We start from the raw sequence: 61,218 nt of genomic DNA on the forward strand, positions 1-61,218 counted from the left end.
TGACCACTAGCAATAGGTTACATGAGAGAATCAATTGACCTAAAAATCTATTAATTAACATGATTGAAATGTTTTAATCTTTATATCCATGATAAGATATTCTTTATATATTTTATAATGAATTCAATTTGGTACTTTGACCTCTTTATTTTCAAAATAATTGGAATTATGTCTATATACACACATGTGAGAGTTGGCCTCCAGGTGTCCAATGAAGAAATTATGAATAATGGAATGACAAATTAATGATTGTCTAATGCTTACAGGGATGGATCCAGGAATTTTTTAGAGAGGGGAATTTTAGCATTAATTTTGGTTATCAAGGGAGGGGGGTCCACCATCAAAATGTGTTATTTTTACTTTATTTTAGCAAAATTTCCTGAACCAGCACCCCCTCTGGATCCACCACTGGGTTATAATTTACTCCTTCATTCTTGATTACAAACCTAAGGACACTAAATTGTAATTTCACATTTTTTTTTTAATTGACAATATTTCATTATCACACAACAGCAAAATTATGAAAGCATATACATGTACGTACAATAATAGCAAATTGATTGTTCTGACATATCATTTGATATACATATATATTCATAAGAAAATTTGAACTATCATGCATATTATAGATTATCAGTCATCAAGTTTTTTGTTGTGTTTTTTTTTTTTGTTTTTTTTTTTTTTTTGTTCAAAGTAATTTCACATTTTGAATCTTGCTTATTAATTGACATGTTGATATGGAATCAAATGACATGCATGCACACAGAAGCTATGTGAAAAATGTCAGATCTTGTGTAGCAATTTGTAAACCCAATGATTACAAAGCCTATTAGTATTCTATATCAGTAAAAGAAAATCCTATTTTAATTCATATTTTGCAATAGATATGATAAAAGGAATAAGCATTTAATAATAATTATCAAAATCTATAGTTTAAAATTGAAAAACAATCTCATAAAAAATATAACATATATTTTACACATGCATTTTTGTAAACTTTACAAAAGGAACAGATTTCCCCCCTGAATTTATATAAAAATCAGTATTATGTCCTGTGACATTTTGTTATTATGCTTTAATAAACTTCTAATATTGACTTTGTCCTTGCATGGTCATTTTGTCCATTTTTTTTTATATCTGTACCCAGGTTTTGTCTTGTGACTTTTACCCCAACTAATCCCTTTGTGTATAATACACATGGGATGTTCTTTACAGCTCAGCAAGCCCCTGGCTTTGTTTCTCATTGTTCCTTATCTACAATTACTGGGTGAATGACTTTGTGAAGTTGTAATTTGCCATCTAATACTTTTATAAGCATTTCATGTCATGATCAACATATCATGCTATTTCAGTCAATATTATAAATAATTCATTTGATAGATAATATGTAATATTGTAGGCTTATATGGTGATATTTGGAAAATAATGGCAAAGCAATTCTCAGCATGAACATTGAAAATTATGTTGCAATATACATCACCCAATACAAAGGCAAAGGATACATTTTAATTTTTACATTTAAATTCATATGAAATATTGTGAAATTCATAATTGTGTGAATGCATAGCTGCAGAACTGTAGCTCTCTGAGAAAATATTAATTGGTACAGATCTGTCCCAATATTTTCTCAGAGAGCTAAAATTTTGCAGCTAGTGAATGTGGTTAACTTATACTACCATTAAGATATGTAATCTCTTTCTAATATTTGTTTAATTTGTACCTTTTTCATATTGTACAACAAAGTATAATTTAATGCACATTAATCCTCGGATTATAATAATGTTTTTAAATTATTTTTTTTTTTAGGCTTAATTTTTTTAATTTATTTGTACAAATAGAAATTAAGTGCATCATAATATATACTTTTAAAGGTAAGATGTACAATTGATACATAATCACTCATACCAACCATTCATACTCCACTCAAACATTTCAAAACTATGGATTATAAATTTTGATTAGTGCAAAATTTGTTAATTTCTATAAGGTCATCTCAAATCTTTTAAAATCATATTAGTGACTTTTTGGGGGAAAACACCTGAAACACTTTTAAAGCCAATTTAAATGGTCCAGGTCAAGCATATTTTGCTTTTAGGCCAAATCTTTGTAAGATCATTTGTGCACTTTGACAATTATTTCTAAATATTCGGGCTAGTATAATGAAGAAGTATGGATGTTTCAATTTTCATTAACATTTAATACCAAAACCATATCTCCTTTGCTTGACCAAAAAAGCCCCCCCCCCCCCCTCCACACACACACACAAAGTGAGGTCTAGATCCGCCACTGTTTAATCTGTGATTTTGGGTCGAAGTTGGATCAATTTCATTTTATGAACAGGTCCAGTGGTACGATGGATTTTTCATTTTCAAGACAAATTAATAGAAATATAAATTGTTAGCCAGTAAAAAGAAGTAATGATTTAAATCAGATACTTGGAACAGTGTTGATGTTAACCTATATACTAGTTAGTATATAGGTCCCTGATGTTAACTTATGAAATTCTTATATTGTATACAAGACATTATCCAACTAACAGATAGACTTTTACAATTATATCTTATGCATTATGAACTGTAGCTAAACAATATCACTATTAAAATCTTATGTCCATTTCCATGTAGTTGGGAATCAATTAAGCTTTCCTGGTTCCGATTTTGATTTAATTTTTATTTCGTGAACATAAATCAATATTTGTCTAATCACAGGAACCGGTAATTTTGTCTGTAATGATAATAATGAGAGTCTATACGATACCACCCCCACCACCCCACCCCCATGTTTTTATTAGGAGGTGGTATTGAATACACCCGTAAATATCATTACAGACAAAATGGTAATATATTTACAAGTGCACTCCACGGGCAAGGGCACAGGCACCGGAAGTATGGATACATGTATTTAGAGATTGGCCTTCTACTGGTATATAATAAAATGAATTTTATTATACCGGTAGAAGGCCAATCTCTAAAGCTTACAAAAAAGCGTGAAACGATTACATGAATCGAAAGAGGGATGAAATAGACTACGAATTCATACATTTCAGAGAAATTATTCCCACCAAAAAAAATATGAAAAAAAGTTGGGGGGGGGGGGGTAGTAATATCCATATTTAAGGTGCCTGTGGGCAAGGCGCATCCAGGAATTGTTTAAAGGATGAGCGGATTGCGACCCAAGTTTGTGCCTATTCCGCCCCGGCCCCAAAGATGGGTGAATATCGCAAACTGGTAAAATGACCAGTTTTGTTTAAAACTATGGAAGTAAAGTGGAGTGATTACAACCCTCTCGATCCGCCACTGATGAACAAGAACTACATTACGGGGATTAGGAAGCACAGGGTTCATTTAGAATAATTGTAATCTTTAAGGAAATCTTCGTGGAGCACATTATCGCAAATAGTTGCTGAAATTGAACCTTACCATAATTCCGCCGGCGAGGATTGCAGCTATTTTCACTTTCACATCGCAGGAGGTGCGTTTGATGAGCTATCAACTTATACAGGCAGTATCTCCTCATATCTACATGTACAGGGGCGGATCCAGGAATTGTGGTTACGGGGCGCCACTTTATGAGGCAGTGGGTCCATGGCGAAGCCCTGGTTGGGGCCCAAGGGGCGAAACCCCCGGTAACTCCTGGGTTTTACAAATTTTATGGGGCTTGAAATATTTCTCCTATTTAGTCATTTGTACTACATGTATTTTCTATCATTTTAATAAGGTGAAATTAATAAAATGACCCAAATTTTAAGGGTTTTTTTGGGAAAATATTAAGTTCTCCCAATAAAGTAATTAAAAAAATTAAAAGATTTTGTCATTTATTTATGTATATTGCAATAATCTACCAGAATATACTGACACCTTATAGGTGATACTTCATTCGTACAAATGGACACCACCACCACCACCACCATCCCTCCAAAGGGAGGGGGTGAGACTAACAACGAAAGGGGAAAAACACATTCATAGGCGTAGCTTGGGTTCGAATATTACCGAGGCAGGGGGTCTGCCTCGGCTATCGACATTTTAACAACGTAAAAGGTGGGTTTTTTTTTTTTTTTTTTTACCGAGGCAGCTGCCTCGGTTGCCTCAATGGAAGCTACGCCACTGACATTCCGCAAATTATAATATACATGTAACAGGCTGTCTTTGCATTTAGTCCGAGTTTTTTCAGTTATCTTTTCAAAAGTGTAGATTATCAGTATAGCAATGTGCATACTAAAACAGAACAGTTTCTGCAAACCGAAATTTGCGCAAACTTGATCAGCTTTCAGCAAATTTTCGTTGCGGAAACTACTTGAAAACAACGTAGATATATCAAGTTTCAGCAGGACACACCAAGTTTTTGCAGGGAGAAAGCTTTCAAGATGAAAAATGAGTGCGGAAACTTGACGAAAACCACTTGTACACCTAAGTCTATGTAGTGAAATTTGTATTTTTCATCCATTTGTAAATTCCATGTTTTTAATGAAAAGATCTTATAATAATTGACATTAGTAAATACTATGTAATATTGCAGGTAAATTTTGTAGGGTATATAAGCGAGTGTGGGGGGTGGGGTGGATTCAGACCAGTTTTTAGTGTTAGGAATTGCATGCTTTAGTCCCAGTTTGTGTTACTCTGAAGTGAACTCCCAATTGGTTATTAAAATGCACGTACATAGATCTATACATTTCCATACACCTATATTCAGTGCACCCCCCCCCCACCTAAAATTTTCAAATTTAAGGTAAATCGCGGTATCTTGTTTAGAAAAATGTACTAAACGATAAAAGAAGCAATAATTTCTTCCACTCCCGGAGAAATAAATGACAAAATCTTTTGATTTCTTGCATTACTTTATTGGGAGAACTTAATTTTGTTCTAAAACCCATAAAATTTGAGTCATTTTATTAATTTCACAAATGACTAAATAGGAGACATATTTCAAGCCCTGTAAAATACCGGAGCTTCCAGGGGCTTCGCCCCCCTGAACTCCACCAGTGCTTTGCTCTGGATCCACTGTGGGCCTCAAGGCGGCCCCCCAGACCCCCTGCCTCATAAAGTGGCGCCCCCTCCCTGTAACCGCATTTCCTGGACCTGCCCCTGATATTACGAAGTTCATACAGCCCGAATCATCGAAGCTTAGACTGGGCATTTTGAATTGAAGATTTTAAGATTTCCAAAACGCAGTTTGACAAATAAAAACGGGTGTGTAATGCTCTAGTATGAAATTATATTGGAAAAGAAGAATCTACACGCGTGCACATGCGCATGCCTTTCTGCTGTCTGACTGGCTCTATCCTTCAGACTCTCGCGTTATAATCTAGGGGATAATTGAATTATCTCTCAAGATCCATGCAAATGGCCACATTCTAGTAATATACAATTGTGTAGTATTACATGAATTTACATTTGTTGATTTTAAAGCAAGATAACCATGAATTATGTATTATATTCAGAGGCGGGTGCAATATTTCAGTTTGGGGCCCGGAGAAATTGCTGGGTGGGTGGGTCTAAAGACCGTCTTTAGACCTCAGTAAGTCCAGGACAAAGTCCTGGGTGGTTCCAGGGGACAAAGCCTATGAAAGCTCCCGCTTTTTTCTCTCTTCTTTTTATTGCAAAAACTAGCACCAGTACTCTCTAAAGTATTTTGATTGCATATCTTTATTCTTAAAAGCTGTATATTTGGCATGCGCATATTTAATATACATTAATGAAAAAAAAGTCTAAAACTATATCGCATTAAAAGTGTACAAATTAAGTTTACTTAGTTCATTCCCAACATTGGGTGCATGATCTTTAGTTCCTTAGAATGTATTAAGTACTAGAGACACACGTTACATGGATATGAAAACAGACTCAGATTTGATTGATAGGATATTGTTTAAGTTTCCTCTCGAGAATTTTTCACTCATATGAAGACGTCACCATTGCCGGTGAAGGGCTGAAAACATAGGCCTATGCTCGGTGCTTACGGCCTTTGAGCAGGGAGGGAATTTATCGTGCCACAGAAGTTGAGACAGTGGGCCTCGGTTTTTGCGTTCTCATCCGAAGGACTGTCCCATTGGGTCGTCTCTTACGACAGGCAAGGAGTACTGAGGACCTATTCTACCCGGTGTTGTAAAGAATAAGATTTTCCCCCGCATAGACTTTCCCCCCGGAAAAACGGGCCCGGGATAGACATTCCCCCCGGAAAGATGGGCCTGGAATAGAATTAACCCGGGTCCAACCCCAACCCCCTAGGAAAAACCGTCCCAGTATAGAAATTCCCCCTAAATGACAGTACACCCCCATTCTTACATTTTAGCTATGTATCTGTTTCCATTTCTATTACTAGAATTCTCTTGCTTATTTAGGCCCAGTAATTCTTCTGATTATTTTTGTGTGTGTGTGTATCGTGAACAATCATCATCTTATGATTTTTTATAAAAAGGAAATTGCTCAAATCGTGCAATGGTATATCAAAATTCATTCAGACATCTTAAGTCTTTATCGTTATTTACAAGTATCTAACATTTGAATTAGTAAAGTTGGAAAGAACTTAAATGATTTTTTAAATTTAAATAAACGAGAAAATTTAATTACTTTTATCTATACAGTTCATCTATTTTACTTTTCAGATATTTTAATTATACATCGTATAGTCGATTTCTTACGAAAAATCCTACTTATATTGACCATCGTTAAAGTCTTTTGGTAAGCATATTGTATTTACAATATGCATTTCAAAGTTTTCAGCGTGTAAATCCAACTTCATCATGTCAACAACAAAAAATATTCGTTTGTTTTATGAATATCGTAATATTAATGAGCGCATATCTATTTCCTTAAACTATTATAACAAATGAAATCCGGAAACAGGGGGGGGGGGTTCTATATATACCAGGGCGATTTTTCTGCCAAAGGGGAGACTCTATACTGACTTTGTACATAGGGGGGAAATTATATGCTGGGGCGCAATTCCGGGCCAGTTTTTCCGGGGGGGGGGGGGGGGCTTTGATACAACACCGGATCCCCACGGGATAAAACATATCTGATATACATATTACATGTGAAAGCCCTACATTAACTGGATACTGGATATTGGACTACAGGGGCTTTGCAGTTGAGGACTAACCAAATCACAGTTAGGGTGGTTCGGGAGGGGTTGTCCCCCTCCCTTACGGGAGAAAATATTGAAGCAGAGCAATTTCAAGCACATTAAATTCTAATCTTTGAAATAATGGGGGGGGGGGGGGGGGGGGGGGGGGGATCTCCACACCCCTTAATTCCGCAAGTGAGAATGTTAGTTAACTCTATGATAAAATTTAGAAGATATAAAACAGAAAGAATTTTGATACAAGTAAAAAGTTTCATATATTTTTGGAAAATTATTTAGATGTGCAATATTTAGGATTGAGCTCAATAAAAATCCGAAGTATGTAACATTTGATAAGGGTAATTTTCGCATGGGGCGCCTCTATGCCGGCTTGATTAGATCGCGTCGAATACGTACATTTAATGACAGAGTGAAATTTCAGTGTTTTTATTGAAGAAAATATGTGGTTGTCATAGACAAAAAACTCCGCACTTTTATCGTCTCCAGAGTTAAATGTCGCACTTTTAAAGGTATTTTGTTAATTAGGAATATGCATTGATTGATCACTATTTTACGATCAAGTGTTGCATCTATATATTTTGGAAAATGAACTATACGTGATGGCTGGTCGAGGGGTTGGGGAAAGGGTGGTTGCTTTGATCAGTCCGCTACTAAAGTTTTCCTAGTAATGAAGACAGTATTAGTTCTTCATTGTAAAATCAATTTCCAATATCAACCGTAACTATTTCAACTCCAGTAAAGCTTCCACCAAAAATTACAACAAACAACAAATCATCGATACATAAATGTTCGAGATTATGTCTCTAGGTAGTGTCAAAAATAACAACGAAATCTTTCTTTGGAAGCGGAAGACCATAATGATAACAGAGATAACAATGAGGTCTTCAGCTGGAAGCGGAGGACCTGAATTACAGTAAACAAAAAACCCATATATACATGTACTAGACTAGATAGGTTAGGGTCAATGGCTTATGATCTCGTGTCTGACGAAGTGTAACATGTAGAATTTAATAGGGTAGTTTGTTAATTGGGAATACAAAATGACTGACTAGTGGGACCACTATTTTTTTTTTTTATTTAAGTAGTGTCAAGAACAACGAAATCTTCCGTTGGAAACGGAAGACCTTAATGATATCTTATTCAGGTTTCCATTTGGGAGCAGAAGACCTTAATTACAAGACTTGTTCGGTTAGGGTCAATGTGTTATGTTGTCGTGTCCGACGAAGCGTAACGACTAGGATTTAAAAGGATAGTTTGTTAATTGGGAATACACAATGACTGACCAGTTGGGCCACTACATATTTTTTTTTATATCCGAACTAAACATCGTGTGATTATTTCCTGTACATATATGAAGTATTCAAATTGTACATTGCATAGAATATCAGGGACTAAGTAGAGTGATTGATCAGTATTTTCCGTTCAAGTGCCATTTCTATCTGGTCAAAACGAGCCTTTTGTCAATTTTGGACCATAAATCCTGCAGGAGGAGGGGTGGCTTCTGCTCCTCCGCCGCTAATTTTTTTTTTTTTAAATTTCAAAATATTCAAAAATAAACACCGCACGATTATCTATTCTAAATATTTAAATTATTCAAAATGTTAACGTTGTCTATTTCAACTTTCAATATAGTTAGGAAGCTAAGTGAATAACGCTGAATATTACCGCAGATATCCATTGCCTTCATTTACCTAATTAGTATAGATCAACACAATTATATTTATACGTTTACTTAAAAAAAGTGGCGGATCCAGGGGGTTAAATTGCATGCAATATGAATACTTTACTTTTGAAGAAGAAAAAAAATAGAAAACCCAAACAGATAGAAACTCCAAATAAACAATGAAACATACTAGTAAAGATCACAGGAATTTTTCACGTACAAAATCAGTATCTAGGTAGTATTAGTGGGTTAGTGTCTGACAAAGCGTAACGGTCAGGACTCAATGGTGAAGTTCGTTAATTGGAATTACACAATGACTGACCAGTGCTTTACGTTCAAGGGTAAAAAATAGACCACTTGTCAATTCTAGAAATTGAATTGTGCGATGGAGAGGGGGATGTTAGCTCTCGGTCATCCACCACTAAAGTTAATAAACATCATATGATGAATTCCTTAACATGTATATATGTAAAGTATTCAAAATTTTAACATTACATCTACTTGTATTTTAACTTCCAATAATGTTACAATGATAGATGAGTAGCGCTGTTATAGGCATCACCAAAATTATCTAGCTAGTGGCGGATCCAGAGGGGTAAGAAGTAGACATAAAATCGTGATAACAGTACTTTGCTTTTGGAATAATGATAAATAAACCCTGACAAGACAACCCTGATATATATATAAATGTCCGTGATCATAGAAATGTATCACATAAAAAATCGACGACTAAGTGGAATAACAATTAATTGTCAATGATAACAGGTTTTCATTGCGAAGCAGACCTTAATTACAATAAACAAGTACATCCATACATACAAGACTAGTTCGGATATGTTGTCATGTCTGACGAACCGTAACGAGTAGGATTTAAAAGGGTAGTTTGTTAATTGGGAATACACAATGACTGACCAGTGTCCCCACTACATTTTTTTTTAATTTCCGAACTAAACATCGTGTGACTGTTTATACCATACAGATATGAAATATTCAAATTGTACATTGTAGAATACCACGGACTAAGTAGAGTTACAATGGGAGTAGTTTTTTTAATTGGAAGTACACAATGACTGACCAATATTTTCCGTTTAAAAGTGCTTCCGCTCCTCCGCCTCTAAAGTTGTTTTTAATTTCAAAATATTAAAAAATAATCCTCGTATGATTATGTATCCTAGATATTTAAAGTATTCGAAATGTTAACGTTGTTTATTTCAACTTTCAATATAGTTAGGAAGCTAATATTAAGTGAATAACGCTAAATATTACCGCAGATATCCATTGACTTCATTTACCTAATTAGTAGATCAACACAATACGTCTACCTAATAACTGGAGGTTCCAGGGGGTTAAACTGCAATATCAATACTTTGCTCTTGAAGAAGAAGAAGGAGGGGGAAAAACCAAACAAATAAAAACTCCAAATAAGCAATGAAACAGACGAGTAAAGATCATAGGAATTTATCACGTACAAAATCAACTCACGACTAAGTAGTGTCAGTGGCAACATAACGGTCTGTATTCAATGATGAAGTTTGTTTATTAGAAATACACAATGACTGACCAGTGTTTTACGTTCAAGGGTAATGTCTATCTGGTCAAAATGGGCCGCTTGTCAATGTTAGAAATTGAATTGTGCGAAGTAGGGGTGGGGTGTCGTTCTCGGTTATCCACCACTAAAGTTATTTAAACATCATAACATCATATGATGAAGGCATGCCTTTATATATATATATATATATATATATATATATATATATATATATACATTATATCTACATTTATTTTAACTTTCAATAAGAATGATAGGTGAGTACATGTACCGCTGTTATAGGCATCACCAGAATTAATTTAGCTAGTGGCGGATCCAGGGGGGGGGGGTATTATAAGAAGTAGGTATAAAATCGTTGTAACGGTACATGTACTTTGCTTTTTGAACACTGATAAATAAATCAGATAATCCTGATATATAAATGTCCGAAATCATAGAAATGTATCACAATACAAAATCGTTGACTAAGTAGTGTCAATGGATTGATTTAAAGACCGAGTTTTTCGACCGGTCGGTTTACCTCAGGTAAGTTTAGTTGGGGGCGGAGCTAATTTTAAGCAGGTGTGAAGCCCCGAGGAAAGAATGGGATCTTGTGTATAGCTTCCTGAATACACGGATGTTACCTGTGTTACCTGTACGTTTTCGTAAGATAAATCATAAGTGCAATTATTTTTCTTGTGTATGTATTCAAAATATTGATAAAAAAAATTAATGAATCAAACATGTTAAAGCACGATAAATTTATTTTGTAATTGAGGATGTTAGCCATTGAAAATTTTAGGCAGAAAATTCTTAATTATAATCATGATGAAATAAAGTAAACCAGGGACCTATATATTAGTATATAGGTCCCTGAGTAAACTATCTACAGCTAGTCTGTTCTTTACTGCCACAAATGCCCCACGCAAGGCTGTCTTTCAAGGTTTGGATAGCATGCTCGACTTTACGAATAACACAGTCAGGCATGATGTCTCTCTTGTATCCGTGCGTCTGCCAAACATACAGATTCCTACGAGAATCCCTTCGTACTGCGGTGGATTTTCTGGCGATATAACGATCATCGTCCCACACCCCATGATGACTCAACATAGTCCAGAATTTCTTATAAATTTTTTTTGTTAGATTATTTTTTCTGGACGGCACACCGGGATTTCTGGCCACCAAAGTTGTCTGTGCGACTCGTCCATAACGCACGGCCAACACCAACAGTCGGGACATTCAGCTCTTCCGGCATTTCCCTCAATAGCTGGTCCAGGCGAAGAGGTACTTCCTCAGATATAACTTCTTCCTCGCATCCCAATCCCAACCATTGTATGCAAAAAGGGCCCTTACAGCGGATAATTTCTCTTCTGATAGAGTTGCGGTTACTTTTGTTGCCATGTTTCGTCGTAAAATGACGCTGATAAAATTTCAACTGAATATAAACGGAATTTTAATAACGTATTTACTCATAATTAGAATTTTGATAATAATATATAAACACGACATTTCCAATGAGAGTCGGTACAGTCTCTTGAGCATAAAATCCATGTCCATGTAAATTATGTTCTAACCATCCATAATTTACTATCGCACCTCTTCCTAAACACAACCCATCATAATTTATTACAATTGATGTAATTATATGTAAGATTTTCTACTCAATACATTATATTTTGTGACTATAGATGTAATATAAAGCCATAATTTTCCTATCAAAACTTTCTCTATTGAGCTGGCATACTACGCGGTAAACATCAAAAGATTTCACGGACGCCTCGATCGAGAGACGAGGTGGACAATGTATACACACGGATTAGTAACTAAATGTCCATCAATTTCTAGCATCCAATCTGAAGCTAAATTTCTCCTGATTGACAGGGGTTTACAGACCAGGTAAAATTGAAGGCGGTGCTTATTTCCTCGGTCTTTAAGGTTTCATGTCCAACGAAGCGTAACGATTATGATTTACGAGGGTAGATTGTTAATTAATTGGGAGTACACAATGACTGAACAGTGCTTTACATTCAATAGTCGTGTATATCTGGTCATTAAGTGGCTGGGGAAATAATTAGTACTATGCGTGAGGGATGGGAATGGGACGGGGGATCCGCCCATTCGCCACTGAAGTTATAATTTGAAAAATAAACATCGTATAGTTAAATTCTTTTGCGTATACAAGGTATTCAAAACATTAACATCATCTATTTTATCATCCAATGAAATTAAAATGATAAGTGAAGACTGTTGTAACCACACAACTTGTGTAACTAATTAGTGGCGGATCTCGGGGTTAATACATTTGTAAGTAGACCTAAAATTTTGCGATGACATTGCTTTGCTTTATGAGTAAAAAAGTTTACAATATTCATAAAACATTGATACGCAAATGTCGAAAATCATAGAAGTTTATCACTATAAAATCACTCGAGATCTTTCACCGTAAGCACTTAACACTAATTTTAGAATATGTAAACAAGTTGTAAGCTAGGCCTATTCCGTAATTCAACAACATATCACAGGAACTGGTAATTTAATATGTAGTAATAATACTGCTACCCTTTATAAAACCACAAGGATGGTGGGTGACGATGATTTTAAGAACTATTTTGAAACGAAGTTTTGAGTGAAGTATCAGCCCTTGTAGGTCCCCCCCCCCCCCCCCCCCCCCCCATAGCAGCTGATTAGGGAATGGTACGGTATATGGTATATACCCACACTATTATTAATACACTGACAAAATTACCGGTTCCTGTGAACATATTTTAACACCTGACGACATATGAAGGGTTGTGAATAGTGAATGTGAGCAACTGCATGTGAATGCACGGGCAATGGAAGTTGATGTAAATAGATACATGTAGTATGTGCATGTATATATATTTATACATGCACATACTATATATTTACATTAGCTTACAGTGCCCGTGTGTGAATGAGTATTTCATAGTGTTCTTGTCTGCTTGTTGCAATAATATAGTCCCGTCCAATTTTATATGGATATTTTTGTGCAAGGGTTATATGTATACAATTAAAATTGCATGGGGAAAAGTTTAGTAATGCAGAGCTCTAATATCCTATATTATCTCTCATGTTTTTTAGACATTTATTCACAAACACATAGGTCTACACATAAGAGTTTATAATGACTATATATATTTAAAAATTAATGTCATGCCTTGGCTTTTAAGTACATTTTAAGAATCATGACAAACAACACTTTTTAAGATACAATTTTCTGTTTTATTGTTTTATTCATGGAATAAAAATCCCATCCTGTGTTTTATTTGGGATATCTATTCCCATTCATGCTCAAATAGGATATTTACTGCCATTTCATGTTCATTATGGGACATTTCCTCCTATGGGACATTGTATCCCATATTAAGGTTAAATATGGGAGTTAAAATCCTATGGGAGAAATTATATTTTTTCTCCCATAGGATTTTTGGTGGGAGTGAAAATCCCCCAAGTGGGATTAAAAATCCCTCCAAAATCCCATGGGATTTTTTGATTTCAGATGAAATATCTTAAAAACTACAATAGGTACAAGTGTAAATGTTGGTGCATGTCTTGTGAACATAAAATCCCATCTTTTTTTGTAAAGGGTTTATTTGTATCCTTAATAAAAGGGTTGGCGAAACTCCGGACTTTTGTCGTGTCCAGAGTTAAATGTCGCACTGTTAAAAAGTTATTGACGATTTATGGCATCCCGATCCCGATTATTACTATTTTGTTTGGAGAAAGAATTAAGCGATGTGACATATTGCATCAGTAATTAATTTTACGTATGATTGATAGTTATTTAGAATTGAATAATTGCTGACCTTTAAAAACACATCCAGTGTTGATTTAAAACCACAGCGACAATCACCAAAGAAATCATCTTCATAGATGTAATCATTTCATTTTTATGTTAATCTAACTACCACTGAATGATTTATTTTCATGGAATTCACTGTTCAGGTGACTAAAAAAGACTTAATACTTTAAAAATAAGATTAAGGCATAATCTTGGGAAATTTAGTGTAATGCGCTGGTACTTTATATACATATGTAGTTAAATTTGATTGGGATCAAACGGTAAACTGTAATTCAAAATATTTTCTAAATATAATGAAAACAAACACAATATATTCCAGATATATTTTTATAAGGTTAAACTAAAGTAAGAACACCTACAAACAGCAGTTAAATTGCATTAAATTATGAAATTTTACCAGCGTACTTTAAAGTACTCTAACGTACTCTAGCGTACTCTGTTTTTGACTGTGTCACCGATTATCCAATTTGTTCGTTGATGCAAAAGTCATGATTCCTATGCAGAATAAAATACCTCTAGGTTCCAATGCAGAGATTCTACATATGACATACACTATAATGCGCTGTTTTCGCTATTTTGTGGATGTTGATAAACACCTCCAATAAAACGTTTTGCAGTCTTTTCCAAAGTAGCTAGAGATGGAGTTTTGTTACTAAGAGTTGATACCCAGTTTCTCTGGCCTACATGTATTAATCAAGATCTGCATACCAAAGTACATGTATATTAAATGAACCCCAACACTGCTGAATTCATTTGCTTAGCATAATTTTGATGCAATAAATGCTTGAAAGGGATCGATGAATAAGATAGGCTACAAATACCGACTGCCTCAGCTCCGTGGTATTTAATTTCTACAACGAGGCAAACCCGGATAGATTGTAGTGAATCTAAATTGGATTTTTTTTTATCTTTACATTTAAGGGAAAGAGTTACATATCCCTCATGATATAGAGAACATTTACTCGTTATTTGTTATTTTGTTGAATAAAATGCATTTAAACATTACGTAGTGTCCGATAAAAGCTGCTCCTTTTCCTCAACAATTAAGTATGTAAATATCACGTGGTATTAAAGTAAATTCATGAAAATGGCGTGCTTCCGTGTGTTGCCCCTTGCAGTCCTTGTCAGCACTCTAATCCCAGGTAAGGTTGTAAATGTGTCAACAGTATTCACATCGTGAAGGAGTAACCTAATTTAATAGAGGTACTCTCGCATTAATTAATAATCGGCCTACTAATTTTTCCATTCCTCCATTCAATTATTAAGGAAAAATCTGTGTAACGTGCGGATGCAGTTCATAGTATTGCGGAAGTAAGTACCTTAAATGTTTAGTTGTAACAGATTTTAATCTTTATTGGCCATCATCATGTGGCGGATTAAAAGGACTTTCGAGCTTACAAATAAAAAAAATCGAAACTCATAAAAAACCCTACTAGCTGTCGATGGATAAGGAATATTTACGTAGTGACGACACAGTCTCTGATCGACTTTTACCCGAAGAGTGTTCTAATGAAATCGTCAATTATATTTTGAGTTATTTTCACTTGAGTTCCAATTTCACCATCATTTTACCCTTCAATGCAAAATGATAACCCATACACTGGGTAGTCAACTGGCAAGACAACCCAGTGACATACAAAGCTGTTCAACACTGTTTAAGGTCGATAGGGATGGACAGGAAGGAAAAAACATGTATACATTTACAACAATACACGGAGTGTCAATTGTGAAGTATTCAATGTACATTTGTATAACGAAAGGGGATTAAACAATTTTGAGTGATTTAAATAGGGACAAATGTTTGTTGTTAAAGAATGACGAAAGTGAAATGCATCAGATTTACATGCACATGACTGGTAAATGATTAGAAGCTAATTAATTTGCTTTGGGAAAATGTTTTGTAAGAGTTATCCACCCGTGATAAGAATACGAAATTTTTTTTTCTCTTAAAATATCTGGGGTATATGAAATATTTTGTTTCATGTTGGTTTTTAAAAGAAAACTTTTGTAACTTTTTACTAGCATATTTGTATGAAAATACATTTTTTTTTAAAACTGTTGAAATAGAACGTGCTCTTCCTATCAACTTCAATGTAATATCAAAGGTGAAATAAATCAAGTAGTAATAAAAATTATGTAAATTCCTGGATATCTATAATGGTAAATTAGGTTCATTGGATGACCCCCTTCCAAACAATACCATGATTACAAGAATCACGCACAGACATCCATTTATTAAACATGAAATATATAATCGTTATACATTTAACATCTTTAGGGGTGCACTGTAGAAGTTTTCTTTGTTATGCTATTGTATAAACTATCCTTAGAAGTATGAAGAACAAACATTGGGAGGAATGCACAAAAATAAGAAGAAGGAATTGAAAGAAACCTTCAACATACATGTAGATACATATTTTAAGAATATCTGTAAATAGTTGTAAAAACAATTTCACAAATATATCTACCATATTATACAATTTGAGTATCCTATTTGTTTAAGCCGTTAATATTTTTAATGGTAATTCATCTGTAAATGGGGCGGCCCTTCGGATGAGACCGCAAAAACCGAGGCCCCATGTCACAGGTGTAGAACGATAAAGATCCCTCCATACGCGACGAGCATAGGCCTAAATTTTGCAACCCTTCACCGGCAGTGATCTCCATATGAGTGAAATATTCTCGAGAGGGACGTAAAACAATATTCAATCAATCATCTGTAAAATGCTTCATTAATTCTTTTTTTTTTTTTTTTTATCTATTTTGCTATTAACGTATAGAGACATGAAACCTAATCTAACAAAGGGTGTGTGTGTTCAAGTGATTCGTGTGCGAAATGTTTCCTGTTATTTGGACAATTGAAATAATAATAAAATGAAATTTCTATTTTCTTATGAAATTTCTTAATACATTGAAACATTTTTTACATTATTCTGGCATTATAATAAAATATAAATCCTGCAAGTTAGGTGAAAGAAAATAAAGGATGTGGAATGTAAAAAAAAAAAAAATGTACCATTGAAGCATGTTAGGTGGTTATTTACTCATGCACTAGTGAAGATAACGAAAAGTAGTCAATACAACGCCAGAAGTAGAATATACACAGACCCCTGAATAAACCGCAGGGGATTATATCGCTTGGATTCGAATTTCTTATTAAAGAATATAGGTATAAAACTCTAAATATAGGGTAACCATGTTCGCGGATGAGATAGCAATTAACCAAATTGTATAAAATTTTATTCTGTATCTTAATATAGTCATACAACAATTCATAATCAATCTACATCATTACCTCCACAGTTCATCCCGAATTTCCGTAAGCTTCCCAAGATATATAGAAATTAAGGAGATACTCTACATCATCATAATGGCTGACTACATTTGAAACATAAATGAAAATATAAAGATCAGCAATATGTGCTAAGATTTCAGCGTCTCCATCGTCAACTTCCAACATTTATATAGTAATATTCTATTATCACCTGCATATGGTGTTTATATCTCTCAACTGATTCAATGAGCAAGAGCTTGCTCTGCGTATTGCAGGCTGCTGACAAACAAGTTGATGCTACAAGGGTATCAACAGTCTCGTTTAAAGTCAGCATTTCGCAAATTATATCGTGGTTATAACGATCTAGTTTGCCAATACAACCTACATGTATCATTGAGTCAAGTGCTGTCTGGCATGTTTCATATACCGATTGTTAGGCCGTTCTTGGCACACTGATTTTGACTACGGATTACTCCGTTCTCCTGATCAAGACAAAGGGCTCACTGCGGGTGTGACCGGTCGACAGGATTTTTTAAAACTCCTCCTAGGTACCTCTGGTATGTGCAGGGGTCCGTATTTTGCCAAATTATTTATTTTGTATACCTTTTAGGAGTAATGAGGTTGATCACTGTTCATTATCTTCCTTTCATACATAGCTGAGTAGCTCAGTAGGTTAGCACGTTCGACACCAGCAAGGGTTTTGATTTATTTTGTTCAGATTGCTGTCTACTAAAACTGCATTTTTCACTAAATAAAGTAAACTTAGAAGATTTCAATTTCAAAATATTGTTGTACATGTCCGCCACTTTTCATCGATATCAATTTTTTCTGGTGTAGCACCACTCAACAGGGTGTTCGTGAATCGCGATAAATAATTACATAGAATGTGAAACATTAGATATCATTTTTACCCCAATTTATGAAGTGAAATCTGCAATAGCTGTAAGTGACCAAAAACAAACAAAGCATCTATATGGAGCACATGTCTCATTATTGACAGTCGGTGTCTATTGTTTTATCATCATAGATGTGGTAGACAGATTATAGATTGTGTTTAATGGACTATGAAGTATCCATTGTTTTATCATCACAGATGTTGTAGACAGATTATAGATTGTGTTTAATGGAGTATGAAGTATCTATTGTTTTATCATCATAGATGTGGTAGACAGATTATAGATTGTGTTTAATGGACTATGAAGTATCCATTGTTTTATCATCACAGATGTTGTAGACAGATTATAGATTGTGTTTAATGGACTATGAAGTATCCATTGTTTTATCATCATAGATGTGGTAGACAGATTATAGATTGTGTTTAATGGACTATGAAGTATACATTGTTTTATCATCATAGATGTGGTAGACAGATTATACATTGTGTTTAATGGACTATAAAGTATCCATTGTTTTATCATCATAGATGTGGTAGACAGATTATAGATTGTGTTTAATGGACTCTGAAGTATCTATTGGTTTATCATCACAGATGTTATGGACATATTATGATATATTGTGACTATTTTGTAATTTGTCTATCGTTATACCATTACAGATGTTGTAGACACATAATAATATATTGTGACTATTTTGTAATTTGTCTATTGTTTTATAATTACAGATGTTGTAGGCACATTATGATATATTGTGACTATTTTGTAATTTGTCTATTGTTTTATAATTAAAGATGTTTTAGGCATATTATGATATATTGTGACTATTTTGTAATTTGTCTATCGTTATACCATTAAAGATGTTGTGGACACATTATGATATATTGTGACTATTTTGTAATTTGTCTATTGTTTTATCGTTACAGATGTTGTAGACAGATTATAATATATTGTGACTATTTTGTAATTTGTCTATCGTTATACCATTACAGATGTTGTAGACACATAATGATATATTGTGACTATTTTGTAATTTGTCTATCGTTATACCATTACAGATGTTGTAGACACATATTATATTGTGACTATTTTGTAATTTGTCTATCGTTATACCATTACAGATGTTGTAGACACATTATGATATATTGTGACTATTTTGTAATTTGTCTATTGTTTTATAATTACAGATGTTGTAGACATATTATGATATATTGTGACTATTTTGTAATTTGTCTATTGTTTTATCGTTACAGATGTCGTGGAGGCTGCGTATTGCTACTATTACTCCTATAACGGTTACTATTCGTATTACTGTTCATACTCCCTCTACTTGTAAGCAAGTTACTTTATAATCTTTGTATAAATTATGAAACATTTCGTATCGTACTGATTTAGTTATACATTGCCAAAGTGCAATATTTCATGGCATTAATCGGACCACTAGTATTGCATTCTGTCTGAGGCTAGTAGTAAAAATCCCTGTCACGGCACCAGTAACATCTCATTTGAAAATAATACTCTGTTTTACTCAGATCTACATGTAACTGCGTTGATATTGTGTGGTTTAATGTTACGTGGCTGCACTTTTTTCTCGCGGTGGCCTAGAGGTTAGAGCGTTCGCCCCGCATGCGGAAGGCAGGGGTTCAAATCCCGGCCGCGACAGACCTAAGTCATTAAAACAGGTAGTGGCAGTTCCATCGCCAAACGCTCGGCATCAGTTGTGAATGTCACGGGTCCTCGGAGATGACCTTAAAAACGAATGTCCCGTGTCGCAGTAGATGTGGCACGCTAAAGAACCCTCACTGCTCAAAGGCCGTAAGCACTGAGAAAAGGCCTAAATTTGAAGCCCTTCACGGTCTTGGTGACGTCTCCATATGAGTGAAAAATTCTCGAGAGAGATGTTAAGCAAGACACAATCAATCAATCTTTCTTTAATTAATGCTCGTCCTATATAAACTGAAACAAAAGATTATTCACGTTTAAACTTTGCGCAACAGATTCGGCGGTGGGGCTAGGTTGAATACGTCAAATGAAGATTGGTATTTTGTTTGAATTAAGAATGATAGTAATTTCTACTCATGTTATAAGATATAAAGTGAAATTGGACAATTAAGGCTTGTAGCAAGAAAATCGAAACGGAAGAGCTTAAGGAATAGAACTCTTTGTAATTCACAGGACAACAAAGTTTGACGTAACCTCATCACAGTTTATACGATTTAGAAATATTGATGACGTCAAAGACACTAATCAGATTGCGCTGCACAGTTGAATCATTGTAACGCAGAATTAGACTCTAGCGTACATGATCTTTCGAAACATAAGAGATTTTTCTGAACATCAAAATGTCTGTTATTCTACCCATGTTAAATGAAATTAATGCACCCAGAGGTAAATAGTGATCAGCAGTAAGAATCCCTGCTTCGCAGATTGTAATTTGTTGTATCCGAAAACATTTTCAAATGGTTATTAAAAACGCGTTTGTCATAGGTGTGAAATTAGAGTTCAAAATAATTCTAATCTTGCGAGGTTATAGCAAAGGATACTGTAGATTTTGTGTAAGATATAGTTTACTCGGAATACCTTTCATGGTGTAATCTCCCCTCTTTTTGAAATCTAACCATAAAAGGTCAATACAATTTAATGCATCTTGTGCTGGTGGACAGGGGCCTCTGGTGTATGCTTATTGAAATATTATACTTCTTAAACATTTTAACAAAAAAAATATGAATGTAATCTAAGATTTTCCCTTCACAAATAGACCGGTTGGTTCCATCGTCGGGGCGGTGATTGGTACATTGATTGGCCTAGCAACGCTGATTGGACTCATAGTCTTCTTTTGCTGCATCCGACCGCGCCGCATGGCGGCCAGGGGCACGGTACTCCAGCCAGGCGTGACTATGTTTGCTACAACGACTGGAGGTTTGTTTGATGTAAAACATGATGTAGTTTTAATAAAGATTTCATATGAAGCTACATTATTAGATAATCAGATAGATCTGTGAATGATATAAATATTATTGTAAGGAGTTGCCATACCAATGTAATAAAAAGAGTGGGACATTATTGTATTCTTTCGTATCTGCTAGTTTGTATTTGAACTGCTCGCATTGTATTTTGCCTTGCTTGCGCGTTTTGAGTTAAAGATTCCATAATGCCTACATATATCTTGTCTTGTTCAAAGTAATCACCTTTTTGGGGGTTTTGCTTGTTTCTTTATGTTTGTTTTGTGGTTTTCCTCTTGTTTGGAATTGTATTAATTCACCATACAGAGTTTGGTGAAGGAATATCACATTACCAATCTATACAATGATGAAGCAAGGTAAAGGAGTGACTAGGGACTTCATGGAGTTAAACAGGACTGAATGAAAAGTTTTTTTTTTTTTTTTTTTTACCTTTTTTACTATCTCTATACAGTCACATGTTTGTGCTTTTATGTTGCATCCGATTTAAAACGTCGAAAGACGTAACAGACTTCCGGTGTCCGGATACAGCGAGAAGTTGTAAATCTTACTAAGGATATAGCAAAGCATATTGCAAGTCACGTTTCTAGTTAGTGGAAGAGTTTTCAATGACATTTCCTTTGTTTTTATAGTACCCACTATGCAGACAGGTGGGGGTGTTGTTAACACAGCTGCCTATCCCCCCGGAACAACACAAGCCTACCCACAATACACTTATCCACCTCAAAATCAAGCGCCCTCTACTGGATTTCAACCGCCTCCAAACTATAGTTAATTGCCACGCGGAAGATTCGTCGGTGACTATCAACGCTTCTGTGTACAGCAGCTGACTGCAATTTCTTTGATAACTTTGTTTTTATTCGTTAATGAATTGTTATGTTAATGTATTGTTATTCCATATCAAGCTTTAACATATCTACAATGCATTGTAAATACTTAGAATAGGAGGGCTTGTGAGCAGAGGTTCGGTCATGTTTTACTATACAGTACAACCGTCCTCAACAAACGGTTATTTTGCAGTGAGCTATTGAATTGATTCAATGCCAATTTAAATATGAAAATCAATCATTGACAGAAATAAGATGGAGCCTGACTTATGTACATGTGCATGTTACAATTGTATATAGTGATGATATCCAATTTTGAAATACAAATTCGATACATCTATAAAGATTCTGAAAGCAGACGGAAGAAGGTACTGTTTAGCCCTGTTAAGAAAATTCACCAAAATACTAAATCTGGTATTTTAGAATGTGCCATTTATGAATATGACCATTGTTATTCTTTATCTACGATAGCAGCTGTAATATATTCAACGGAAAACTCTATATCAAACTATCGACGTTACCAACTTTCACGTTAATACGGAATTTTCGGGATGTGCCGGAACGACCGATTAGACTTTACGTTTATACACCGCGGACGCGTGATAGTAAGCAATATTTAGGGCAAAGTCGACATCGATACAAATGATGTTTCGCTAGCATACTGTCCGTAACGAGCTACATTGTGTATGCGCGGTCCCACGATGATGATACAAGTCATTAATGGTGCTTAGTATCTGGGTGTATTTAGACACGTATTTTGGGTGGAAAACGTGAAGTTTTATCGATATCCTCAAGATATTCCCTAAATTTGTTTTCCTCGCCAACTCACATAATTTAATCTAATGCATTTTCCTATAAATAGTTGTAGTGATTCCCTTCTTTAAAAAATAGCATTTTAATGCAGTAATTTGATAGCAATTGAAGTACATGTATTCCATGCTTGTTTATCTAGTTGTTTCTGTAATCCGGAAGAGACATACCCTACATATTACGTTCAACGCGCAATAAAAGTCAGAGTGGATCCGTATCTAGAAAGTCCCGTATTTTGACGTATTGTACGAGAGTTCTCCCCAAGCGATGTTCTGAGTAGGAAAATAAAAACTGTATCACACATAGAAGTATCAATTTTTAATAAATGCGAAATTATTGGTTTTTGTACTTATTTGAATGGGTATTAAATGGAAATTCAAACCACATCAGATATGCCGCACAGGGGCAAAAACTGCAGGTATTCGCGGAAAGTTTCTCTGGTGCAGAAATATATTGGTCCGAATACCAAATTAAAGAAACATTTATATACTGGTAACAGCCATTTCTTATTTCTGTCTCCAAATTTCTTTATTGTGGCGGATTTTAAGAAAAATTATGTTTACATTTGTTAGAATCTTGCATGCATTCGAAAAAAAAAAAAAAAATGGCGACATCAAAGGTAGCTCACATTCAAATCACTGAATTTTATACGAAATTTGGGTTATCACCAATGTAATTTTACACAAATCGGAACACAATGGAATTCATCGGTATTTGTTTTTAATTGGCATACGCAATATTCCATGAACTTTGATGATAAAACATCATAGTGTGGACTCTAATATTATATGCGTGGTATAAGGAGCAAAATATCATTTTATTGGTATACTCAGGAAAAACCGCAGTGTTTCTGAGAAACTAGAAACGCAACTTCAAAGGGGAGATAATTGTGAAACGGTCGCGGAGATCAGTGGTAGAGCATTCGCTCCGTAACCGGAAAGTGAGTTCGAACCCCGCTCATGTCATGGCCTCGTCGAACCGGAGACGTAGACATTCATGTGCTCTTCGACAAAAATGAGAATCACGGGTCTTTCAGATGGCACCTCGAGTGTGTTTGCCCTACTCTTCATTTGTATTCTACATTTCGTATATAGGAATTATGCAAATTAATCACTATTCGTTATCTTCAGCTTTTCATGACCTTAAAAAAGGAGGTCCTGTGTCATGACAGGCGTTGGCATGTTACACAGCCTTGAGTGCTTAACATAGGTTTTGATATGTGGTTCTTCACATACAGCTGGTGACGTCTCAATTTTAAGTGAAAAGTTCTCGAAGGGACGTAAAATTAACAAACAAAACATGAAAAACATTTATATTGTACATATATGTATACAGAAGTCAACCCCCGTCCCCCTTCTCTTATGACTATATCATGCCTCAAACAGACCGTCTCTCATACACATATTCACACACACTCTCATTCACGACTATCAGGCTCGGATTGCTCGACCAAAAAAAAAATCGTCAATGTGTTCGGGACTGCAAGATTGAGCCATACGAAGCTGGTACACTACAACGCTTGGTTGACGCAATTCAGCGTCGTTGTATCCACTTTTGCCCAAAGAAACCCCTTAAGTTGTCGTAAAATACAAAAATCATTCGATAGTTTATACAAGAAATAGCGCAAGACTTGCTAATCCCCCACCAATGAATAAATAAAACCATTCAAATATAGACTGCATTTTCTCATTATGCAAGTATATACATCGTATTTTTATCTTGAATGGAGGAAAACAAAATTTTGACGGAATGCTCAATACTGTGAGTCTCGATAGTATATTTGTGTATGTATATATCCATGTGTTGTGCATTCGCTTTGTGTACCCCCCGTCTGCATTTTATACTTAGAGAAAGATAGATAGAATGTAATTGTAAGTGATACATTGGATACATGTAATCAACCCACTCCAATGATACCAAAATCCCTATTTTCTTGTTTGTCAACATGTTTTTGAGAAGTCAACCCCCCCCCCTTTTTTTGAAAAACGTGCCTACAATCTATTTCAATTTCAATAATTGTAAATTAAGACACATGTAGTAATATGAGTAACACATCATAGTACTCGTATAGCAAATTATATTACAGGCATCATAATTATACCATTTAAAAAAATAATTCTAATTAGTTACAAATTTTTAATTTCTACTAGGGCTAATGCAAGTAAAAAAAAAAAAAAAAACTGCCTTGCAGGAAATGTATATTAATCCCTATTTTAGCTACACAAACGTTTTTGTTTTGTATTGTGTTTTAAACAACGAAATATTTTCATAACCATTGCAGATACAATAGAACACTGAACTGACCCCCCCCCCCCCTTGCCCAAACATCAGATTAATTTTGCACCACTTTGTACCTCACGGATTTTCATGACATACTGTACGCGTTATATAGATACTGTGCGTAAAATTTTATATTCGTCAGGGGCGAATCCAGGAATTGCGGTTACTGGGGGGCGCCACCTTATGAGGCAAGGGGTCTGGGGCTCCTGGATTTTACAGATTTTATAGGGTTTGAAATATGTCTCCTATATACGTCATCTATACTATTTTCTATCATTTTTAATAAGTTGAAATTAGTAAAATGACGCAAATTTTAAGTTTTTTATTTTGGAAAAAATTAAGTTTTCCCAATAAAGTAATTCAAGAAATCAAAAGATTTTGTCATTTATTTCTCCGGGAGTGGAAAAAATTATTATCGTTTATCGTTTAGTACATTTTCCTAAACAAGATACCACAATTTACCTTAAATTTGAAAATTTTAGGGGGGGGGGGGAGCCGGCTGCGCCCCCCTTAAATCCGCCACTGTTCGTGAACTACCATCGTAAACTTCCTGACATATGAATTGTTGTCTTTTAAAAATATCAAATTTTACACTTGTACTAAATACATCGCTGATGTACATGTACGTACGTGCCTAGGTGGATATATCAGCCTACGTAAAATCATTGTCGTCTGCTGTTACATGTAACATACCACATGCCGTTTTCCGTTTAATCAAATGAATGTGAAACAGAATGGTAAAAAATAATGCTTGAATCTTCAAGGATTTTTGGAATATATTGTTTATTAAAAGAATCCTACATCGTTATATAAACTATCTGAAATGTAGTTTACCTGATATGTAACATGAGTTACATGTATCATGAATCGTTGGGTGGTGCTATTTATACACCGTTCTGTTTACATGATTTTAAATATATTTACTACCCAAATGACTCTAATTTCCTCTTCAACCGCTACCCAACTGATTCTCGTTTCCTCTTCAACTGCCACGAAATGTGCATTTGATCAACGCAAATTACGTCACGATGACGATTTTGTCAGGCATCTTAACCCCTCTTCCATCGTCGCCCGGGATGGAACTAAGAAGAATTGTAAGTTATTTAGTAAATTTTTAATCCATATAAAATTGTTCCGGGCGACGAGGGAAGAGGTATTCAATTTCACTGGTTATCTGTACAAAAATCACGAAAATACCACAATTAGCCTCAAAACCCTTACATTACTTGATTATGTACTACGCATGCTCATAGATGAGTTGATTTCCGTATGCTTTTGAGAGTTACTCTTTTAGAAATTTGAGAGGAAAATATCTGCAACGCAAAATAATTTTCCTCCAGGCAGAAGCCGGACAGAATTTGACCAAAACGCGAGTTAGGCGTACTTACAAGGTAATGCATATTCATTTGTCCCTTTTGAACATCGCAAAGATATGCAATTTGTGATACAATTGCGGGAATAAAACGACAAGAAAGAACTGTTTTTAGGGGTGGTGATGGTATTCCTCTATACTCATTGTTAGGTTAGGTAAATCATTTGTTGATTCATATCATGTAACAATGTTCGTTATCTTCACCTGTCGGGATACAAAAATAGCAATTGATATCCTTTTTGTCAAGTGTCCTTCATTCGAAAATGAATCAATTTCCTTATTTGTTAGTACATCCTTAGACGGCTCTCTTGACGTATCGAGCAGGTTCATAACATCTATCCAATGTATGCATTGTGGTTTCCAGAAAAGTGATGAACAAACCACGAGGTATACATGGAAAAAACAAATATAAGTGCTATTGATATTGGTTATCATCTTTATAACAAGGCGTGAAACAATGAAATGTAAAACATTTCTTTAGGTCGTATTTTGTGTGTATGTGTGTTTGTGTGTGTGTGTTTTTTTTTTACATTTACATATTTAAACAAAAGCCGCATTAAAATACATTTGGTCGTCATCCTCACTGACTGTAGGTCCACTCTGTCCCAATTAGGACATCAGAAGTCCGCTAAATGCATGTGCTTCCGACAAAGATCACTTCATATTTGGAAGATGGCGTATTCATGCAAAAAAATAATTCGTACCTGGTAAGACTCCCAAATTATAAAAAAAAAAACACCAAAAAACATAGGGGAAGTACGTGTAAAGAGAGTTGTCCATCTCTACGAATTTCACATGTCATTAAAAAATAATGTTTTCCTATTTTATTTATTTCCTACTTAAAACAAATTTGTTTATCTCTTTCCCTAATTAAACAAAACAGGACATTTTTCGTGAGCAAAAACTTGACGTGCAAAGAGAAATATACATTCCATACTATAAACCTTTTATAAACGGTACTTAATATTCACGGGGCTATTTTATGAAGAATCATTGCGTCAGTAGTCGGGCAGTCATGGGGATAGAATCCGGAATTTCACGAATCGTCACAGCGTCACTTGTGCTGGTTTCATTCTTTGGTGAGTATATAATTTTTTTCTTATTCGCACTATACAGAGTAAAGGTTCTTGTTTACAAATCCAGGCTCTCATTTAAGGCGTGATGGCTTCGGATTTCATATAATCCGGGTGTTATATTATGATACTTTCCCCTGTAAGACTGGCTGTATAGTGAGACTTTCCTCAGGGGAGATCTTACTATATAGCCAGTCTTTCCCCGTTATAGTGAGCTTTCACCCTTTACTTTAATACCCAAAATAGTCCTTTACATGTGTATATCGAGAAGTACAAGCGCAGGCTTTGTTATGCTCTGTTTTAATTCCGTTTACCACAATATGATACAAATTATCTTAGCAGGTATAATTTGCTCTCTCTCTCTCTCTCTCTCTCTCTCTCTCTCTCTCTCTCCACAAACGCGCACACACGCACATGCACGCGCGCGCGCACACACACACACACACACACACAGAGAACAAAACAAAACTTATAAGCATCAACATTTTATTTTAGAGAAATGTGAAGGTGGATGTTATTACGAATACAATGGTTACACGTATGAAAGAATTTGCAGAGGCAGGTAAGCGTAGCGTCTAGTTACCAACAAAGATAAGTTATATCAATCTTATATTGAAAGAGTGAAAATAGCGCCAACAGTGATCAATCTCATAAATTCTATTAAGATTACAATATTTTAAATAGCAGGACAAAGACTGTAGCAAACACTAACACGAGCCACGGCTTGTTCAAAATAGAAGTTGATCGTTACACCCCCCCCCCCCCCCCAATCAACGAGCGCTTTTAAATCTGTCTACTCTGAATATATTGAAATAACCTACATTTTTGCAGTGACCTTCCTTACACTGGAACTTGGATGCGTGCTTATGATTGCGGTCCTAAACTTCTCATAAATAGTATTAACAGTGTATTGTAAAGCTTACGTTACCAAATTCCATATTATGCTGAGTTTTAACAGGTTGTATTATGTCTATGTCATGAACGAGGTTTAATTTCTTCAATTTTATGGAGAAAACTTTTTAAAATATGCGAACATATGCACCTCGTCCAATTGTAGAGTTGGGGAAGGAGGGGATGTTATAGGAATATTTGACGTTTATTTCTGTCCAAGCTATAATGCAATTGATACCGAGAATTTCAGTAGTAATCTGTTTTTTTAAAACAACAACAGCCACCTAGTCTAAGAATTAAAGCACAATATAAGCATGTGATATAATGAGGCACGTAGTATCGTTAAAAAAAAGGGGGGGGGGGTGACTTCATAATATTGCCCGACAATTCTTGACAAGTAAATTAGAAAAAAATCCAAAGCTCAAGAGTTTTATTCATGAAAGGCGAAGATAATGAACCGTGATCAATCTCACAACTCCCACAATCAATACAAAATAGATAGTTGGGCAAACACGGACCCCTGGACACACCAGAGGTGGGATCAGGTGCCTAGAATGAGTAAGCATCTGTTGAATTTTACATTTCCACTACACCATTCACAATGCTGGTGTTTGTTTTTTTTTTACTGAGGGTTTCTATAGATTGTTCTCTGCACGTGAAAATATCCAACTTTACATGTAGTAATAAGAGGAGCAGATCCATTGTTGCTGCGTACCTAATAAGTGTTTTAGTGTTCATTTTAGTAATCGAAGTGCAAGAAGAGCCGTAAATGGAATGATTTACACAAAAGTTTACTTTCAAAAGATTGAAGCACACGCGAAAAAATATTTCAACAGAAATGCCAATGCGAGATAATTAACAGGTTCCGTTTATTGACATCTTGTGTACATCTAGTAACAAGTAGTTTTGTTCAGTGTGAAATAATGAATTGATAATGCATATGTATGCGTTGATTGCACATTTGTTTTTGGGCACATCTTATTGTATATGTTTTGTATTTTGGGTGTCCAACATATTGATAAAAAATAGTAATGAAGAATTGCTGATATACTAATGACATCCCGATTCTGATCTAAAGAAGTCGAGGACTGGTTAATATTTACACACGTTCTTACATCATTACCATACACTAGTACTGCTTGTGAGAAATGACGACAAGATACACAGAAATCAATAAATGTAATCAGTGACTAAACTACATGTATTGCATTGTTGTTCAGTTATACTATTTTCAAGTCATTACACTTACTTCTCTGAAAAATTCCTTGACTGTCAATTGATTGCAATAAAAATCGTAAATTTCTCATTTATTCCTTTTATGACACCTTAACTGAGAACCGCAATATGCTGCGTGTCCTCTGTAATCATGGGGAAATAACTTGCATAGCATTGTGAAAAATGTAGGCCATTTAGGGGAGCAACCTGAATTGTTCATTATATCCAAAGTTCAATATAACCAATGTTAAACTATATAAATAATGCTATTTTGGATTTACTTTTCCTTTAATATAACAGCTAGTTCAATATAATGAACTTCAATATATAATGAACGTCAATATAACAGATAGTTCAATATAATGGACACTATCAACATGTATATATTACTACAGACATTATCTACATGTATATATTACTACAGACATTATCTACATGTATATATTACTACATACACTATCTACAGGTATTTATTACTACAGACCACAGGCAATTGCATCGCTTGGGGTCGAATTTACTATATAAAAAGTAAAGGTATAGAACTTTAAATATAGGGTACCCAAGTTAGCCGATGTAAAATAATAAATTAATTGATATAAAATTCTACTTTGTATTTTAATTTATTCATACATAATCAATCTACATTACTACCAAAGTTCATCCCGAAATTCCGTATATTTCCCAAGATATGCAGAAATGAACTCGGAAAAATACCTATTATTTTTTGGTTGACTTTTAGCTGGACCCTGACACTATACGACTACACAGAGTGTTTGAGCATTGCAACAAGCTATCAAATAGAATTTGCAGCATAAAATATCATTTCTAAAATGAATTTCTTACCCCAATTCATAAAATGATGTCCGTAATAGCTCTATTACTACATACACTATCTACATGTATATATTACTACAGACACTATCTACATGTATATATTACTACAGACACTATCTACATGTATATATTACTACAGACACTACCTACATGTATATATTACTACAGACACTATCTATATGTATATATTACTACAGACACTACCTACATGTATATATTACTACAGACACTATCTATATGTATATATTACTACAGACACTACCTACATGTATATATTACTACAGACACTATCTATATGTATATATTACTACAGACACTATCTACATGTATATATTACTACAGACACTATCTACATGTATATATTACTACAGACTATCTACATGTATATATTATTACAGACACTACCTACATGTATATATTACTACATACACTATCTACATGTATATATTACTACAGACACTATCTATATGTATATATTACTACAGACATTATCTACATGTATATATTACTACAGACATTATCTACATGTATATATTACTACAGACACTATCTATATGTATATATTACTACAGACACTATCTACATGCATATATTACTACAGACATTATCTACATGTATATGTTATTACAGAGACTATCTAAATGTATATATTACTACAGACATTATGTACATGTATATATTACTACAGACATTATCAACATGTATATATTACTACAGACATTATCTACATGTATATATTACTACAAATACTATCTACATATATATATTACTACATACATTATCTACATATATATATTACTACAGACACTGTCTACATGTATATATTACTACAGACACTATCTACATGTGTATATTACTACATACTCTATCAACTTTTATATTTCACTAAAGACAATATCTACATGTATATATTACTACAGACATTATCTACATGTATATATTACTACAGACATTATCTACATGTATATGTTATTACAGAGACTATCTACATGTATATATTACTACAGACATTATGTACATGTATATATTACTACAGACACTATCTACATGTATATATTACTACAGACACTATCTACATGTATATATTACTACAGACACTATCTACATGTATATATTAATACATTCACTATATACATGTATATATTACTACAGACACATTTTCTACATGTATATATTACTACAGACACTATATACATATATATATTACTACAGACAGTATCTACATGTATATATTACTACATACACTATCTACATGTATATATTACTACAGACAGTATCTACATGTATATATTACTACATACACTATCTACATGTATATATTACTATAGACACTATCTACATGAATGTTTTACTACAGACATTATATACATGTATATATTACCACAAACACTATTTGCATGTATATATTACCACAAACACTATCTACATGCATATATTACTACAGACATTATTTACATATATATTACTATATACATTATATATATATATATATATATATATATATATATATATATATATATATATATATATATATATATATATATATCTACAGACATTATCTACACGTATATATTACTACAGAGATTATCTACACGTATATATCACTACAGACACTATCTACATGTATATATTACTACAGACATTATCTACATGTATATATTACTACAGACACTGTCTACATGTATGTATTACTACAGACATTATTTACATGTATATATTAGTATAGACACTATCTTCATGTATATATTACTACAGACATTATCTACATGTTTATATTTCTACAGACACTATCTACATGTATATATAACTAAAGACACTATCTACATGTATATATTACTACAAACACTATCAGCATTACATATTACTACATACACTATCTACATGTATATATTACTACAGACACTATCTACATGTATATATTACTACAGACATTATCTACATGTATATATGACTACAGACATTATCTATATGTATATATCACTACAGATACTATCTACGTGTATACATTAATACATACACTATCTTTATGTATATATTACTACAGACATTATCTACATGTATATATTACTACAGATACTATCTACATGTATATATTATTACAGAGACTATCTACATGGAAATTTGACCTCTGACGTGACCCTCTATAGGCTGTTGTTAGATCTTTGTGTACCGAGTATGTGAGCGGATATAACATCTAATTTTAATTCGATTGCTCTAGATATATTGAAATAGCCTGCACTTTTGCAGTAGTGAGTATCCCCCTGGCAGTTTGAGGAGCGCTTACGATGAGTAAGTAAAGCTTACATTACCAAATTTTTCACTATGCTGAGTTTTAACAGGTTGTATTATATCTATGACATAAAGAAGGTTTAATATGTTCAATTTTATGGAGAACACTTTTTAAAATATGCAGTTGTCCAATTGTAGAGTTAGGGAGGGGAAGGGAATGTTATAGGAGTATTTAACCTTTATTTCTCTCCAAGCTATAATGCAATTGATAACGAGAATTTCAGTTGTAATCTGTTTTCAAAAGAACAGACACCTATTCTAAGAATTAAAGCATAATGAAAGCATGTGACATCACAAGGCACGTGGTATCGTTGAAGAAAAAGGGATTGACGTTATAATATTACCCTACAATTTTTGATAAGTAAATGAAAAAAAAAATCTCGAGAGTTTTACATTTCGCCTACACCATTCACAATGCTGATGTTTGCTTTTTAAAGAGGGGTTGGGGGTGTTGGGGGTTGGGGGATCAAATCTATCTGTAGAACGATCTCTGTAGGTAAAAATATCCAATGTTACGTGTAATAATAAGAGGGGACAGACCCATTGCTTCTGATGATTGTTTTTCTGTCCATTTGGGTAATTGAAGTGCAAGAAGAGCCATAAGTTAAATGATTTACAGAGAATTTACTTTCAAAAGCTTAAATAAATATCTACATGTATATAGTACTACTGACATTATCTACATGTATATATTAGTACAGACACTATCAACTTTATATATTACCACAGACATTATCTACATGTATATATTAATACAGACATTATCTACATGTATATATTAGTACAGACACTATCAATATATATATATATATTACTACCGACAGTATCTACATGTATATATTACTACAGACAGAATCTACTTGTATATATTACTACAGAGACTATCTACAGGTATATATTACTACAGACACTATCTACATGTATATATTACTACAGACACTATCTACATGTATATATTAGTACAGACACTATCTACAGGTAGATAATCTACAGGTGTATATCACTACAGACACTATCTACATGTATATATTACTACAGACACAATCTACAGGTGTATATCACTACAGACATTATCTACATGTATATATTACTATAGAGATTATCTACATGTATATATTACTACAGACGTTATCTATATGTATATATTACTACATACACTATCTACATGTATATATTTCTATAGACACTACCTACATGTATATATTACTACAGACACTATCTACATGTATATGTTATTGCAAACACTATCTACATGTATATATTACTACAGACACTATCTACATGTATGTATTACTACAGACACTATCTACATGTATATATTACTACAGACAATCTCTACATGTATGTAATACTACATACATTATCTATATGTATATATTACTAAAGACACTATCTACATGTATATATTACTACAGACACTCTCTACATGTATATATTACCACATACATTATCTACATGTATATATTAATACAGACATTATCTACATGTATATATTACTACAAACACTATCTACATGTATATATTACTACAGACACATTGTACAGGTATATATTACTACAGACACTCTCTACATGTATATATTACTACAAACACTATCTACATGTATATATTACTACAGACACATTGTACAGGTATATATTACTACAGACAATCTCTACATGTATATAATACTACAGACATTATCTATGTGTATATATTACATGTACTAAAGACACTATCTACATATATATAGTACTACAGACATTATCTACATGTATATATTACCACAGACATTATCTACATGTATATATTACTAGACACATTAACTACATGCATATATTACTACATATATTATCTACATGTATATATTACTACAGAGATTATTTACATGTATATATTACTACATACACTATTTACATGTATATATTACTACAGACACATTTTACAGGTATATATTACTACAGACATTTTCTACATGTATATATTACTACATACATTATTTACATGTATATATAACTACAGACACTATATACATGTATATATTACTACATACATTATTTACATGTATATATTACTACAGACACTATTTACATGTATATATTACTACAGACACATTTTACAGGTATATATTACTACAGACATTTTCTACATGTATATATTACTACAGACATTTTCTACATGTATATATTACTACATACATTATCTACATGTATATATTACTACAGACACTATCTACATGTATATATCACTGAAGACATTATCTACATGTATATATTACTACAAACACTATCTACATGTTTATATCGCTACAGACACTATTTACATGTTTATATTAGTACAGACACTATCTACATGTATATATTAATACATTCACTATATACATGTATATATTACTACAAACACTATTTACATGGATATATTACTACAAACACTATCTACATGTCTAAGATAAGATAAGATAAGATATTCTTTATTTCCTCCAAGGTAATGGAGAGTTATAAGTAATTGACAACTAGAACATTATATAATTAGATATGAACAGGAACAAACAAACATAATTATATATGTACAAAGTTACATTTTACGACAATCAAAGATAAAGAGATTTTTCAATTTGAAAACGTAATTTGAAACAATTTGAATTACTTTTTTCCATTTATCACGAGACAAATTTCCAAAGCTTGTACCATTAATACATCCCAGAAGAGAAAGATATTGTGTTTCAATACTTTGGCTCTCAAAATTAACATATTCTTCAAGGTCTAACAGATCCAATATATTCTCTAGTAAATGTTCTCTTTCTGATAAAACATTGAAGCAACTAAGCATTACATGCATGTTATAATTTAAAACATTTTTACCACACAAAGTACATTCTTTTGAAACTATTTTCATAGAAGCAAGTTGCAAGAGACAATTAATAGACCGTCGTTGACCAGGATTTTCATTAAGGATACACCAGATATGACTTGGTCTTAATTTACAATGAATTTTCATAAACAACGACATATGTTGACATTGTGATATTGCATTATGCCATTTTCTATCTTCTACTAGAAATACATTTTTAAAAACTAATTTTGAGAATGATTGTTTATCAAAAACAATATCAGCATGGTCAGAAAATAAATTAGACATTTCGTATTTTGTCAGAGTATCAATAATAATTTTTGTCACAAGAAACTTTTCAGCAACACAAACATTGGAGATAAATCTATATACTTTATTGTGAGTAGAGTTTTGATCTGCTCTATGCAGTCTACCGAATAATAATAAACGACATTTATCAATATAACCTTCCATAGTCCATAAACCTAGATTTGCAATGCACGAAAGAGATGGAGAATATTTTGAAAAACCTTGTATTATTCTAGAAAAATGTCTTTGGATATATTCAATTTTGTTCAGATCTTCTTTAGATAATGCTGTCCATAGCTCACAAGAATAGAATGCCGACGGTAACACAATCCTTTTCCAAATTTTAGTTGAAACTATAGGATGAATCTGAAAACTGTTCACACCAATTGTATACAAGGAATGTATTTTAGTTCTTGCAGCCCTGCACGCTCGATCTGTCAATTTGTCACATTTCATGTTTGCTTGAAGCAAACAACCTGCATATATGACACTATCACAATATGGTATATGATCATTAAATAATTTCATTTCATAATTTACAAATGAAAGAGGAAACTTATTAAAAACTATAAAAACACTTTTACATGGATTGTAATGAAGTCTCCATTTGTATGCATAACGCTCAACAATAACCAACAGACTTTGAAGAGAGCGAGGCGAATTACTCAGCAAAACAGTATCATCTGCTAACAGTATACTTGGTATATGTATATCACCCAACAATAACCCATAGTTGAGTTTACAAATTTCATTTAAGAGATCGTCTATATATACAAGGAACATAAAAGCACTAAGAACTCTTCCTTGACCAACACCTTGTGAAACATTGTATAATGACGAATTCATCCCAGCAAAGGATACAAAACATTTATTGCCATTGTACCAGTATTTCAGGATTTTCCATATTCTACGATCAATTCCAAGAGTATGCAGTTTAAATAAAAGGCCATTATGCCATATTCTATCAAAAGCCTTTTCGTTATCTAAAAAAGCACAGAAGACTGGCGAACCCCTTGATACATAATAGCCAATGGCTTCTTTCAAGACATAGCAGGCTGGTATAGCACCATGATCATTTCTGAAACCAAATTGTAACGGATGTGGAAATAAGATGCGCTTTTCAGTTAATTCATTTTCAATGCGAGATAGAATAACCTTTTCAAATAGTTTCTTATTGCAGAAGTCAATGTAATACCTCTGTAGTTTGTAGGGTTACATTTATCTTTATTTTTGCCTTTGTAGATAGAGATTACTTTACCAGCCAAATATTTAAGGTACATGTATATATTACTACAGACACTACATGTATATATTACTACAGACATTACCTACATGTATATATTACTACAAACATTATCTACATGTATATATTACTACAGACATTATCTACATGTATATATTACTACAGACATTATCTACATGTATATTTTACTACATACATTATATATATGTACATGTATATATCACTACAGACACTATCTATATGTATATATTAATACTATGTATTACTACAGACACTATTTACATGTATATATTACCACAGATACTATCTTCATGTATATATTATTAGAAACACTATCTACATGTATATATTACTACAGACACTATTTACATGTATATATTACTACAGACACTATTTACATGTATATAGTACCACAGACACTATCTTCATGTATATATTATTAGAAACACTATCTACATGTATATATTACTACACACACAATCTACATGTATATATTACTACAGACACTCTCTACATGTATATATTACTACAGACAGTATATACATGTATATATTACTACAGACACTATGTACATGTATATATTACTACCGAAATTATCTACATGTATATAACACTACATACATTATCTACACGTATACTACAGACATGATGTACATGTATATATTACTATAGAGATTATGTACATGTATATATTACTATATACATTATCTACATGTATATATCACTACAGACATTATCTACATGTATATATCACTACAGACAAAATCTATATGTATATATTACTACAGACATTACCTACATTTATATATTACTACAGACATTATCTACAGGTTTATATCACTATAGACATTATCTACATGTATATATTACTACAGACACTATTTACATGTATATATCACTTCAGATAATATCTTCATGTATATATTACTAGACACTATATACATTATATAATACTACAGATATTATCTACATGTACATATATATCACTACATATATTATGTTAATGTATATATTACTCACGGCTGGTGTGACCTGTCAACAGGGGATGCTTACTCCTCCTCGGCACCTGATCCCACCTCTGGCGTGTCCAGGGGTCCGTGTTTGCCCAACTATCTATTTTGTATTGCTTGTAGGAGTTATGATATTGATCACTGTTCGTTATCTTCACCTTGCATATATTACTACAGACATTATCTACATGTATATATCACTACAGACATTATCTACATGCATGTATATATTACTACAGACATTATCTACATGTATATATTACTAGAGACAATATCTACATGTATATATTACTACATACACTATCTATATGTATATATTACTACAGATACTATCAACAGGTATATATTACTACAGACATTATCTACATGTATATACTACTACAGACACTATCTACATGTATATATTACTACATACATTTTCGACATGTATATATTATGTATATCTATATGTATATATTACTATATGTATGTATTACTACAAATACTATCTGCATGTATATATTACTACAGACACTATCTACATGTATATATCACTACAAATACTATATACATGTATATATTACTACAGATACTATCTATATGGAAATTTTACTTCCGACGTGTCCCTCTATAGGCTGTTGATAGATATTTGTGTACTTAGGATGTGATCAGATATACCATCTAATTTTAATTAGATTGCTCTGGATATATTGAAATTACTTACGTTTTTGCAGTCTCGACTTTAAGAGGTCCAGTTTAGAGCACCGTTTTCATGGGTAAGTAAAGCTAACGTTACTAAATTCTTTACTATTCTTAGTTTTAAGAGGTTGTATCATATCTTTGACAGTAAGGTTTAAATTCTTCAATTTTAAGGAGAAAACTTTTTTTAAATATGCAGTTGTCAAATTGTAGAGTTGGGGAAGGGGGGGGATGTTATAAGAGTATTTGACGTTTATTTCTGTCCAAGCTATAATGCAATTGATAACGCGAATTTGAGTAGTAATCTGTTTTCAAAAGAACAGACACCTAGTCTAAGAATTAAAGCAAAATGAAAGCATGTGACATAATCAGGCATGCAGTATCGTTGAAGAAAGGGGGATTGACGTCATAATGCAAGGTGAAGATAACGAACAGTGATCAATCTCATAACTCCTATAAGCAATACAAAATAGATAGTTGGGCAAACACGGACCCCTGGACACACCAGAGGTGGGATCAGGTGCCTAGGAGCAGTAAGCATGCCCTACAATTCCTGATAAGTTTATTGAAAAAGAAAAACCAAAGCTCGAGAGGTTTACATTTCCACTGCACCATTCACAATGCTGGTGCTTGTTTTTAAAGAGAAAGGGGGAGGGGGTCAAGCCTATCTATAGATCGATCTCTTCACGTAAAAATATCCAGTGTTGCATGCAATAATAACAGGGGACAGAGCCATGCTTCTACGTACCTGATGATTGTTTTTGTGTTCATTTGAGTAATTGAAGTGCAAGAAGAGCCGTTTGTTGAATGATTTACACAAAATTTTACTTTCAAAAGATTGAATCACTATCTACATGTATTTATTATATACCCATCAATGTATCGTTCTTTAATACTGTGGATTTCACAGCGTGTGATCCGGTTTTCCGGATCACCACCCTGTTGTTTTCTGATTCCGTATCAGTGTCCTCTGAAACTGATAACGTCACAATGACGTCACAATGCATCAACGCAACGTTTTTTATGCTTAAAATATTGGCCGCGTCACAAACAAAACTGCATGTACACAAAGCATAATTTCACTGTATGACTGTATTTTTGATAATTTGGATTACATTTAGTATCATATAAATGTGGATATAAAATCCATAGGGGGTATATAATAAATTTATCATTACTACAGTAACTTGATCCAAAGAGTTGGATCACGTCTCGTTGACAGGCACGGATCATCAGATCAAACTCGACGCTTTGCGTCTCGTGTGATCTGATGACCCGCGCCTGTCAACTCGACGAGATCCGACTCTTCGGATCAAGTTACTGTAGTAATAATATATATTTATCATATACCCAAAAAATGTATCGTTCTTTGATATCAGGGATTTCACAGCGTGTGATCCGGTTTTCCAGATCACACACTGTGGTTTCCTGATTCCGTATGAGTATCATCTGAAACTGATGCCGTCACAATGACGTCACAATGCATCAACGCAACGTTTTTTGTGTAAAATATTGACTGCATCACAAACAAAACTCCGTACAGAAAAGAATTTTTTGGTATGTCTGTGTTTTTGGTAATTTGGTTTACATTTATTATCTTATAAATGTGGATTAAAATTGCATAAAGGGGGTATATAAATAAATTTATCATTACTACAGTAACTTGATCTGAAGAGTCAGATAACGTCGAGTTGACAGGAGTGAATCATCAGATCACACGAGACGCGAAGCGTTACAGTAGTAATAATATATATACATATTACTACCGACACTATCTACATGTATATATTACTACAGATACTATCTACATGTATATATTACTACAGACACTATATACATGTATATATTACTACAGACACTATCTACATGTATATATTACTACAGACAGTATCTACATGTATATATCACTACATACACTATCGACATGTGTATATTACTACATACATTACCTACATATATATATTATTACAGACATTATCTACATGCATATATTACTACAGACAGTATCTACATGTGTATATTACTACAGACACTATCTACATGTATATATTACTACAAACACTATCTACATGTATATATTGCTACAGACAATATCTACACTGTACATGTATATATTACTAGAAACACTATTTACATAGATATATTACTACAGACACTATCTACATGTATATGTTATAACAGATATTATCTACATGTATATATTACTACAGACATTATCTACATGTATATATTACTACAGACAGTACCTACATGTATATATTACTACAGACACTATCTACATGTATATGTTATTACAAACACTATCTTCATGTATATATTACTACAGACATTATATACATGTATATGTGATTACAGATATTATCTACATGTATATATTACTACAAACATTATCTACATGTATATATTACTACAGACAGTATCTACATGTATATATTACTACAGACAGAATCTACTTGTATATATTACTACAGAGACTATCTACAGGTATATATTACTACAGACACTATCTACATGTATATATTACTACAGATATTATCTACATGTATATATTACTACAGACAGTATCTACATGTATATATTACTACAGAGACTGTCTACATGTATATATTACTAAAGACATTATTTACATGTATATATTACTACAGACATTATCTAGATGTATATATTAGTACAGACACTATCTACAGGTAGATAATCTATAGGTGTATATCACTACAGACACTATCTACATGTATATATTACTACAGACACAATCTACAGGTGTATATCACTACATACATTATCTACATGTATATATAACTATAGAGATTATCTACATGTATATGTTATTACAAACACTATCAACATGTATATATTACTACAGACACTATCTACATGTATATATTACTACATACATTATCTACATGTATATTTTACTACATACATTATATATATGTACATGTATATATCACTACAGACACTATCTATATGTATATATTAATACTATGTATTACTACAGACACTATCTACATGTATATATTACCACAGACATTATCTACATGTATATATTACTACAGACATTATCTACATGTATATATTACTACAGACACTATCTACATGTATATATTACTACAGACACATTGTACAGGTATATATTACTACAGACAATCTCTACATGTATATATTACTACAGACACTATCTATATGTATATATTACTAAAGACACTATCTACATATATATAGTACTACAGACATTATCTACATGTATATATTACCACAGACATTATCTACATGTATATATTACCACAGACATTATCTACATGTATATATTACCACAGACATTATCTACATGTATATATTACCACAGACATTATCTACATGTATATATTACTAGACACATTAACTACATGCATATATTACTACATATATTATCTACATGTATATATTACTACAGAGATTATTTACATGTATATATTACTACATACACTATTTACATGTATATATTAGTACAGACACATTTTACAGGTATATTTTACTACAGACATTTTCTACATGTATATATTACTACATACATTATTTACATGTATATATAACTACAGACACTATATACATGTATATATTACTACATACATTATTTACATGTATATATTACTACAGATACTATTTACATGTATATATTACTACAGACACATTTTACAGGTATATATTACTACAGACATTTTCTACATGTATATATTACTACAGACATTATCTACGCGTATATACTACTACATACATGATATACATGTATATATTACTACAGACACATTTTACAGGTATATATTACTACAAACATTATCTACATGTATATATTACTAAAGACATTATTTACATGTATATATTACTACAGACATTATCTACATGTATATATTACTACAGACATTTTCTACATGTATATATTACTACAGACATTATCTACATATATATATTACTACAGACACTACCTACATGTATATATTACTAAAGACACAATCTACATGTATATATTACTACAGACACTACCTACATGTATATATCACTGCAGACATTATCTACATGTATATATTACTACAAACACTATCTACATGTTTATATCGCTACAGACACTATTTACATGTTTATATTAGTACAGACACTATCTACATGTATATATTAATACATTCACTATATACATGTATATATTACTACAAACACTATTTACATGGATATATTACTACAAACACTATCTACATGTCTAAGATAAGATAAGATAAGATATTCTTTATTTCCTCCAAGGTAATGAAGAGTTATAAGTAATTGAAAACTAGAACATTATATAATTAGATATGAACAGGAACAAACAAACATAATTATATATGTACAAAGTTACATTTTACGACAATCAAAGATAAAGAGATTTTTCAATTTGAAAACGTAATTTGAAACAATTTGAATTACTTTTTTCCATTTATCACGAGACAAATTTCCAAAGCTTGTACCATTAATACATCCCAGAAGAGAAAGATATTGTGTTTCAATACTTTGGCTCTCAAAATTAACATATTCTTCAAGGTCTAACAGATCCAATATATTCTCTAGTAAATGTTCTCTTTCTGATAAAACATTGAAGCAACTAAGCATTACATGCATGTTATAATTTAAAACATTTTTACCACACAAAGTACATTCTTTTGAAACTATTTTCATAGAAGCAAGTTGCAAGAGACAATTAATAGACCGTCGTTGACCAGGATTTTCATTAAGGATACACCAGATATGACTTGGTCTTAATTTACAATGAATTTTCATAAACAACGACATATGTTGACATTGTGATATTGCATTATGCCATTTTCTATCTTCTACTAGAAATACATTTTTAAAAACTAATTTTGAGAATGATTGTTTATCAAAAACAATATCAGCATGGTCAGAAAATAAATTAGACATTTCGTATTTTGTCAGAGTATCAATAATAATTTTTGTCACAAGAAACTTTTCAGCAACACAAACATTGGAGATAAATCTATATACTTTATTGTGAGTAGAGTTTTGATCTGCTCTATGCAGTCTACCGAATAATAATAAACGACATTTATCAATATAACCTTCCATAGTCCATAAACCTAGATTTGCAATGCACGAAAGAGATGGAGAATATTTTGAAAAACCTTGTATTATTCTAGAAAAATGTCTTTGGATATATTCAATTTTGTTCAGATCTTCTTTAGATAATGCTGTCCATAGCTCACAAGAATAGAATGCCGACGGTAACACAATCCTTTTCCAAATTTTAGTTGAAACTATAGGATGAATCTGAAAACTGTTCACACCAATTGTATACAAGGAATGTATTTTAGTTCTTGCAGCCCTGCACGCTCGATCTGTCAATTTGTCACATTTCATGTTTGCTTGAAGCAAACAACCTGCATATATGACACTATCACAATATGGTATATGGTCATTAAATAATTTCATTTCATAATTTACAAATGAAAGAGGAAACTTATTAAAAACTATAAAAACACTTTTACATGGATTGTAATGAAGTCTCCATTTGTATGCATAACGCTCAACAATAACCAACAGACTTTGAAGAGAGCGAGGCGAATTACTCAGCAAAACAGTATCATCTGCTAACAGTATACTTGGTATATGTATATCACCCAACAATAACCCATAGTTGAGTTTACAAATTTCATTTAAGAGATCGTCTATATATACAAGGAACATAAAAGCACTAAGAACTCTTCCTTGACCAACACCTTGTGAAACATTGTATAATGACGAATTCATCCCAGCAAAGGATACAAAACATTTATTGCCATTGTACCAGTATTTCAGGATTTTCCATATTCTACGATCAATTCCAAGAGTATGCAGTTTAAATAAAAGGCCATTATGCCATATTCTATCAAAAGCCTTTTCGTTATCTAAAAAAGCACAGAAGACTGGCGAACCCCTTGATACATAATAGCCAATGGCTTCTTTCAAGACATAGCAGGCTGGTATAGCACCATGATCATTTCTGAAACCAAATTGTAACGGATGTGGAAATAAGATGCGCTTTTCAGTTAATTCATTTTCAATGCGAGATAGAATAACCTTTTCAAATAGTTTCTTATTGCAGAAGTCAATGTAATACCTCTGTAGTTTGTAGGGTTACATTTATCTTTATTTTTGCCTTTGTAGATAGAGATTACTTTACCAGCCAAATATTTAAGGTACATGTATATATTACTACAGACACTACATGTATATATTACTACAGACATTACCTACATGTATATATTACTACAAACATTATCTACATGTATATATTACTACAGACATTATCTACATGTATATATTACTACAGACATTATCTACATGTATATTTTACTACATACATTATATATATGTACATGTATATATCACTACAGACACTATCTATATGTATATATTAATACTATGTATTACTACAGACACTATTTACATGTATATATTACCACAGATACTATCTTCATGTATATATTATTAGAAACACTATCTACATGTATATATTACTACAGACACTATTTACATGTATATATTACTACAGACACTATTTACATGTATATAGTACCACAGACACTATCTTCATGTATATATTATTAGAAACACTATCTACATGTATATATTACTACAGACATTATCTACATGTATATAATACTACACACACTATCTACATGTATATAACACTACATACATTATCTACACGTATATATTATCTACATGTATATATTACTACATACACAATCTACATGTACATATTACTACAGACACTCTCTACATGTATATATTACTACAGACATTATATACATGTATATATTACTACAGACACTATGTACATGTATATATTACTACCGAAATTATCTACATGTATGTAACACTACTTACATTATCTACACGTATACTACAGACATGATGTACATGTATATATTACTATAGAGATTATGTACATGTATATATTACTATATACATTATCTACATGTATATATCACTACAGACATTATCTACATGTATATATCACTACAGACAAAATCTATATGTATATATTACTACAGACATTACCTACATTTATATATTACTACAGACATTATCTACAGGTTTATATCACTATAGACATTATCTACATGTATATATTACTACAGACACTTTTTACATGTATATATCACTTCAGATAATATCTTCATGTATATATTACTAGACACTATATACATTATATAATACTACAGATATTATCTACATGTACATATATATCACTACATATATTATGTTAATGTATATATTACTCACGGCTGGTGTGACCTGTCAACAGGGGATGCTTACTCCTCCTCGGCACCTGATCCCACCTCTGGCGTGTCCAGGGGTCCGTGTTTGCCCAACTATCTATTTTGTATTGCTTGTAGGAGTTATGATATTGATCACTGTTCGTTATCTTCACCTTGCATATATTACTACAGACATTATCTACATGTATATATCACTACAGACATTATCTACATGCATGTATATATTACTACAGACATTATCTACATGTATATATTACTAGAGACAATATCTACATGTATATATTACTACATACACTATCTATATGTATATATTACTACAGATACTATCAACAGGTATATATTACTACAGACATTATCTATATGTATATATTACTACAGACATTATCTACATGTATATACTACTACAGACACTATCTACATGTATATATTACTACAGACATTTTCGACATGTATATATTATGTATATCTATATGTATATATTACTATATGTATGTATTACTACAAATACTATCTGCATGTATATATTACTACAGACACTATCTACATGTATATATCACTACAAATACTATATACATGTATATATTACTACAGATACTATCTATATGGAAATTTTACTTCCGACGTGTCCCTCTATAGGCTGTTGATAGATATTTGTGTACTTAGGATGTGATCAGATATACCATCTAATTTTAATTAGATTGCTCTGGATATATTGAAATTACTTACGTTTTTGCAGTCTCGACTATAAGAGGTCCAGTTTAGAGCACCGTTTTCATGGGTAAGTAAAGCTAACGTTACTAAATTCTTTACTATTCTTAGTTTTAAGAGGTTGTATCATATCTTTGACAGTAAGGTTTAAATTCTTCAATTTTAAGGAGAAAACTTTTTTTAAATATGCAGTTGTCAAATTGTAGAGTTGGGGAAGGGGGGATGTTATAAGAGTATTTGACGTTTATTTCTGTCCAAGCTATAATGCAATTGATAACGCGAATTTGAGTAGTAATCTGTTTTCAAAAGAACAGACACCTAGTCTAAGAATTAAAGCAAAATGAAAGCATGTGACATAATCAGGCATGCAGTATCGTTGAAGAAAGGGGGATTGACGTCATAATGCAAGGTGAAGATAACGAACAGTGATCAATCTCATAACTCCTATAAGCAATACAAAATAGATAGTTGGGCAAACACGGACCCCTGGACACACCAGAGGTGGGATCAGGTGCCTAGGAGCAGTAAGCATGCCCTACAATTCCTGATAAGTTTATTGAAAAAGAAAAACCAAAGCTCGAGAGGTTTACATTTCCACTGCACCATTCACAATGCTGGTGCTTGTTTTTAAAGAGAAAGGGGGAGGGGGTCAAGCCTATCTATAGATCGATCTCTTCACGTAAAAATATCCAGTGTTGCATGCAATAATAACAGGGGACAGAGCCATGCTTCTACGTACCTGATGATTGTTTTTGTGTTCATTTGAGTAATTGAAGTGCAAGAAGAGCCGTTTGTTGAATGATTTACACAAAATTTTACTTTCAAAAGATTGAATCACTATCTACATGTATTTATTATATACCCATCAATGTATCGTTCTTTAATACTGTGGATTTCACAGCGTGTGATCCGGTTTTCCGGATCACCACCCTGTTGTTTTCTGATTCCGTATCAGTGTCCTCTGAAACTGATAACGTCACAATGACGTCACAATGCATCAACGCAACGTTTTTTATGCTTAAAATATTGGCCGCGTCACAAACAAAACTGCATGTACACAAAGCATAATTTCACTGTATGACTGTATTTTTGATAATTTGGATTACATTTAGTATCATATAAATGTGGATATAAAATCCATAGGGGGTATATAATAAATTTATCATTACTACAGTAACTTGATCCAAAGAGTTGGATCACGTCTCGTTGACAGGCACGGATCATCAGATCAAACTCGACGCTTTGCGTCTCGTGTGATCTGATGACCCACGCCTGTCAACTCGACGAGATCCGACTCTTCGGATCAAGTTACTGTAGTAATAATATATATTTATCATATACCCAAAAAATGTATCGTTCTTTGATATCAGGGATTTCACAGCGTGTGATCCGGTTTTCCAGATCACACACTGTGGTTTCCTGATTCCGTATGAGTATCATCTGAAACTGATGCCGTCACAATGACGTCACAATGCATCAACGCAACGTTTTTTGTGTAAAATATTGACTGCATCACAAACAAAACTCCGTACAAAAAAGAATTTTTTGGTATGTCTGTGTTTTTGGTAATTTGGATTACATTTATTATCTTATAAATGTGGATTTAAAATGCATAAAGGGGGTATATAAATAAATTTATCATTACTTCAGTAACTTGATCTGAAGAGTCAGATAACGTCGAGTTGACAGGAGTGAATCATCAGATCACACGAGACGCGAAGCGTTACAGTAGTAATAATATATATACATATTACTACCGACACTATCTACATGTATATATTACTACAGATACTATCTACATGTATATATTACTACAGACACTATATACATGTATATATTACTACAGACACTATCTGTATGTATTTATTACTACAGACAGTATCTACATGTATATATCACTACAGACACTATCGACATGTGTATATTACTACATACATTACCTACATATATATATTATTACAGACATTATCTACATGTATATATTACTACAGACAGTATCTACATGTGTATATTACTACAGACACTATCTACATGTATATATTACTACAAACACTATCTACATGTATATATTGCTACAGACAATATCTACACTGTACATGTATATATTACTAGAAACACTATTTACATAGATATATTACTACAGACACTATCTACATGTATATGTTATAACAAATATTATCTACATGTATATATTACTACAGACATTATCTACATGTATATATTACTACAGACAGTATCTACATGTATATATTACTACAGACACTATCTACATGTATATGTTATTACAAACACTATCTTCATGTATATATTACTACAAACATTATCTACATGTATATATTACTACAGACACTATCTACATGTATATGTTATTACAAACACTATCTTCATGTATATATTACTACAAACATTATCTACATGTATATATTACTACAGACACTATCTACCTGTATATATTTCTACAAACATTATCTACATGTATATATTACTACAGACACTATATACATGTATATATTACTCCAGACAGTATATACACTGTACATGTATATATTATTACAGACACTATTTACATAGATATATTACTACAGACACTATCTACATGTATATATTACAATATACACTATTTACATATATATATATATATATATATATTACCTCAGACACTATCTACATGTGTATATTACTACAGACATTATCGACATGTATATACTACTACAGACATTATCTACATGTATATATTACTACAGGCAGTATCTACATGTATATATTACTACAGACATTATTGACATGTATATACTATTACAGACATTATCTACATGTATATATTACTACAGACACTATCTACATGTATATATTACTACATATATTATCTATATCTATATATTACATGTATATAGTACAAACACTTTCTAGATAGTAGATACAAGCTGTAACATGTTTGTTAAGACACACAGTTGTTGTTATTTGACATAATTTGAAATTGAAAAAATATATATTTCATTTGTCCCATAATGTTTGTAACCCTAATTTCATGATTTTAGCCCATATCTATCCATATTTGGTATTGCATATGGAACCGTGATCGGGTTTGGTATTCTGGTTGGTCTGATAGTTGGTGTATTTTGTCATTTGAGACGTCGAACCCGACCAGGATATGGAAGTTATGCCATCGTTGAAAGCCATCCAAATTTAATAACAGGTAAAACAAAGGAAATGTTTTGTAACCTTTTACCGAACTGAAAATCATGCACACAATTTCATATCCTGGGGACATGTATAAGTAATTATGAAGTACATGCTGCCTTGTATTTGTCGTATTACCCTCTAAAATGCCATTGACAAGTTAGTGTTAATACCAAGGATTATGCGATTTTTATATTGATTATAGAGAACGTATACAACACAGTTGCTCCTACAATTGAACAACCATCAATCAACATACAGTCCACATCGTCTGGGATTCCGCTGGTGCCAACTAGTGGCGGATCAGTCACAAAAGCCGAGGATACGCAATCGGAGCGTGACAAACCATAGAGCGATGTGTCTAAGTGATGATGAGCTGTTAACGGCTGAACCTATCGTGTTTAGAAATTTCTTTTGACTTATTGAAACTGTACTAGATAGTATATCATCTCTCTTTTTCTCTCTCTCTCTCTAACACTGCCTGTCATTTTTTTTATATTGTCAATACCAAAATAAAGTCACCGTATAAACATTTCCCGATTGTGGCATTAGGACCTCTCGAAGAGGTGGGGAATCATTTAATGACTTCGAAATTATGTTGATTTATTTACAATCAAATTATTGTCGGTTTCCCTCAGGTTTGAAATACTTTAATCTACATTCTTGCAAAAGTCCCTCCTTATAAGTGATGCTTGGGAAAAATAGCAATATACCAAGGAAACATATCTAAACAACGTGTATCCAAGTCAATAGCTAGAAGGATATATGCGCGAAATGTTGAACAACGTGCGTCATTTCCTATTGTCAGGACAGGTCGACAACCAGATACTTCATTATCGTTGAACATTAAACTCGTCAGTATGAGAAAGCATGTCTATCATGGTATATTCATTACACGAATCTCTTGTAACGGGAGGTAACTCCTACAGAGATTTGCTGTTGTTGTGTCTTTCTGATGAAGCTAGTCTATGTTATCTATCTATGAGGAACATATATATGTACAATTGATCATGCAAAGGCTGATTTATGAGTGATTGCGATCAAAGTATGCTGAAAAGGAAATAATTAAAAAACAAAAAGATAACAAATACAGCAATCTCCTAGATAACATAAAGGATATAAAACTGAGGTTAGTGCCATCATGTACCCTGATAATTCTAAACATGTTGTGAAATCAAAGCTAACAGTTGACTTTTATATAAATTTCTTTACATATTTCCAATGTCTTTACTTTCGATATTTTTGCCAATTGAAATCTTAGCCATTTCCTTATAAATATGAACAATGTGCGTATGAATAGCGATAAATATAGTACGACTATTTTAACGACTGAGAATTCCAACATCCATGTAAATGAAAGTAAAATGTAAAGATAAAAATGAATTTAATTTAAGCATATTTTATTAATGAACTCAAAAGGATCGGGCAACGGGCATATCCTATGTAGACTACCAAATACAAAGGTCAAGTATAAAGATATATTGATTGATAACAGGATTATTTGAAGACGTGACAATATTGTAATGAGGTTTACATAAGAATAGTTCCTGGTTAAACGAGTTTTGATGAATAATGCCATAAAATGATATTTATAAAATCAACTGGCTCCACAGACACATACACACGTAAATTTGGAGAGATTTGCAAAACCCTTCACCTACATTCACACATACATATAATATAGATCAACCCATCCCGTTGGAGTAAAAATCATTAATGAAAGAAAATAGAATGTATCAAAAGCGCCTAGAATGAAAGGTGAATATAACGAACAGTGATCAATCTCATAGCTCCAACAAGCAATAGAAAACAGCTAGTTGGGCAAACACGGCCCCTGGACACACCAGAGGTGGGATCTGGTGCTTAGGAGGAATACGCATCCCCTGTCGACCGGCCACACCCGCCATGAGCCCTATATCTTGATCAGCTAAACGAAGTTATCCGTAATCAAAATCAGTGTGCCAAGAACAATCTATATGAAACAAGTCAGACAGCATTTGATCCAATGTTAGGTTATATTGCGAAATTAGATCGTTATAATGACCATAGAATTTGCGAAATGCTGACTTTAAACGAGACTTTTGAAACCCCTGTACCATCAACTTGTTTGTCAGTAGCTTGCCTCCATTTAAAAACTGACCATACTCGAATAAACTCTTGCGTATCTAATCAGTTGAGAGATACAAACACTATATGGAGGTGATAATGGAATATTGTTACATAAAAATATGGGAAGTTAACGATGGAGAAGCTGAAATCATCCCGTTTGTCATAAAGTTGAGTTGTTAGTTTGCCTTTAATATCTTTTTTCAATAAGATATCTAAGTATGAAGGAGAAGTGAACGACTCTGTGGTGTCTTTTATTTGGAGTTGAAGATAAGAAATATTTTTGGAATTCCAATGATATGATTACTCCTAACTGCTATTTAGGATATAGTTAATCTGAAAAGGGAAAACCAATGTCACGAAATTGCTGTAGAATAATATATCTTTGCTGACTACATTTTGGACATTCAATGAAGTTATGTACATTTCCTTTGAGTTTATAGCCACAATGCAAACAGCGTGGATCATCAGTAAGATAATCGATAAATAAATGAACATTCAAATTAGCAGCATTATTCCGTAATTGACAGAAAATAATATTTACTTGTCTATTGGCAAAATTAAAGTGCTACGAAAGCGCATTGAGCTCATTTTCGTACCAGAATGTTTTCCGCGTTATAACGTTCGCGAATAAACGTATATTTTTCGCGAATAAACGCGTATATTTCGCGTTATAACGCGAATAGTTCACGAATAAACAATTAACAGCAAGCTTAATATGTTTAAACTTTTACATGCTTTTTCATAAACACTAGAAATATGCTTGGACCAAGAACCATCACATTGGAAATGTGGGCCTAAGTGAATATGAGAATTTTGCTTATTAATTACTTCATCGCATATCCAAACCCAATCACAAGAAACTTAAAATTCTTTCTAATAAACTTGGACAGATGTATTTGCATTAAAATTTATAGCCCAAATATTAGACCAGTTTTGTTATTGTATTAAAGTCATTGGTAAGTGAAAGTTTCGTTTATCATATCATCAATGATAGCAAATAAGGAAATCCCATCTGCAAATAATGAAATAGTGTTAGAAATACAATTGGTGATGCCGTTGATATATAGTAAGAACAAGAATGGACCAAGTAATGACCCCTGGGGTACACCAACATGAAATATTTTGTCTGTAGATGAAGAACCTTCTAAACTTACTCTTTGTTGCCTCTGAGGTAAGTAGTCTTTAATCCAGCTTAATATATTCCAACAAAACTCACAACGCAAACCCCTGAAGTTTATGAACAAGACCTAAATGTCAAACTTTGTCAAATTCTTTGGAAACATCGCAAAAAATGAAACTAATGTATTTCCCTCTATCAAGACTTGGTATTATTTTATCATAGCTTTTAACCAGCTGAATGAATTTCGCGCTTCATAAAGAATCACCGTTCACGCCCTCATGAATGTTCAAAAATGAAATTTAAATCTTAAATGGCAATTCATATTTATACCCCCCGCAACAAGTTGTGTGTGTGGGGGGGGGGGGTATACTGGAATCGGGTTGTCCGTCTGTCTGTCCGTCCGTCCGTCCGTCCGTCTGTAGACGCAATGGTTTCCGGGCTCTAAAGCGTTATCCTTTCCACCTACAGTTACCATTTCATACATATGGAGTACCCATGGGATGAAGATGTTCCCTATCGATTTTGGGGTCAAAAGGTCAAAGGTCAAGCGCACTGGACATCGAAGTAGCAATATGGTTTCCGGGCTCTAAAGCGTTATCCTTTCCACCTACAGTCACCATATCATACATATGGACTACCCATGGGATGAAGATGTTCCCTATGGATTTTGGGGTCAAAAGGTCAAAGGTCAAGTGCACTGGACATCGAAGTAGCAATATGGTTTCCGGGCTCTAAAGCGTTATCCTTTCCACCTACAGTCACCATTTCATACATATGGACTACCCATGGGATGAAGATGTTCCCTATCGATTTTGAGGTCAAAATGTCAAAGGTCAAGCGCACTGGACATCGAAGTAGCAATATGGTTTCCATTTAAATTCTTTAATGGCTTTTTTCATCACATGGAGATGCTGTGTTCCTAGATACCTTTTGGATAATAATACTGAAGTTTTACCTATTACCAACACCCTTTGGGAGATTGGGGTAAGCAGGGGGTATTCTTAGTGAGCATTGCTCACAGTACCTCTTGTTTTTGGTCAAGTGTCCTTTACTGGGATATAAAACAAACTATTTCCTTATTTGTTAGTACATACTTAGACAGATCTCCTTACGTATACAACAGGTTTTCAACAGCTGTCCAATATAGGTAGAGATTGTGCGTTCCAGTAAAATGCTAAACCACAGGAAATTGTATCACTTGGGTTCGAATTTATTATTAAAAAGCAAAGGTATAGAACTCTAACCAAAGGGTGCCCAAGTTCGCCGATGTAAAAAACAATATACATGTACCAAATGGAATAAAATCTACTCTGTATTCTAATATATTCATACATAATCAATCTACATTACTACCAAACCTCATCCTGAAATTCCGTAAAACCGTTTGTACTTTTACTTATCACAGTCACTTTGACCTCGGCAACTGATTACCCAAGAAGGATTAAAGGACCCAAAACGATTTAGAGACTTAAATACTAATATTTATCAATTTTATCAATTCTAATTCATTTTATTACATAGATTATGCTAGTAACAAATTTTTATAAAGATACAATTTTTGTTATCCAAACAATTTTAACGTGGGTGTTTGACGATTTGTAATAGTGATGTTAATTTGGGTGATTAGTTGCACCGGTCAAAGTGGATGTGATAAGTTAAAATGCAGACGGTTTTACAATTTTCATATCATTATAATGACCATTAAATTTGCGAAATACTGACTTTAACCGAAACTATTGAAAACCTTTTTATCATCAAGTTGTTTTCCAGTAGCCTACCTCGATTTAAAAATTGATCATGCGCAGAACAAGCTGTTGCGTATCAAATCAGTTGAGATATATAGATACCATATGCAGGTGATAATGAAATATTGCTACATAAGCATAAAGTTGAGGACGGAGAAGCTGAAATCATCCCATTTGACATACAGTTAAGTCGTTAATTTGCTGTCAACATCCATGCTAAAAATGTCTAAGTACAAGCGGATGTGGAGGACTGTGGTGTCTTATTTCGAGTTTACAGGGATATTACGAATCGACATATCAATGAAATGTTTATTGTTACTGGATATATCTAAATGTCAAGTTGAAAGCCATAGCAAGATTTTTTTTTCTCATTTAGAAACTTTTGAATAAACTTTGCCTCTAAGGAATATAAAATCAGGTCAGTTAAGAAAGGAACACGATTATGAAAATGTAAAATGTACAATGTATATATCATGCATGATAAAATATTATTTAAATTAAATATTCACTTTTTTATTTTATGAGATAGGTTATAAAAAATGTATACGTTCAACGCTATGTTTTTTGCGTCTTTCAATAATGAAATCTTTCCGTCTTGTTAATGCTCGCTTAATGGCCTCTTATCTCAGTGTTTTGTTAAATGTTTTGCTTTGTTTAACAAATACAACCAATAAATGTATTACATTCAGTAACATAAAACAAAAAGTGCAAATAATTTATGGTAACGTTGCAAATTTCCACCCCTCGGCAAAAATTTGTCAACTGATGCACAGCATGTATATATGTATTTTACGATAGTAACTTGATCCAAAGAGTTGAATCACGCCAAGTTGACAGGAGCGTATCATCAGATGAAACGTGATCCAACTCTTCGTAACAATTTTGTAGTAATGATAAATTTATTATATACCCCTTATGTATTTTAAATATATGTTTATAAGATAATACACTGTAGATCTATTCTTTATCAGCAAAGAGTCAACCATACAGTCAGCTTACATTTTGAGCACACTGTTTTCTCTATGACGCAGTCGACCAGACCACTGTTCATTTAGTGCATTGTGACGTCAGAAGTTTGATAGAGACATGATCTGGCTTTAGATCACCATAGTGTGGATATACAGAAAGTTAGACCACACTGTGAATTTAACAATATCAAAACACGAATTATTGATGGATTATGATAAAACATTGAATTACCCTTGTTTTAATGTGGATACCATAGACAAAGAACAAACACGAGGTGAATGTGAATGTTGAACCAGGGATGCTTACTCTTCCTAGGCATCTGATCCATCTATGATATATCCAGGAACCCGTGTTTAACCACCTCTTATATTGAGGAGTAATGAAATTTATCACTGTTCGTTATATTCACTTTTTCGTACATGCTTGTTACGAAATACACCTCCTGTTATTTGATATACACAGAAATTTAAAGAAAAGAAGATTTAGTTCAAATGTCCATTTAAAAAACTAAACCTAATTTCATGATTTAGCCCTTATCTATCCATATTAGGGTTTGCATACGGAACTGTGGTCGGGTTTGGTATTTTGGTTGGTCTAATAGTTGGTGTGTTTTGCTTGAGACTCAGAACACGACCAGTTTACGGTAGTCATTTCATCGCTCAGAGTCCCCCAAATACAATAACAGGTAAACTACACAAAATGTTCTGTAACATTTTACCAAACTGGAAATCATTTCACACAATTTTATATCCAGAGTATAAGTAAATATGGAATATGTGCAGCCTGGTATTTGTCGTAGTGCCTTCTAAAATGCCATTGATAATTTAGTGTGAATATCAAGGTTTACGTGATTCTTATATATTGATTATAGAGAACCCCTACACCACAGCTGCTCTTACACTTGAACAACCATCAATCAACATACAGTCCACATCGTCTGGGATTCCACAAGTGCCAACTAATGGCGGATTACACACAAAAGTCGAGGATGCGCAATCGGAGCGTGACAAACCATAGAGCAATGAGTTCTAGGGATGAACTTTTTATGCGAAGATAACAGATGATAAGCAGTGAAGTTGAACCTGCCGTGTGCAGAAATTTCTTTTCTTTCTTCAAAGTCTGTTGTTGATCTATATTTCCTCTCTTTATGTCTCTCTCTCTAACATTGCATATCAGGTTTTATTTACATTGCCAATACTAAAATAAATACACCAAATGAACAAGCAGTTTTCCCTATAGTAGCATTAATACCTCTTAAAGAGTGAGGAAAGCATGTGATGACTTCGAATAAATATTTGCAATCAGGGTACAACAAACATTTATTAATAAGCAGAAATGTAGAGATAATTTTAAATTTATTTGATTAAAACATGTTATCAAAAATTCATATTCTTTAAAAGTTAATTTTATAAAGAATTGTTTTTAAAAAATTGAGATAAATAAAAAAAACCAACAACCAATTTTGATAGTAAAACATTTCGATGCACACAGTAGATATATTTCAAAAGAATCCAAACAGGTTGATGAATAGACGAATTTTCGTTTTCTATCAAACTTGACATAAATTCATCTGATTTCCTTTCTTCTTATAAGTAATGGTTGGGAAAAACGCATCTTATAATTTGCAATATACACAGGAAACATATAAACCAAAACAACTTATGTCCAAGTCAATGAGGAGGATACGCAAAATGTTAAACAACGTGTGTCAATTCTAACAATCCTATTGCCAGGAAAGGTAGATAACCAGATACTTCATCAACTTGAAACATTTTCATTAGTATGAAAACACATATGAATGACGTGAATCTCTTGGATTCTGCAGAGATTGGCTGGTGTTATACCTTTCCAATGAAACCAGTCAATGATATCTTGAAAATACGGATGTATATTTAATTGCTGTTATAAAATTTAGAAATTCATTTCAAAATTAAGGATTATCTCCCTCATGCATAGCTCTTATCCTTGGACGAATTTGGCTCCACTTGTTTGGCATGCTCTTTTTGACTATATTTAGCTCTAAAACTTCATAGTTATTTCGGATTTCAAACATTTCGGTTGAGCATCACTGAAGAGACATTATTTGTCGAACTGCGCATCTGGTGCATCAAAATTGGTACCGTATAAGTTTTACATCAGTAAGGAACACACATGTACAACTGAGCATATACAGGTCATTATCACGCCTCAGACAAAATTGTTGAAATCTAATTGGTCAGATCTTGGTCACATGACACCGTGAAAAAATCCGTATCATGCGAGTAAAATCCGTATTGGGCGAGTAATTTTATTTATCATCGGGTTCGACTTGCAGCCGTGTCAAAAGAAAAGACATTTGACTAAGTTGTATGATATAGACCCCCCACATATACAGTTAGAGGTCTTCGACGGGATAAATTCGTTACACAGTTAGTTAGTGACCTGATACGTAAAAATACATGGTGTGAAAAGAAAACCCGTATCGGGCTCGGGCGAGGCGAAATCAGGTCACTAACTAACTGTGTAACTAATGATATACGAGTGACTGTGATCTAAGTATGCTGAATAGGAAATGAAATTAAATAAAGTAACGATCATATCAATCTACTAAACAATCCATAGAACACCAAATCAAGAGGCCCTACTCATAAACAAAAGTTCGGGTGTATCGGGTTTACCATCAGAATATTTATTGATATACTCATAAAGAAATAAAAAAAAATCTTTACATGAAAAGTGTTGGGAGCAAATGCATATTTGAATTTAACATGCTGCAATTAAACAACATATTGACTGTCATTAGCGAATATTACCGTGGTTGTCCACATTCCAATATCGACCATTCCATCAATTTGATATATGAGTCAGAAATTGCTCCCAACACTTTTCAAGCGCATACATATATTTAGAATATCTATAAAATAATTGTATTGCAGGCTATAACACATCTCTATGCACCCGGACTTTGACACTGTGTATGTACTATGGGATGATCTAGTATGCAAATGAGTCCATTTTAAACTGCATCAAACATTCAGACTTGAAGGTCACTTTACCTTCGTGCATATCATAAGTAAAAATAGGAGTGATTTTATATATATATATATAAAAGATTGGGTCAAATGCTGTCTGACGTGTTTCATACCGATTGTTAGGCCGTTCCTGGTACACTGATTTTGACTACGGATAACTCCATTTACCTGATTAGGATATAGGGCTCACGGCGGGTGTGACCGGACGACAGGGGATGCTTACTCCTCCTAGGCACCTGATCCCACCTCTGGTGTGTCCAGGGGTTCGTGTTTGCCCAACTATGTATTTTGTATTGCTTACATGAGTTATGATATTGATCGTTATTCGTTATCTTTACCTTTCATTTGACAATAATTTGACAAGAGCATTTTCCGATATACAGCGTATTGCTTAATAGCGGTTGTAAATAACGACAAAATATTACGACACTTTCCCATGTGATACAACTATGAGAGCCTGTGCGTCGTAACTTACTTTATCATATCGTGCGAAGTGCACAGAGTTACATTTAAACACAGCACTGGTACAAAGATACACCTTTATGATCTAGAGGTACCTTTAGTTGTTATAGTGATCTGTTTATCAACACAATGGTTGATGTCAACAATCATTATGTAAAACTTATACGGTACCAATTTTGATGCACCATAATTCAAAGTAATGGAGGATATTTGTAAATATGGGGGTGATTATAAAGGTAAAATAGTAATAAACTCTTCAAGGACGCTGGGACTGAAATATGCACGTCAACACTTCTCTGGGAGTTACGTCCCTTTGCGGAGTGAGCCAAAGACCAAACAGTGAGGAGTCCTTACTTTAACAAATATGTGAATTATTCAATTTTCATACAAGTTAATGGGTTGCCCCAACCTGGGGCCACTATTGTAGTTGACTGCAGTCGATGGAAAGATAATAAGTGACAAAGCTATATATTACAAAATTACAAAGGCCACCGATATATTGCTGACAAGGTTTGTAACTTGCTCGAAGTGTTGATAACTATATACAATACTGGGTATGTATCTGTCAGACAGAAATTAATCCTAATATAAGGATTACTTTATTGTTGCCATGCCGTCGTCTTTTCATCAATCGGAGTTTTGTCATAATCATAGAAAAATGCAATAATGAACAGTGATCAATTTCATATATCTCATAATGAATACAAAATTAAGAGGAGAACAAACACTGAGCCCAGGACACATCAGAGGTGGGATTAGGTGCCTATGAGGAGTAAGCATCCCCTGATGACCGGTCACACCCGCCGTCAGCCCTATATCTTGATCCAGAAAACAGACATGTTTAATGAAAGTCCGTGTGTAATCAACGGCCTAACAATTGGTATAAAACATGGTAGACTGTATTCCAACCAATGATAGGTTGTATTTGCAAATTATATCAATATGATAACGACCATATTATTCCCGATGTTGTAAAACATCATACAATTCTATTGCATGGTGAAGATAACGAACAGTGATCAATCTCATAGCTCCTATAAACAATACAAAATAGATAGCTGGGCAAACACGGACCCCTGGACACACCAGAGGTGGGTTCAGGTGCCTAGGAGGAGTAAGCATCCCCTGTCGACCGCTCCTACCTGCCGTGAGCCCTATATCCTGATCAGGTAAACGGAGTTATACGTAGTCAAAATCAGTGTGCCAAGAACGGTCTAACAATCGGTATGAAACACGTCAGACAGCATTTGAACCAATGCTAGGTTGTATTGGCAAACTAGATTGTTATAACGACAATAGAATTTTGTGAAAAGCTGACTTTAATCGAAACTACTGAAATCCCTGTACCATCAACGTGTTTGTCAGTAGCTTGCCTCGATTTAGAAACTGACAATACGCAGAACAACCTCTTGCGTATCGAATCAGTTGAGAAATATAATTTGCTACATAAATATGGAAAGCTGACGATAGAGAAGTATCTAAGTATGAAGCATAAGTGACTAAATTGAATGAAACGATGTGATTTCAAGTAGAAAGGTTATCCTGAGGAAGTAGAATTCGTTGTCATCTTAATACATGTAACTGATTTACAAATTTATCACATGATGCTCGTCATAGGCAATCTTTAAAGTATGTTTATTCCGCTCTAAAAGAATATATGCGTTTAAGACTAACATGCTTGTTGGGGAGAGTACCTTGTAGAGGTCGCAGTGACGTCTGTTTTAAATATCATTCATCTCTGTGGTTTGCAAGTAAAATGTATGCGTGT

General features: G+C 33.2%; 2 protein-coding genes across 9 annotated transcripts; both read left to right on the plus strand.

The window, feature by feature from the left end:
- Positions 1–15,109: 15,109 nt before the first annotated feature.
- Positions 15,110–23,193, plus strand: LOC125654324 (uncharacterized). Its single transcript, XM_048884257.2, has 4 exons — positions 15,110–15,233; positions 19,512–19,590; positions 21,017–21,177; positions 21,851–23,193. Exons 1-4 carry the CDS (start codon positions 15,173–15,175, stop codon positions 21,991–21,993), a joined length of 444 nt encoding a protein of 147 aa, XP_048740214.2. The 5' UTR covers positions 15,110–15,172; the 3' UTR covers positions 21,994–23,193.
- Positions 23,194–27,364: 4,171 nt separating this feature from the next.
- On the plus strand, positions 27,365–50,568 carry LOC125656257 (uncharacterized). Of its 8 annotated transcripts, none has more exons than XM_056144213.1 (7): positions 27,377–27,586; positions 28,076–28,142; positions 32,771–32,809; positions 38,893–38,934; positions 46,883–46,924; positions 49,893–50,050; positions 50,240–50,568. In XM_056144213.1, the coding sequence occupies exons 1-7, from the start codon at positions 27,490–27,492 to the stop codon at positions 50,383–50,385; spliced, it is 591 nt and encodes a 196-aa protein (XP_056000188.1). In that variant the 5' UTR covers positions 27,377–27,489; the 3' UTR covers positions 50,386–50,568. The 8 variants fall into 8 exon arrangements, with proteins under 8 accessions (XP_056000190.1, XP_056000191.1, XP_048742831.2 ...); XM_056144212.1 differs by having other exon boundaries at positions 27,378–27,586; positions 32,768–32,809; XM_056144215.1 differs by lacking the exon at positions 32,771–32,809 and having other exon boundaries at positions 27,365–27,586.
- Positions 50,569–61,218: the final 10,650 nt, after the last annotated feature.

The sequence above is a fragment of the Ostrea edulis genome, chromosome 7 (assembly GCF_947568905.1).
Source record: "Ostrea edulis chromosome 7, xbOstEdul1.1, whole genome shotgun sequence".
In the NCBI taxonomy this organism is placed as follows: domain Eukaryota; kingdom Metazoa; phylum Mollusca; class Bivalvia; order Ostreida; family Ostreidae; genus Ostrea; species Ostrea edulis.

Coding starts and splice junctions, on each gene's coding strand:
- LOC125656257 (XM_056144212.1), top strand. CDS start 27,490: ATGAAGAATCATTGCGTCAGTAGTCGGGCAGTCATGGGGATAGAATCC. Junction 27,587..28,075: donor TGTGCTGGTTTCATTCTTTG/GTGAGTATATAA, acceptor ATTTTATTTTAG/AGAAATGTGAAGGTGGATGT. Junction 28,143..32,767: donor GAAAGAATTTGCAGAGGCAG/GTAAGCGTAGCG, acceptor GCACTTTTGCAG/TAGTGAGTATCCCCCTGGCA.
- LOC125654324 (XM_048884257.2), top strand. CDS start 15,173: ATGAAAATGGCGTGCTTCCGTGTGTTGCCCCTTGCAGTCCTTGTCAGC. Junction 15,234..19,511: donor TGTCAGCACTCTAATCCCAG/GTAAGGTTGTAA, acceptor TTATCGTTACAG/ATGTCGTGGAGGCTGCGTAT. Junction 21,178..21,850: donor GTTTGCTACAACGACTGGAG/GTTTGTTTGATG, acceptor TTGTTTTTATAG/TACCCACTATGCAGACAGGT.